Here is a 72,089-nt window from a genome sequence, read left to right as displayed (position 1 = left end):
ATTATATTTATTTATTGTTAAAATTTAGAAAATAAAATATATTAAGATTAGGATACTAAGACAATTAATTACATATATATTTAACTCTCTATAATAAATATATTAATAAACTGAGAAAAGAAAAACAAAATGACTAATTATATAATATTTATAAATCTCATTCTAATTAACTCAAAACTTTTCATTAATATTTGGTTTGTTTCATTTTAGAACATGAAGAAAAAAAAAGTGAATGAAGATTCAATATTGATTATTATATTAGAGAAAAGATAGGTAATTCCATATATATATATATATATATATATATATATATATATATATATATAATTGAAGAGAAAAACATTTTTAATATTTTCGTAAATGGTTTATGCAAAGAAACTTAGTATACAAGTCTTAAAGAGATTAAATCCATTTTCAGGGAAGAAAAGTGAATCACTTAGGATTACTTAAATGCTAAATTTTTCTTAGCCAAAGTTAACTTTAAGTCCTCTTATACCCTAATTCTTAAAGGGATTTAGACTTGAAATAGACTAGACAAACATTAAGCTACCACAATTAAGAAAAACGCATAAATCTAAAGCTATACGGCCTAAGGTTAAGCTAGAAGGAACTTTGGTTCCCTCACACTTAAACCAACTACAAGCGCAAAGAAATAAAAGTTAAAGGCTCTTGTTAAGAGATGGAATTGAGCACCAAAGACTCCCCTAAGATACCTAACAAAAACCAAATTACAAGTCCAATGAAAAACAAAATTACAACTAAAATGAAATACACACAAATTTAAGCTTACCATAAGGCCTCTTCTACCTAGGATGCTACCTCAAGGTTTTGTGTTGGCTCTCCAAAGGAACCTCACTGTTTTGGTTCACCAAAGAAACCTACATCACAATATAACACCACAAAGCGAAATAAAGTATAAGGATAAAGCAAAAAAATGTCTAAAATGAACAAAGACTTTCCCAAAAGGAGTTTATATGGACAAAGCCAAGATTAATTAGGAGACAAGAAAGAAAATAAATTGCAAGAAAGAATGGTTAGGAAAACAAAAGAAATTACCTAAAGAAAGACACTAGAATATACCATAAAAACCAAAAACTACTAGAAAACACAAGATACTTTTTTTCTTTTGCAAGCTTTGATCAAATGGTGCACTATGGACATACTTTTTAGATTAATTTTTCTACTGGATAAAGCATTTTGTATGTGAAAAATAGCAGCCAATATCAACATACAAGTGTTCACAAAGTTGGTGGAAATGGTACTTATATATGCCTTTTGCTTTTACTTTTTGTTTTTACTTTTTGTACTTTTTGTCTACTTTTTCTTTTATACCTTTTGTCTCTTCTTTTCTTTGAAATTTTCAGCATACACACCTAATCAGCCCCAAATTTGGAAGTTGCAAAGGTTTTTAAAGAGCACATAAACTTATAGTACCAAAATGAAGAAAACCTACTAGAATCAAGTATAACATGAATCACAAAAAATGACATAATGAAAATCTAACTCTATGAACTTGTTCATGATCTAACAATAAATATGAACTCAAATATGTAAAATAAAAGCACTCAAAAACACACACATAAACTGTTTTCGGAAAAAAAATTGAATACATATTTTTGTGAATTTTCAAAGCCCAACTGAGAAGTAATGACATATAAAGGACTAGACAAGACTCTAGACAACTTGGATGGATTAAAACTCAAAACGACCAAACCAAAAGACGAATAAAGATTCCATAAAAATTAAGAACGTGATTTCCAACACATTTAAGAGCATTTAGAAGGCACAAAACAGTAGCCAAAACTACCAAAACTGAACAAATGATATATAGGAACCTCTGACCTAGATGTAGTTTAACTTTCAAAATCGTCACATTTTATTGCCAAAACAAATGATAGATTGAAAAACACAACAAGATAAGTAAGGAAATAACATCAACAACACAGAACAATAAAGGATAGATAAGGAAAAGAAGCCTTAACTTTTCAAGAACCAAAGCTCTAGTACTAAATGATGGAGAATCTCCTAGCTAGGTTGGGCCAAAGCTATGCAATGAAGATGGTCCCGTGAAAATATTTAGTGCAGAAAATGGTGGGGAAAGGGGTCTGAGGTTGTGCAAGTTAGGATGGCTAAGGGTGAGGAGTTCATGAACTTAGGTAGTTTGATGGTGATGGTGCGGTGTTTGGTGACTCAAAGAAAGGTTAGGCCAACTCTAAGAGGAAGGTTACTAGAGGGGCCTCATGAGTTGCTCTAGTCTTGATGTTTATTATTTTAGTTCACCCATACTTGTTTGTTATGGTGGTTCGTTGTTATTGCGATGATCATATAATGGGTTATACGAGAGCATATACATGAATGCAGGTGCTTATGGATATGAGTAGACTACGTTAGAGGGGATTAGCCATGGGGATTTGAAGAAGAAAAGTTTCATGGTTTTATATTTTAACCAATGTATTTAATACTTTACATTGCTTTTGATTATGACAAAACTTTTGACTATGAAGGTTATTTGTAATACATACATTTTACTTCACAATTTTATTTAAGTTTTTTACAAAAATTATCATACTTGATACGCTTAAGTGGCTCTCAGAATTGAGGTGTTACATTTCTTGTTCTCATGTACATATATTCACCAAATATGAAACCCTATATAACATGCATTATGTCTATCTTCTTTGCCACAACTGTTTTTATTTAAAATCCAAAAATATATATGCTTGATTTTGTTTCATGTTTTTGTTAAAATGTTGTTGCATTGTTCACTCAATGCAAAGAACTCACTCACGTTATTTTTCTTCAATTGAATGATGAAACCCCTTTTTTTCTCTCTTTACAAACGCAATTACCCACACTGTTGGTCCCACTCTACCAAAAAATGCAATTGTCCTAGGGGCCCTACACATCCATGCTTTATAACAAAAAGGCTTAATTACCTACTTAGTCCCCATGTTCGGAGGTAATTTGCTGTTTAGTACCCGGTTTTAAAAATGTAGGCATTTGATACCTATGTTTTGAAATTTGTATCAATTGAATCCTACCCACTTAACGCCGTTATAAATCTAACGTTTTTTCTGACTGTGTATGTGATTTGTCGACGAGCGGTTATGGACGAGCGTTCGCTTCGTTGGACGAGCGTCCTCTTCTGCCTGACTGGGCGTTCGCTTCGCTGGACGAGCGTCCTCTTCTGCCTGACTGGGCGTTCGCTTCGCTGGACGAGCGTCCTCTTCTGCCTCGCTGGACGAGCGTCCTCTTCGCTGGACGATCGTCCTCGTCGCTTGTCCACAAACGCTCGTCCACAAATCACATACACAGTCAGAAAAACGTTAGATTTATAACGGCGTTAAGTGGGTAGGATTCAATTGATACAAATTTCAAAACATAGGTATCAAATGCCTACATTTTTAAAACCGGGTACTAAACAGCAAATTACCTCCGAACATGGGGACTAAGTAGGTAATTAAGCCTAACAAAAAAATAGCTTACAAAATATAGCCCAACAAGGTTCGAGCCTTGGTCTTGGACACCCCCGCACAACAACAAATACACGTACAACTAGGCTAGTTCAAATTCGTTGAATCCTATATACAAACATACCTATTTAAATTATACAATCCACACCATATATTATTAAAATAATAAATAAATAAATAACACCAAACATTAATTTATTTAGTTGACAAAAATAATTATAATTCCCATAAAACAAATTTAGACTTTTGTAATTTTATTTTATTATTTCCCTTTATTATAAACTATATTTTATTATCATTCTTCGGGTCTTAGATCTTAAAGGCTAATCAACTACTCACTTCAAATTTACTATAAACGCTGCATCAACCTCTATAGAAAAAGTAACCATTGTCTTACACCTTCTCAAACTCTCACATTGATTATAACAACCATTGCACCACTCTTTTGGATAAACCCAACCTCACCCACTTCAACTAAGGAGTGCTCTTACCCCTTACCTGTGGTTGGTTTACACTTACACTCAATAACACAGTTTGACCATTAGCTTAAGGGTGACATGTGGTAGAAAACAAGAGTTTAGTTCCTAGCCTTTTGCATAAAGTTTTCCAAAAGTGGTTGAGGAACTTAACATCTCTATCAGACACTATTTTCTTAAATAAGAGTCTTGAAATGTAGCTAGCATCATTTATCTTGTCGTAGGGTATAAAATGAGCCATTTTCACCCCAGAAAAATAGTACATTTAACCACTTGGCACCTCTTTAGGAAACAAATTGTTAAATTCCTTTAAAATTTTTTGCAACCCCTCAAGTATAGATTCAAGTTCATAATTTATAGAAATAAATGCCTCTTTGCCTAAGAGAAGAAAACGAGGTTTTCCAAGCAAAAGATTTTTATAATTCTTTAAGGCTCGTGGTTGAACAATTTATTTGGAAGAGGCACTAAGTTCCAAACTCACATTCTTCTCTTTTCTCACTTTTCTCTTTTCCTTTTTTCTCTCTCCCTCCAACTTCATTTTGAGACTTAATTAGTCCTCTCTTACTTGTTGAGGTGTAAGAGGATACAATACAATCTTTTTTCCTTTGTGATGGATGGTTATTTTATTGATGAGACCATCATGAAGAGCCTTTTTATCAAATTTCCAAGGCCTACCAAGTAAAATGTGTTGAGCTTCCATTGGTACTACATCATAAATAATTTTATCATCATAATTCCCAATGGAAATGGGTGCACTTACTTGTTCCTTTGCTACTATTCCTTCATCCTCTTTAATCCACTGAAATCTATACGGTTTAGGATGAGGTGTAGCTGTTAGGCCTAATTTTTCAACCATTCTAGAGCTACAATAATTATAGTAAAAGCCACTATCCACAATCATTAAACATGTTTTTTTTCAAAACTTTACATCTTTTGTGGAATATGTTATCTCTTTATTATTGGTCTAGTTCAACGTGTTGACTTTGTAGAAATCTTCTCACCATTAATAAATCACCTTCACAAGGTAGGCTTCCTCCTCAGAAGTGGAAGTGCAAGACTCATTATATGAAAAAACTCCACTCTCACTTTCATGCTCTAGAATGTAAGTAAACCTCTTATTTCGACACTCAGATGCATAATGCCCTTTTCTCCTACATCTAAAGCACTTGATCGATTTAGTCTGAAATTCTTTGGAAGGTTCTCTTGACAAATATTTCTCCTTTTCCTTTTCTTTATCACTTTCCCTAAACCCTTCGTATTTGGACTTGGATGGGTTACCCTCCTTCTTGTAATCTTTCCTTTTTTAGGATGTGGTGTGGTATGGTAGTCCTTCCTAGTGGAGGTCTTTCTCTTTAATTGTTAGTCCACTCCTACACCTAGTTGGACTAAATCATTGAGGTCATTGTAAGGTAGGAGTTTTACCTTGTCCCTAATATCATAGTTTAGCCCACTTTGGAACCTAACAATTGTAGTCTCTAGCTCATCTTTTATCCCTGCCCTCAACATGAGTAATTTCATTCTTTGTCTATACTCCTCCACACTCATGTTTCGTTGTTGAAGTCTATGGAACTTGTCCATAAACTTTTTATCATAGTAGAAGGGTAGATGTCTTCTCCTAAGGGTTAGCCTAAGCTTATTCCAATATCTAATTTGAGGTTGATTTCGGATTCTTAGGTCTTTAACCAAGGCAATCCACCAATACGTATCATGGCCTTGGAAGCTCAAGGTAGCTATGGATACTCTTCTCTCATCATTTACATGGTGGAATTCAAACAACTATTCTACCTTCATCTCGCACTCTAAATATTCCTCTATGTCATATTTTCCATGGAAGGAAGGAAGGTCAATCCTAGGTTCCCTAGTGTATTGTTCTCTAGGTCTTTGGATTCTCTTAGGAGAGGTTTGAAAGAAATAATCATTGTGATGACTACTATAGAGCTCATGCTCAGGGATGTGTCTCCAATGTACTTCTTTTTCCTGTGTGAGGATTCTAATTTTTGTTTGCCTTTGTTTTGGCTAACTATGAATTGAGCAAGCATGTCCTTAAGCTCACTGATTTCTCTCATTTGTTGTTGGAGTTCATATCTTAATTTCATGCTCTATTGACTATTCTTTACACTTCCTGGTACACTAGATTGATGAACACTTATGTTGTGAAGTTGAAAATTGTTTTCATAAGGTTTTCAAAAAAGCCTTCACAACTATGATTGAAAATATTTTCCCAAAAAATTTCTTCTTTTTGTTGGAGGATTTATAGAAAGAAACTATGGGTAAATATGTTCCAAGTAGCTCCCAAGAAGGAGAGGTGAGTCTCAATGGACAAGCATAGAAACCAAGTTCTTCCTAACCAGAATTTCCTTATATTGTCTTTACCAAAGCTTTTAGGTAGAAATCTTCTAAAAGCTTTTTCAAATGCCAATGTAAAATGATCCTAAACCAAAGAAAGGTTTATCTAAGATACAATTAACATACCTAGATATCACGCAGACTTATAAAAACAAAAGCAAAAAATAAAAGGAAAGTAAATTGAAATGCAATGGAAATTAGAAATGCTAGACGAACCCATGTGAAACTACAAGTCACACTTGGAGCCCCTTGACACATTTTCACAACTAATGCACGAAAATGACTTATTGTAATGTATTATTATGGACTTGGAATTCCACCAAAGGCCTTTTCCTAAGCCATTTAACAAAACAACAAAGAACAAGGTTACACTTCAAAGGTTCCGCGATATATAACAGTAAAATTAAAGTGCAAACAACCTCTAATTTTCTTGTATGATTCAAGACTTAGCCTCTTTTGATGCCTCTTCAAAACATATTGAGAAAGTACTCTTTCGCTGTGATTGCAGCTATTGGAACATGAAATTCAGCTTGTTGGACAACCCTTCTAAGTTTCAAATTCTGCTTCCTCTTCACTTCCTAAGATGCTACCTTAGTTGAGAAGGTTTCTAAAACTAGAATGAACCACAAAGTCTTCATAGCACCACAAGTTCACACAAAATTAACACCAAATAGATTGCAAACTGCACCAGGAAATGACTGTTGGACAACACCAAAATTATCAAACACTTTGGCACTTTAAAGGTCCAAAAGATTTAACAAACAATAAAAACGGTTTATGAAAAAATTAGGCACTCAATTGGAACCTATGAAAACTGTTTCGTAACTATTTGATAAATTTTCAAAACTGTTTGATGAAATCCTAATGAATTGCAAACTTTTAAGTTGTATTGGATAAGTTCTAAATGCCTTTTAACACTTGTATAATGTTTCTTTTTCACTTATTGTGAACTAAAACAGTAGAACCTAACTTTTGCTACAATCCAAATAAATTTAAAATGCACATTTTGGAAAACTAGAACTGAACTTAACCTTGCACCACGAAAAAGGACTCAAAATGGTGGTTTTAAGTAGTGAAATTGCACAACAGTGGGTTATAAGGTCATTTGTACTTTTCTAGCAACTTTAAATCATCAAAACAAGTTTTTTGGGCTGATAAATGATTCATATTCAATGTAATACGAAATATGACCTTTCAACACTCATTTATGAAAACATTTAAGCAACCTCACCACCAAATTTGAGTTCTAATGATTCAAATGAGAAAACAACAATAATAATGACTCTATAATGTGTAAACACACTGAACTAAGCTAGAAATATGAGGCTTAGCATGATTAAACTCAAACTAGACATTGCAATGAAATTAGGACAGTGAAAAGCTAATAAATGGGCAAAAAAACATGAGAACGTACCTCTAGCTTGAGGTAACTGAGCTATCCTTTTGCATTTCATTGCTCATTTGATAATCGATTATCTCAATGAAAATTACCCAGAAACATCATACAGAGGAGATAATCGATATCATTCTAGATAATCGATTATTTTCACAACCAAACTCAATATCGGCGCGCAAATAATTGATTACGACTAATGATAATCAACTATTGCCAAAACGAAACACATCCTAGACATCATTCAAGCATTCAAACATACATACATCAACCCTAGATCATGTGGAAACATAGTTAACACATTATACATCCATTCAAGCATCGCATACCCGTGTAAACATACTCAAACACATATAATACATCACTTGAAACATCCAGATCCAATCATTGACATGTTATACCTCCAATAATAGGGTAGTCTCCGATAAAAATACCAAATAGGGTTTTCAATTATCCAAACTAACTAAGCATAATGCTTACAAATGAGAACCGGGAAAATGAAAATTCTTCAAAATAGCTGATGCGAGGCTATTTTCTCCCAAACTAGTCGTTCGATTAACGATCCGAATGGTCATAATGAAGAACCGTATGTCTGGAACCCATTGTCAAAGCATCAGCCTAATCCAACGGTGAACGACTTCAAAATGATGAAAACACCAACATAGGTTTTATGAAATTCTCCAAAACGGAGCTGCTAACGTGAGGCTTTTGTCTCCCAGTCTAGACCTCCTATTGACGATCCAAACAATCAGAATAAAGACCCATACGTCTGGAACCCACTGTCAAAATATCATTCCGATCCAATGGTTAACGACTTCACAACAACGAAAACACCAATGCAAGTTTTATGTTATGCCGGAATGGCTTCTTCTCTTCCTTTCTCTCACTTGGTTTTTCCCTCTCTTCAAATGAATCTAATGTATCCTATTAATCTGACCCATCTCCACTAAAACAAAGTGAGACCTAATGGTCCACATTATTTGACCTATTCTCCACATAGAAAGGAAATCCAATAACCCAACATTTACAACTTATATTTGCATGTAAACCCTCAAATATCATAACTTTGTTCTCTCTTAGCATCAAACCCTCTGTTGGGATAACCCAACAAAACATACATAATACATTCATAGGAAAACCCATCACAAATATTACATAAACCCTATGCCCATGCATACACAAACTCTTAACCAACAATAACCACAGATAATCATAATCATAATGATGCATACATGCATCAAAACTATAATTAACCAATCAAGATATTCAATAATTCATGGCATACAACAACAAAAAAAACAAAGGTAAGTTTTCTCATACCTTGGCCAATACTAGGACTTTATCTACAATCCCAAAGCACCATCAATCTTCCCTTTGCCCTAAGGGTTCCTGTTGTTATTTCTCTTCTCTCCCAAATGTCTCTCTCTCTCTTTTGCTTCTCTCTTTGATTTAGAGTTTCTATGGTTTCTAAAACACAAAATGTCACCACTCTTTTTGTATCTTAATATTTATAAAACAACCCAACTCTATCTCTAGTATCTCTTCATTTATAATAATATATTTTAAAAATCAAACCTATCTAAATGTTTATTCTCCTTCTATCTCACGTCTCCTATCTATACTTTTATTTTATTTTATTTATTTTACAAACTTTCACTTATAATAATATATTTTAAAAACTAAACCTATCCAAATGTTTATTCTCCTTCTATCTCAGGCCTCTAAGTAAAAATACAAATAAAATAAAGGTTTCCCTTAATTCCCTTTCTACTTAGAATTGAACCCACACCCATTCAATCATAAATCATCCTTCCATTAATAAGTCAACATATCATATTAATAATATCACACCCTCACCAAATCATCCAATTGTCAACATATCAATCATGTGTTGCATTTTATTAATAGAACATAAATAACTAGCATATCAATTATAATTATAAACAACATCTAAACATTAAACCTAATTACCAACAATAACACTCAAGTCTCAAAACCCACTTTAACTCCTAATTATTACATTTTCCCTGGGTCTTACATTTTCTCGAGTGATAATCGATTATCCACTTATGGTAATCGATTATGCATTTAATGAATGCAAAATGGTCAAAAACATGCATAAAAACTCCAACGGCTAGTCGTGATAATCGATTATGTAACTCATAATCGATTATGGATAATAGATTATCATAAGCTAGTAATTGATTATTCCAAAGAGTAAATGAGTTTTGGCAACTTTTAAAACCTCTATGTGATAATCGATTATCTTAAGTGCTAATTGATTATTGTAGAGTTTCTATGACTCCAAAATGAATTTTAAAGCATACAATACATGAAATCAACAATAAATAATGTCCTATACATAACTCTACTAATTACAAAAGCTTTAACACACTAAACAAGTCTTCATGAAGGTTTTCTTGCAATTTAAGCACTTGAGACTTTATTTGGACATCATCAAATTTCTATCTTCATGATTTTGCTAACAACTTTGAGCTATTTTGAGTCGCATGTATGACCAGAGAGGCACATGCAACTAAAAACAATATACTAACTCAAAAAGAAGAAAAAAATGAACTTACTTTGTTTTGAATTCTAATTGGTTACATGTGTAGAGTTCTATGGAAGGATTACTCCTATGATCTTGATCCTCAATCAGATGAAAGATAAGATAAAATGTAGCGAGAAGTTATAGAAAAGCTTTTAAAAAAGACATTGAGATATGATGATTTTTATAAGATGAAATTCCATTAATAGAGATTTTATTTATGATATAATTTTTCAAAAATAAAATAATCGAGTGTGACCTTTCAAAATTTACTATTATTCTTTATTATTTTTTTCTTATATAATTGACATTAAAAATTATGTTTTTGGTAAAATTATAAAATTATAAAATTATGAAATCGTGAATTTATAAATTTATAAAATTATGAAATTATAAAAGTACAAAAATATAGATTTACACAATTATAGAATTATAGAATGATAAAATAATATATGATAATAATTAAGCAAAATGATAGAATAAGAAAATTATTTTGTTACCAAATTAACATAAAAAGGAAACAGTTCACATGAAAAATATATTGAGTACTCATAAAAATTTAATAGGGACTTGAAGATTCTTAAATTTATCAAGACTTAAAACTTAATTAAAACTATTTTTAAAAGAATAAAATTAAAGTCCTCGACCTTATGAGACACATATTTGTTATTATTTTTAGTCTCAAATTTTTTTTTATAATTAATCATATTTCTTATTAAATATTAAGTTACTATAATATATGATGGATTTGTGTTTTAATGACTTAGGGTTATATCTCTCTTATATTATCATATATTTTAACCGCACAAAACAAATAAAAATAGTAAATTTTCTTTCATAAAATCTAAAGTAGAAAAAAAAGACAAATGATAAAATAATTTGAGCTTAATTTATGTTTTCACATCCATAATGTTTTTTTTCTCAAAGATTATATAAATCATATTTCTTAGCTTTTAAATTGTATTGATTTTTATGCATTGACAACGCATTGGAACTTAATAATCATTTAATTTCTCATAAAAACATTATAGAATATCTATAAAAAAAATATAAAAGATCTATAATATGTTCATAGAGTAGTAATACTTGTCTTAAATTTAAAAGAAAGTGCTAAGCACAAAAATGTGTTTTCGAGTAACAGATATATACATAGCATACAAATGGGTGGTAAGCAAAAAATAATGCGTGTGAAACATAAAATCATAAAAAATTTGCATAAAGAGGAGGAAATAGAGAATAAATTATAAAATATTTTTGAAAAAATGGAAAATTGTAGATTCAACTCGTCCTATAAGTTATAAAAATTGATTTAATGAATTTGAAGGGAAAAGAAAGATTATAGATTTAACTCTTTCCACTAATAAAATACTATGCACACTGTAAAAATAAAAAAATTAAATTATTATTAAGGGATTCATGTGTTCTAAAACTTTTTAGTTTCCATAATTTTCTATTAGTAATAGTTCTTTCTTGCTATTTAATACAGATTTGATTTTTATAAAATCATAACGTTTGTCGTTTCAGATTGTAAAACATAGATACTGAAAAAGGTTTTAAAGAATAAAATGAAAATATTATGATTTTATATAGACTAAAAGTGTTTAACTTATAGAAGTACTAAAAATATATTAAGCATTGATATTATTTCAGGCTATACGAAAAAAAAATCTTATCTTAATTCTCTCATGACAGTATAAATGAAGAACTTAAAAGACTAAAAAAGAAATATTGATTCCTGAACAACAATTTATGGAATATAGAAATTTAAATTTCATCTTATTATATTAAGCCAGAAATGTATGGCTTTTCTTATTCACTCTTAAAAGGAAACATCGAAACAAATATCCAATGGTTATTATATATTGCGAGCATTACAAAACCTACAAAAGTTATCCACAATAAAGTAGTAACAATTTGAACTCACTAATTCCATGTAATAAAACCAGACTTGCCTCCAGTAGGAATTGATGTATAAAACTGCTGCAGTTGCTAGCAATGCTAATGTATATGACACAACAAAGCTCACACGAAAGAAATACATGTCTATCGATCTTTCCTCATAATTTGGTTTATGTCGAATAATTGTAGGAGTTTGATGACAACTCTTTGCTAACGGAGGTCCACAGAGAAATGGATTATCCTCATAGCTAGTATTAGTAAATGTGTTAAATTGAGCTCCTTCAGGAATTGGACCTGATAAGTTGTTGTGTGCCACACTTAATACTTGAAGAAACGTTAGATTATTGAGTTTTGGAGGAATTTGACCACTCAACTTGTTAAAAGAAAGATCTAAACTCTCTGTATGAACCAAATTTGAGAATGAATCTGGAATTTGTCCAGTTAAATCATTATGAGACAAGTTTAATGCTTGGATTCTTGTCAAATTCCCAATATCAAACGGGATATTTCCTTTCAGTTTATTCTGTGATAAATCGATTCCAGACATGTAAGTAAGAGTACTTCCCATGTAAATATAGATATTTCTTTTTGAAGTGAAACTCGCTGTCACTTTCTGTTGCTTTGTTGATACTGGTGCGCGAGGTACCGCCGTTCTTCTTGATGTAGCTTCCGTTACACGTTCCTCAATAAAGAAGCTTCCTTTGAGTAATTTTAATGATGAATCAAGGTTATTATTATCGAAAGGCATTATCCCAAAGCAAGGGGGTATTTCTCCAGAAAATTTATTGTGTGAAAGGTCTAACATGGTTAGATATTTCATCTGGCATAACTCCTTTGGTATATCCCCAGTAATGTGATTACCTTTTAAAAAGAGAAAATTCAACTTTGAATAACTAAGGTCTTGTATCATATCTTGAATGTTGTCAGATATTTCGTTGTAGTTAAGGTCTAACATCACCACAGGAGAGCTTCCATTGAACATTTTCTTTGACACTCCAATAAAATGATTATTGCTCAAATGGATAAATTTTAGAGAAGAATTCAGAAATGATGGTACAATGCCCGTCAAATGATTTTGAGAGAGATCTAAATAAAGTAGATATGGTTGTTGTGCCAATTCTAATGGAATGAACCCTTCAAAGCTGTTATTGGACATACGAAGTTCCAACAAATTTGTCATTGTATTACCAAAGCTTGGAATCTTTCCTACCAAATGATTGTTGCTAACATCCAATGAAATGATGGATATGTCAAAAATGTTGCTCGGAAGTTCACCACTAAAATTGTTATCATTCAATGATAAGTACTCTAAATCAGTGGGTATTGTAAAAACGGGTCCCTCAAACTTGTTATTTGAAAGTATCAAGACATAGAGTTGGTATGAGAGTTGGTTTCTAATGTAAGGGTTCATGTCCTTTTTGAACATGTCTTCTGGTATTTCTCCAGACAATTGGTTGTATGAAAGATCCAACTCGCGTAATAACTTCATTTGACCTAATTCACGAGGAATTGAACCTTGGATGTGGTTTCTAGACATGTTTACATAAACTAAATTTGGATAAACAACACTCATATTCTTGCTTGGAATTTCACCAATTATGGTATTGTCAGACACATCAAGGCGCTGTAACCCAGAAAGAGATCTCAATGGTAGTTGCATAGTACCACTCAAAGAACAATTTCTCAAAAGAGCTTCAGTCAATTTTGTGTTGTTTTCTAACAGCCAATGAGGAAATCCTCCTTCAAACCAATAATTACTGAAATCTAAGCTAGTCAAATTGTTTTGATGTAGAAGAAATCTGGGGAGCGGAAGAGAATGTGTAGCAATCATTGACGGCAAACTAAGCACTTGTAATTGAAATTTAGGAATCCAAGTTTGCATACTAGGTCGTAAGTCTAATATGACTTTATTTCTTTCACCATATATGAACTTCAGGTTTGAGAGATTGAAAAATGGTCTAAAAGAAACAAGAACTTCAAATTGGTTTTCTGTAAAACCAAAATATTCAAGTGATGTCAGAGTAGCAATATTAGAATCAAACTTTCCACTAAATTGATTTCGTGAAAGTTCCAACTTCTGAATAGATGTCATATTTAAGAAAGACAAAGGGAGTGGTCCCACAAATAGATTTTGACTTAGATCTAACTCTTCGAGATTCTTCAACTTAAACCAATCTGAAATATGAAATTTTCACAAATCAATCTGAAATATAAAATTTTGACAAAAAAACAGATAGTCTTGCAAGGGTTATAATATAAGATATAAAGATTTCAACTAAACTAAGAGCAATTTATGCATAACATATATGTTATAAATAACTTAAAAAGACAAGCTAATGATATAATTACCAGTCGTAGGAAGAGTGTCATTTATATGACAATTTGCTAGAGACAGAACTTTTAAGGATGTTAAATTCCCAATACTTTTAAAAAATTCATTCTTCACGTTGCTGCTTCCATCCAATCTCAAATATTCTAGATTTCTTAAATTATAAAGATCTGCACAATAAAAAAATGACATGAATCATAATATAGCAACCATAGAATTAAATTAGGCTTAATTACCTACTTAGTCCCCATGTTCGGAGGTAATTTGCTGTTTAGTACCCGGTTTTAAAAATGTAGGCATTTGATACCTATGTTTTGAAATTTGTATCAATTGAATCCTACCCACTTAACGCCGTTATAAATCTAACGTTTTTCTGACTTTGTATGTGATTTGTGGACGAGCGTTTGTGGATGAGCAATTGATAACGCTCGCCCTGTGGACGCAAGTACGTTCAGTGGACGCTCGTCCAGCGAAGCGAACACCCAGTCAGGCAGAAGAGGACGCTCGTCCAGCGAAGCGAACGCCCAGTCAGGCAGAAGAGGACGCTCGTCCAGCGAAGCGAACGCCCAGTCAGGCAGAAGAGGATGCTCGTCCAACGAAGCGAACGCCCAGTCAGGCAGAAGACGACGCTCGTCCAGCGAAGCCAACGCCCAGGCAGAAGAGGAGGCTCATTCAGCGAACTAAGAGGACGCTCGTCCACAACCGCTCGTCCACAAATCACATACACAGTCAGAAAAACGTTAGATTTATAACGGCGTTAAGTGGGTAGGATTCAATTGATACAAATTTCAAAACATAGGTATCAAATGCCTACATTTTTAAAACCGGGTACTAAACAGCAAATTACCTCCGAACATGGGGACTAAGTAGGTAATTAAGCCAATTAAATTATCATGTGAAAATCATAAATATTACTACCTCCAGCTACAATTGTTCCTTTAAATATATTATTACACATAGAAAGCTTCCTAATGGATGATGATAAAGCTTGTAATGACTCCCTTAGTATGTCTCCATCTATCATATTTCCATCTAAAGTAAGAACATCCAATCTACTTAGACTTTTTGAACCTGAAAGTCATATAAAACTTAAATTAACTAAAAAAAATATACATAATACTATAATTAGGCTAAAGAGAACAGAGCATATATTATTTTTAATTTTATTTCTTAAATACCTTGATGGGTCACAAAAGAATGGATTTTATTATCGCTTAAATCAAGATTCGTCAAACGGGACATAGTCAATAATCCTGCAAGCCATAAATTAAGAATTAATCAAAATCAACTACAATTCGTGAAGCCTTATATTTTTCTTCACTGTTGAAATAGAAGCATTACAAAACTAGTTTGCTTTCAAATAACCGAAAGTAATTTTTTCAAAACCTATAGTGTACGTTAAACATCTAAAAGTTTACTTTAACTTGGTAGAAGAAATTAATGTAAATTCAACTCTCTCTGTCTGACTTACACCATTTTGGTAGGAAAAAAAAGGCAGAAATGATAATCAGAAATCATTTCGAGCATGTATGATGTTACACAAAAGAGTTCCAATATTTTTATAAAGAAATAAAGATTTCACAAATATCCACTGAAACACACGTTTATGGATAACAAAATTGATCAGCCTTTCAGCCAGAATTGTTCTATTCATCCTTTCAGCCAAACCATTCTGTTGAGGAGTTCCCACCACAGTCCTGTGCCTCTTGATCCCTTTAACTTTGCATAATTCATTGAATTCCTCTTAAACAAACTCCAGACCATTGTCAGTTCTCAAGCATTTCAACTTATACCCCAATTGATTCTCGGTCTGTGTATGCCACTCCTTGAACCTTTGAAACGTTTTAGACTTATTCTTCAGAACGTAGATCCACACTCTTCTTGAAAAATCATCAATTATACTCAGGAAATACGCTCCTCAACCATTAGTTTGAGTTCTCGCAGGCCCTCACAAGTCAGCATGAGCATATTCAAATGGTCGTTCGGTCAAGTGTTTCCCTTTACCGAACGAGATTGTGTGTGATTTCCCTAAGACACAATGGTCACAAAAATTTAGCTCCTGGAGTTTATCTCCCTGAAGTAAACCTTGCTCCTCTAATTCTTCAAGGCCCTTCTCACTGATATGTCCCATCCTCAAGTGTCAAAGCCGAGCGGTATTTTTAGACTTCTCACTTGCTACCGAGGCATGACCAATGACAGTGGAACCCTCCATAATGTACAAGCCATTCTTTATTCTGCCTTTGACAACCACAAAATCTCCATAATACACTCTCATCACTCCATCTTCAACTCTCGTGGAGTAACCTCTAAGATCAAACGAACTAATAGAAATCAAATTTCTCTTTAGTTTAGGCACATACCTCACATCCTGCAACATCATTTCACGATTGTCAAACATCTTCAGCCTTACCGACCCAACTCCTTGCACTTAGCAAGCCTTGTTATTTCCCAGCAACACATTTCCATGCTCCTTTTGATCAAGATCTTCAAAGAACTCTTTCATCGGGCACATATGATAGGTACACCCAGAATCCATGACCCAACTTCTTTGAGAATCTTCAAATGAAGCCACCAGAACACCAGCATATTCATATCCTTCAGAAGCCTCTGCCACATCTCACCTGTTTCGTACCTTCTGGTTTCGACTTCTTCCCATTTCCACCCTGCTTCTTCCATTTACCTTTCAACATAATGAGCCCAGATGCCACCTCCTTGGTTGCTTTCGAATCTTGAAGTTTTTGAAACTCCTTGGTTCGAATTGACGTCACAACCTCCTCTAAAGTAATCACCTGATCCTTACCATAGAGCAAGGCATCCTAGAAATGCTCGAAGGTTCTTGGAAGCGCATTCAGAAGAATAACAACCTTATCTTCATCTTCCACCTCACGTCAATATTCTCCAGATCATCAACAATCTTGCTGAATTCTGCATGTTGCTCCTCTATGGTTCTCGATTCTATCATCTTGAACGAATAGAGTTGTTGCTTCAGACACAACCTATGAGCCAGCGATCTTGTCATGTACAACGACTCCAATTTTTTCCCATATTCCAGCCGCAATCTTCTCCTTCGCAACCCCCCTCAGTACCTTATCACCAAGACATAGTATGATAGCACTTCTTGCCTTATCAACCATTCTTTTCTTCTCTTCTTGCGACATCGCATCAATCATGTTCAACTCACCCTTCAATGTGTCATTGGAGCCCTGTTGTATCAAGATAGCCTCCATCTTGATCTTCCACAGCCCGAAGTCGTTTGATCATTGAATTTCTCTATGTCGAACTTGGTTGCCATCGCTTCTGGAATTTCTTGATTCACAGTCCCACGGTGGACGCCAATTGTTGGGTTCGCGTAAAACAGAGAATAGAAAACAGATGTAGAGAAGAGAGAATAAGAGAGTAAAAGACAGAGAGAGAATGATATGTGAATAATACTTCGAGATTGAAAATTGAATTCCGAAATACAACGCAAAGATAGGCTACAATATATAATCAATCAAAGCAACTGTAACAGACAAAATAGAATGACCGAATGGTCTCCAGCATAAGACAGAACAGGAATGACCGAACGGTCTAAACCAATAGTTAAGTCTAACAACAATATGTATAAAATTTCACACATATTTATCTACTTCCAAAATCAATTTCGTCAATAATAGATAAGAGCCAAAAATAATTGTCCTTACGATCAATAAATATATTATATATTCCTTTGTACTATATAATATCCTATATAACAAATAATACCTTCAATGTGAAGATCCGAGCTCAATTGATTTCCGGCCAAATTCAGTTCCTTTAAAGATGTGAATCCCTCCATAGATGGTAAGATTTCATTAGTCAAATAGTTATGACTTATGTCCAGGACCTCCAAATTAGGCAGCTTTGGTGACACACTTTCAAAAGCTTATATATAAGCACATGTATTCATTAAAACCAAAAGTTGTGAAGGAAGCCAACAAATGTGAAAAAAAAATATAGTATAAAAAATTGAAGATCTTCATTATAATAAATTATTTTATTGTTGTCATTTCTTAAAGTAAATAATAAATTGTTAGTCTCACCGTGGTTTAATGAAGATGTACTGAAGCTGTTATATTTTAAATAAAGCGACTTAAGAGATGGAACGCCATCCAAACAAGGTAGAATGGTCGAAGCATTAGACAGCTTGTTACCACTAATGTCGAGAACCTCCAGATTTGGCAACTCTGCAATATGAAAAATAAAGTTGAAATAACGAGTATTCCATAAAATTCGTAGTTTTGAGTAAGTAATTAGAGCGACGAAGACATAGAAGTTGTACGAATTAATACCTGCATCCCCCTCACAACCAACTATTTCAGAATCTGACAAGTCGAGGATCTTCAAATCTTTGAGGACAGAAAAATCTGAGTAATTAATATATTTTTTTGTTGATTTCCTCCTAGCCATCAGTAAGAACTAGTTGATCCACTCTTCCTGTGGAGGGGTTGCACTGCACATGGTTCCATTCACAGCAATCTGTGTCGGTGTTCCAAGAGAAAGGAGAGTTCAAACGAGAATTTATGCCCAAAAGTGCTTCTCGCTCCTCCTTCCAACATCCTTCACACCACACGACTTCCAATAAAAGGAAAAGGACGAAACACATTCTCACAACACTCTTCATTTTTCTCTTCACCCACAAAGGATTTGGTCTTCATCCCTTAAGTAGGAAAGCATCAACTGTTTATGGTCCATGAATGCATATTATAGTTTTTTAAAATAAAAGTTGAAACCCGAAAATTAATAAAACGGAGGTAATATACTATTTTTTATTTTTTAATCTTTTTTATAATTAAAAATTGTGAGGTAAATTATTTTGAGGAAAATTTAAATTTATTAAAAACTAATTTCTCGTCAAAGAAAATATTATTTATAAAAATAAAAAATATGATGTGAAATTAAGTTTAAATTTGAATTTTCTCAGGTTGCTTGTTAAATTTTGGAAAATTTTGGAGCATGGAAGACGTTTAATGTCAATTCTAACATAAAATGACGCGCTTAAAAAAACTAACGAAATTAGAGGAGTGATTTCGACGAGAATTTTTTTAAAGATGGTTTATTCCACAATATTTATTTTGATGCCTTTTAATTTTACTTTTAAATTAAATTTTCAAATTACATCAACATAAAATATATATCATAAATCTAAAAAAATTAATGTTCAAAAATACTTTTTGCTATAAAAAGAATTATTAATATAAATTTTGCATTACAATATTTATTTAATACCAATTTTAACAATATAAATAAATATTGTGGTATACTTTTACTAAAATAGAAGTAAAATTCAGAGAAGATGATCTGTCATCCACGGAAAGGTCACATTCATCCATAAGTACAATTCAAAATAAACATCCTTCAATAATCATTTTATAATAAAAAATAAACTTACATCATATAAATTATTTATAAAACTAAGAGTAAATATGATATATAAGAGTTTATTATTTATTAATAAACTTACATCATATAAATATTAATTATACATTAGCCAGCTTATTAATAATTACTAAATAAAGACTAATAAAAAAAAAAAAAAAAAACAAAATGACTTCGCGTCAACTAATGGGCCGAAATCAGCGCCAAGTAGAATCCAAAATAGACGTACCTCTATAATTATGCTATAAATAAAAATAAATTCATATCAATATAGATTATTTATTACAAATTTAAAATACAATTTATACATTAAAAATATTATTTCATTATAAATTTTAACATAGTATTATTTGAAAAGTAGAATCTAAGATAAACATAACTCCATAATTATGTTATAAATAAAATAAAATTTCATAATATGAATTCTCTTTTACAAATTTAAAATACAACTATTATATTTTAAAAACAAATTATATTTACCATTAATTTTAATCATAATATAAAACATACAATGAAAATATTTATTGATTATCGATTTTAGTTAATTAAACACACAAAGACGAAGAAAAAAAATAATGACTTGACATCGATCAGAAGCTACAACCACCACAAACTTGAATACAATATAGACATGCCTCAATAATTATGTTCTCATTAAAAGAAATTACATTAATATAAATCATTAAATTTAATTATAATTTATATTTTTAATATTATTTATTTATCATAAATTTTTAATTATAATATAATTTATTTATTTCATTACATACAATAATATATAGACCATATATTTTTATTAACTAATCAAATATAAAAGTTTCACAAGAAAATTGACTTGATCACGTAAAATCTAAGACACAAAATTTTAATAACCAGTGTTATAATCTAATTAATATATATTATCAATTAAGAATATATATATATATGTTGTATAAACTTTGAGGAGAACCCTCTTTAATCAAATAGACAAGGTGTAGGTGATGAAGATTATTTAAGGAAAGCACTTGAAAAGATATACATAACTGATAATCCTCCTCCACAACAAGATGTTCCTGAAAGCTATCAACAGCCTCGTGGAATATCAATGCACAATATCATATAAGACATCTTAAAAGGGGTAACCACTAGACAAAACTTAAATAATTTTTGCATGACAGTGGCTTTTGTCTCTCAGATAGAACCTAAGAATATTGGTAAAGCTCTCCACGATGACAAATGTGTTGCAATGTAAGAAGAACTATGAATTCATAAAGGAGTTGAACATGAGGCAGAGAAGATGGATGGAATTCATAAAGGACTATGAATTTGATCTACTCTACCATCCTGGAAAGGCTAATGTAGTAGTTGATGCCTTGAGTAGGAAGATCGTGCATGTGTCGGCAATGATGATCCGAGAACTAGAATTGGTTGAAAGCTTTCGAGATTTGAAGCTACAAGTTGAGTTAGAACCTGGCGGTATCATATGCAGTCGCTTAGTGGTAGAAAGTGAACTTCTAAGCAGAATCCGAGAGAAACAGTCGACAGATGTTGAGCTACAGAAGTCAAGAGGACTGATTGGTAGTGAACAAGGGAAGGATTTCGTTTTGGGACCAGACGATATTTTGAGGTTTAGAGGAAGGATTTGTGTTCCTAATAATGGGGAAATTAAGAGGTTGATTCTTGAGGAAGGACATCAGAGTTGTTTTAGCATGCATCCAAGCATGACTAAAATGTATCAGGATCTCAAAGAATCATTTTGGTGGTCGGGTATGAAAGCAGATGTTGCTTGGTTTGTGTCATCTTGCTTAACATGTCAAAAAGCCAAGGTAGAGCATTAGAGACCGAGAGGTTTACTGCAGCAGTTAGAGATTCCCGAGTGGAATGGGATAGCATTGCTATGGACTTCGTCACTCATCTTCCCCGTTCGGTCAGAGGGCATGATGCCATTTGGGTTGTGGTGGACAAATTGACAAAGAGTGCTCACTTCATGGCCATTAATTTGAGAATGTCAATGACAAAACTTGCTCAGTTGTACATCAAGGAAGTTGTGAGGTTGCATGGAGTGTCGTCCAGTATTGTTTCAGATAGAGATCCTCGGTTCACTTCAAGATTTTGGCAGTCTTTGCAAGGCGAGTTGGGCAGTCGGTTGCAGATGAGTTCGGCTTATCATCCTCAGACGGACGGTCAGTCAGAGAGAACGATCCAAACACTAGAGGACTTACTAAGGACGTGTGTTTTGGATCATTTGGGAATTTGGAATGAAGTTTTGGCATTGGTTGAGTTCACCTACAACAATAGTTACCAGTCCAATATTGGCATGACACCTTTTGAAGTACTCTATGGGAGGCATTGTAGGACTCCACTTTGTTGGTTTAAGGATGGAGAATCCGTTTTGATTGGGCCATAATTGATTCAGCAAACGACAGAGTAAGTGAAGTTGATTCAAGAGAGATTGAGGACAACTCAGAGTAGGCAAAAATCATAGTGCCGGCCGAAGAGTTTGCAGTTGGAGATCATGTCTTCCTCCGAGAATTTTTGAGGACAAAAATTTTTGTTATTGTTGGGGAGAGTGTAAGAGCCGAGAGGTTTAAAGAAGTTTAGGAGCAGACAGGTGTAAGCAAAGGATGAGACCGAGCTGTTTAGATTAAAATAAGAGTGATATATAAATGAAAAGTTTCAAAAGTCTCGTCTCATTCTTTGATTACAACTATATCTCTCCAAATTCTTCTACTCTTTTCTTTTCTCCTCCTTCTCTTTAAATTCTTTCAATCTCACTTCATCTGTTCAACAATCAGACCGTGCCTAAGCAATCCGGGTGTCTAGAGCTTTCCATTCCACCGATCGGTTTGTGTTTAGAGTCAGTAAGTTCATCCTCTCTTCTTAGTCATTATGTTTTCTTATGCATGCAAGAGAAAATTATGTTTGCATGTGTTCATCAGACTCTTTTCTCAAATTCTGATTTCGTTTTTGGACTTATTGTTGGTCTCCTCTTTCCAATCGGTGAATTGTAGGTTTCTGTTGAGTTTTCTTGCGGTGCAAGTTTTAATCGGGGTTTTGTGAGCTGTGTAGAGCTTGAGTGAGGTAAGGGAAGCTGGATTTTATTTTTGTTTATTTAACTATATTGTGCATGTGTGAAGAATAGTGTTATTTATATATATAATGAGTTGAATTGTTGACTTTGATTTTAGAAAGAATGTGCTTATTGTGGCTATTGTAAGTGTGTGTGAAGAAACTATGAATATGAACTGATTTGGATGATGATTATGATGTTATAAACTAGATGAAATGTTAAAAATCTGTTATGAGGTTGACTTATGAGAAATTTGAATGAAGTATACTAGTTTTAGGTAAGTTTTGAGGAAGTGTGGTAGTGAAATTGTGAATTAGGAGTTATAGGCTGTATTGGTAAGTTAGAATAGGTTAGATAGGCTAATTAGGACTTTCTTTAGTCCTTAAGTGGCTGAAAGTAGTGCCAAAAGTGGTGCAATAGGATTTGAGTCTCTAAGTTGATGAATTTGATGATTTGGAGTGGAAATTGTGTATAAAATGCCTTAGATTGATGGTAGGAAGGTTTAAAATCAATTAGTCAAATCTAATTAGGTGTATAATATGAATTAAGATGGTTAGAATTTGGGAAAACTAGTTAGAATTGGTGAAGGGTGTTGAGTTGCATAATTATGCAAAATTTGGTGCTGCAGATTATGTAGACTCGCTGAGCGAATGAATTCGCACAGCGAGTCACCCTGGCGAGATAGACGCACTGTGCGAATAGTTTGAGAGGTTTGCTCTCTGTCTGATGATCCGCATGGCGAATTAGGGCGTTATACGCCTGGTTGGGGTTTGGGACTACTGCCATTTTTTTTATTCAAATGGCGAATAGGTGCGCTCTGCGAGTGTTTAGGGAGTCTGAGTCATTGCCTGGGGCTCTCGCATAGCGATTTGGGGTGCTATGCGAGGGGTTAGGGTCTGATACAATTAAGAGTTTATTCACACAACGAATTTAATCATTGTGTGAATGATTATGAGGGGTGGGTCTCTGTTTGAGGATTTACACAAGGAGTTGGGTCGTTGTGCGAGAAACCTTTGGATTCGCTCTACGAATGTGTGCACTATGCGAATGATCCAGGTTTTAATTCACCTTTTTATTTCTTGTATTCACTGAACATGAATGGATTGTAATACATTATAAAGCTTGTCTGATGTATGAAATATGATATATGATTTAGTATGATTATGAGTCATGTTCCAAGTAAAAGTATGTGAATCAAAGTGATGAATGTAAGTATCAATGTAGATTCTCTTGGTGAGATTCAAGTTTTGTTTAGAATGAATGCAGGAGCTCAGTCTTGAGGGTTATACTGAAACTCCAATGGAATTTCATTGTCATATAGAGAGGATTGATCCATGTCGTGAGGAGTAGCAGGAGGTCTTAGTCTTGGAGGCTTCCAGTATGCTCCAAGGCATGGTACAGACTAACCTCGTGAGTGTGGTAGGGTGAAATCCATTAGCAATGACTTTACAAAGCAGTAGAGGCCACCACGAGTGCATAACCGGCCATAGCTCGACAATCATTCTAAATCCGGACAAGTTAAGTCTAGAACATAACATGCTAGGATGTTTGATTTAGTTACTTTGCTTGATTTATCTTGTGTATGTTATGTGCTATTAAATTGTATGTTTTCTTGTATATCTAGCTTACTCCTGCTTGTGTTTGTATTTTGTATGTGTGGTGTTTTTCTTTTGCAATGATCATCCGATGGATGTGAGCAGAGGGAGATGAGGTGCCTCTAGAGCATGCTTTGGAGGGTGAGGTTGATGTTGTTTAGTTTAGTTAGGTTGTTTATTTTGGTGTATAGTTTTGGAATACTCTCTTGTTATAAAGTTTTAAATTCTACGATTATTTTGGATGACTGTAAATTTTATACTTTATATCCGAGTCTATAACTGTTTTATTTTATTATTTCTATGACTACTATTATATGCTTTATTACTATATTTTGGGATGTTACATTAATGGTATCAATTTAAAAGGAATGATATTTGGGAACTCATTCCTAGAGAATAAAAACATCAAGTTATTAGAACAAAATGGGTGTTCCAAAACAAGCTAGATGAGGACGGTCATAATACCAAAAACAAAGCTAGACTTGTTATAAAAGGATATTGTCAAGAATAAGGTATTGACTATGATGAAACCTATATTGCAAGGTTAGAAGTTATTCACTTACTTCTTGCTATGCATCTCTTATGAAATTTAAATTATATCAAATGGATGTTAAGAGTTCTTTCTTAAATGGTTTTATCAAAGAAAATGTTTATGTTGAGCAACCTCCTGGTTTTGAAGATTTTAAATATCCAAACCATATTTATAAACTTAAAAAAGCATTGTATATTGAAACAAGTCCCTTGGTCTTAGGATCAAAGACTTAACAACTTTTTATTGGAAAATGACTTTTCTATTTGAAAAATTGATTCAACCTTATTCATAAAGAGACTGGGAGAACATATCCTACTAATTCAAGTGTATGTTGGTGATATTATTTTTGGATCTACTGATGCTTATTTATGTGAGGGTTTTGCAAGTAATATGCAGGGAGAATTTGAGATGTCAATGATGAGATAACTAACATTCTTTCCAAGACTCTAAATTAAATAGATGGAAGGTAGTACCTTCATCTTGTTGAAACAAGATCATCTAGAGAGAGATTGGATCGTCTAGAGCATCTTTAGTTTTGAAGCTTAACAGACAACTTTAAATGAAATAATCTTGAGTAATCAAATGTCTAAGAAAAAGGAAAGAATATAGATATATCACGCAAAGAATAAAATCTCATTCTCGAGTGGTCATAAGAGAGAGCGTATGAAAAGTAAGTAACAAACAAAATGGAATCCTCTAAGCACCCATCAAATGAACCACCTAGATGCCTATTTAGAAACATTTAAGTGTCAAGCCAAATCAGAGTAAAAGTCAAAGGTTATATCTAAGGCTACACGAGTTGCTTAATATTAAATAGTGAAAAAGATAAGCTAAAATGACATGACTAATTCTTGAGAAGAAGCGTCTGATTAGTAGAAAAAGCCTACATATACTTGTCAAGACACTATGCTTAAAGATACATATACATTCACAAAGTGATGGACATAAAAGTTTTTAAGTGAATCTTGTAAAGCAACAAGTGCAAAAATCTATCAAATGAAACATGCTTTACAACATCGTCTAAAGGACATATGCACAAAACAAAAGGATATACCTTTAAGTCTAAAGAATGACACTTCACTCTTAAGAAAAAATATAATACCAAAGGTTGATGTCTCACAATTAATCAGTGCTACAAGAGGAAAGAGAGCTAAAGCAAAAACATCGTCTAATGAATATTAACTCTGAACAATAAAGACATGATCTCCAAATTGTAATCAATGGAAAATGTCTTATAAATTATATCATTTAATGAAAAGCGCATCAATCCTTATGTATCAAATTACTTTTCATCTACAAGTATCTAACACTTCACAAAGAATAACAACTTGCCTTATACTATTTAATATTGTCTGAATGTTGTGATCAACTAATATATGTATTTACATGATGTATGACAAGATTATTTGAACATTGTCAATGTTTAATGTTTAATGTGTACATTAGAATTACATAATGAGTTAATCAAAACAACTACATACGTTGATAAAGACATTGAGAGAAGTAAAGAACGTTCTGAAAATGTTCTGAGTATAAACTCCTACTCTAACATGTTGTACAAGTTGCTCTTCAACTAAGATATGATAAAGCATTGTACCTCTACATAACAAGACAAGTGACTGTGACCATCTACCAAAAAGCACTAGGAAACCTACACAAGGGTCAACTTTTCTATTCAACGATCATTTGTTCAAAAGGGCTATATAAATAAGATCAACTGAAGAAGAAAAAGTTGTTGCTTTTGAGAAAAATGTAGAATGATTATTAAGGAAAAAATATAGAAAGAATGAAAAAGAAAGGAAGGGAATAAGAGAAGAAAAAGAGAGGAAAGAGAGAAAAAGAGAATGAGATCAAGAAAAATCATCAGCCATTGACTTTACCTAATCTCATCTTCTAGCTTATAATGGTTGATGCTTCCAACAAAAGAAAAGAAGGTGGAGAGAGATGGAGAAAAGAAAAAGAGAGCAATAAAGTGTTATGCCCAAGATGGGCTGAAGAAAAGAAAGAGAGAAAAGAAATGAGGTTGAAACAGTTGAGGTTGAAATGAAATAAAGAAAAGAAAAATGAAGTTGAGAGCATGATGAAAAGAAGAGAAGAGAAGGAAGAGAGTATGCATTGAACATTCATGCTATTGCTCACCAAGCTCACACACATCGTCTGAAGTTCCTCCATCCAGAAGGAATAGAGAAGAGAAGGAGCGTACAAACCAAAATAAGTTGAATAATAAACAATGTTGTTGTTCAAAGCTTGCTTCATATGCATCTATTCAATAAATGAAAACAACTTCATTGGAGAAGAGAAGATAAGATAAAAAGAGCTAGTATTCGTCCTAATGTTCTTCATGCTTATATTGTCTAATGCTTCTTTAATCAAAGAAATAACCTCATTAAAGAGAAGAGAAAAAAGAGCAAGCACAAGCATGAAGATTGAAGATCAATATTATTGTTCATCAAGCTTACATTGATTGATGCTCTTCAGTAAAGAAAGCAACCTCCAAGATACAAGACTGCACTTCATTATATTTATCCTCTCTAGGACAATTAAACTAATAAGTATGTAACTTTACAAGTGTTAGATTGTAATTGTAAGCATATCCTTTCATTGAGAGTTAAACATTTGTACCTTGTAATATCCCATAATGGATTTGTTATATGTTATAGAGAGAACTAAAACACTTGCTACCAAGAGTGGGTGATACTCAACTAGACAACGTGTCAGGTAGATACCAGAATTATGTAGGGATGCCAAGAGTGACTAGAATACTCAGGTGCTAGAAGTGGCTAGAACACTCAGGTGCAATCCGTCCCAATAATAACCATCTCTAACAACGTATGTCTTCTTCCAAAACCATGACTCTCACACGAAGCTAAATAATGATCACAAAACAAAATGTTATCACTCTTTACTTAAACCACCCTCTTCCACTACCTCACACAGGCTCAAAAGACCTCTATCCACTGCATTACACAGGTGAAAGAGAGACCTTAACTTTAAGGGTATCACTACCAACCATACTAGACAACTTCCTACCATTAAACAAGTTAAGAGTAGTCCTTTGAGTATCTCATGACTCACAAATGACTCACACACATAATTGTCTACTTCCTATCTAGTCCAAAATCACTCCAATCGAGTACCACTATGTTACTCGATGCAATAACCAAGCCAAAACAACTATACCAACATTTAAAATAGTCATACAGTCTCAAGAAAACATATTCAATAGGTTTATGATTGTCTACTCAACAAAAATAACAATTATAATGGATAAACAATATTAAACAAAGTCCCCAAAACTATAGTTCATCCAAACAGTAATGAATCATAGCCATCATACCATAAAATTGCATCTAACTCATATTAGTACATCACATAACCTTGAAAAAAACATCATGACCCATAATCATGCCATAATAGTAGTATATATGTCATTCGATCTGAAATCCAGCAACCCTTTGTTTCAGTCAAACAAATCTTATTTCTGTACTATTTCTTACCAGGATCAACATACAAATCTATTTAGTATCTGGTTAGTTTAGTTGGTCATGATCTGGACACAACTTAATAATATATGACTTAGCATAACCACCTATAATCACCCAGTTTACCCATTCCTTGCATTACCCGAATCAGAACAGGGTGAAAACAATAATGCACGTCAAATTCATCAGCCTACATTACTGAACACAATATTATAAATTTTCTCACAATTAATACAAGCCAATACCACTAAAAGGTAATTATTACAAGTGGTATAACACATACAATTGAATCACAAACATGAAACAATAGGGTTAGCTCCCTATACCATGTTCAACACCTTCTCGCGATTAAACCTCTCAACCTAAAAGTTATATCCCCTTTCGTTCTTCACTCATCCTCTGCGCTTTCATGTTCTCCTGTTGGTCACACCGCCATGCCCACCACTAATTAGCTGATTGACTTTGTGTTTTTTCTCTTTAAAACAGAGAGAATAAATGAAAAAGGGGTTTCTTGAAGGGTGACAAAAATAATGTTTTCTCGTGTTCTTCGCACAAGGTTTCTCCCTTCCTCTCGCCCCACACACCTTTTCATCTCTCCCTAGGGTTTCGAAAAGGAAAAAAATACGAGAGGTTTTTATGGTTGATGTTAGAGAACAAAGTGGATTTATATAATTTCTTGCCCCGCGCGCTTCTCTCAGCCCAAAAGTGGTTTTCGAAAGAAAAAAAGATAAACGAAAATAGCATAATGCAAATAAAACCCACTTTTGGTCTCCGCTAGGTTCGATACCAAGTCTAGCAATGTCACACACAAGCATCACACAACAAATACCACTAGGCTAAGCCCATTCTTCTTAAACATAGATAAGGGCATTAAGTTGATGCTTGCTCCTAAATCAATTAAAGCCTTGCCAATAGCCAACTTTCCTATAGTGCATGTAATAGTGAAGCTACCAGGATCTTTGAACTTTTGTGGAAAAAGCTTTTAAATGATAACACTGCAGTTTCCTTGAATTTCAATGGTTTCTTCTTCGATGTACTTCCTTTTTTTTGTAAGCAACTCCTTCATGAATCTAGCATATGAAGGCATTTTTTGAAGGGCCTCAGAGAAGGGTATACTAATCTCCAAGTTTTTGAATATATCCATGAATCGTCCAAATTTTTTCTCTTTCTCCTTCCTTGAATAAACTTTTGGGTAAGGAAGGGACTTCTCATACATTTTTCCCTTTCTTTTCTATTCCTGTTCCTCTCCCTCTTGTTGGTTTTCTCCTTCAACTTTCTCACTTTCTTTTCTTTCACACTCTTCTTTTCTCTCATCATTTTGAAGGACTTCATCACTATCTTGCTGTAAAGAAGAGATTTCTTAGTTTCCTTTGTTGACTTTTTGATTCAGGGAACTACTTGTTGAGGAACTTAGCAACCACATCCTCCCACATTGTTACGCTATTCTCAGGAAAAGAGTTCAATCACACCTTGGTGTTACTCCATACGAAAAAGGAAACAGACTGAGCTTAATAGCCTCATTAGGCATGTCATTAATCTTCATAGTGTTGCATATTTATAGGAATGTGGCTAAATGAGTAAAGGATTCTCATGAGATAAGCTAGTGAATTGATTGTTTTGCACCAAGTGAATGAGAGCAGACTTCATCTCCATATTTGTGTCATTCACCCTCGGTCGAGCAATGCTATTGAAATGAAGAGGCCCTGTGATTGTCGAATAGTCTTTCAATGTGCATCTAGTTTTTCCTCTGTCGTCACCATTCAAATTAGCAGCAATGTCTTCCCCTTCTTGATCAAATCTAGGGATGAAAGTTTCTTCTCTGGCTTCCCTGTTTTTCCTCCTTCTACTATTATTTCTTTGAGTTGTTTTTTGAACCTCAAGGTCAACAAGGAGTGGTTATGATGATACGATAATTCTTGTACGAATCGTGCCCTACATACACTAGAGAACAATGATACTAGAGCCACAAGTCAGCCCAAAAGAATTGACAATATAATTACAAGAAATTAGAAAGTAATGAATAAAAGAATAGAGTCTAAATTGGTTAAGAATCACACAAAAGTCTAGTTTTAACATGGGTCCTTGGCAACGATGCCAAAAACTTTTTAACTAATAGAGACTAAAGAATGAGTCCCATTAAATGAGTTTTGGGTGCAACTAAAGTAAATATGATGCATAAATAGTAAAGTGAACTTTTGTAGCTAAAACACTTGGAAATGGAATTAGATTGAAAATGATATGAATTGGTATTGTTGGGGTAAGATTTCACTTACTTCACTTTAATGCATGTACAAACACCCCCTCTTTATTAATATGCTAACGTCAACCTACTAGTTTACTCAAAACTTAATCCCTTGGTAGAAAGAGCATAGACTTCCTTATTAGACTTCAATGCCTTGAAAACCCTAATAAGTAACTCCACATTAAGAATTAAGATTTAAGATAATTAAATGTCCAAGTTCTATTCCTAGATACAATTTCCTTTAGGTAGCTTATTCCCAGGCTAGGTTCACAAGATATTTTCCAATGTCAAACAAACCAAATATTAAGTTATGAATGCCAAAACATAACAAGCATTAAGTGAAGGAACATAACTACTAGCACTCAATGAAATAAGCAATACATATATTCAAAGCATCTTCATATTACATCAGAGTTCAGTGACTACATTTATCCATTGTTATGGAGAGCTCAAGCTTACAATGGAAGAAATGGAAAAAAGTGGAGACCTAGGGAAGAAGAAAGGAATGTACCCATACACCCAAGCTAGCCTCCAAACCTTGCAAGATATTGTTTTTGTGTTCAGTCGCCAAAAGATGTTATTCCCTTTGCGTTTTAGCATTAAATAGGTCAAAAATGTCAAATCAACAAAAGTGGCACTTAGCGCCCAAGTGCCAACCTTGCAAACTAAATTGCGCTCAATGCCCTAGATGGGGCACTGAAGCGCCAACTTTGCGAACTTAATGGTGCTCAGCGCCCTAGATGGGGCGCGCAGGCGGAAGCTTTGCAAGGTAATTGGTGCTCAATGCCTAGAGATAGGGCGTTCATACGTGATCTTTGCGAGCCATCTGGCGCTCAAGGCCCTTAGAAGGGTGCCCAAGCATGATTCTGAACTTCATGGGTTCTTGCTTTTGATGTTCTTTGTGCTTTTCCTATGTGTTAGTGCCTTGATTTGGTGGAGGTTCTTCCAAAGCATAGAACTAACCTACATAATAAGGGGATTAGTGATGAAATCTACTAAGTGTAGCCTAAAATATAATTATTTACAAAAGCAAGATAAAAGAGAGGATTAAACAAGTTTCAAGGTAGAAAATAGTTAATTTTTCCAAGAAAATGAGGCTTAGATAAATGTAAGAATTAGCATTATCACTACCAAGTTCAATATAATTATTTCAAAGCAAGTTTTCAATGATTTCTTAGAATTGGATGTGTGAGGGGATTAAAATGAGATGTGAGTATCCAAAATTATAAAGAAACACGACATGAATATTTTCTTAGACCTAGGTTTTCTTAATTTTGTGCCTAAATGCAAAATTAGAAATTGTTTGATGAAATGCCTTTGTGAAACCCTAGGTTTCACCAAGAGTTTGATTAAGTGCTTGAATGAACTAACCTAAAACTTATGTAATACAAATTATCTGAAAAATTTTCTATATGATATCCTGTACTAAATGAATGTTCTTTTAACAAAATTATTTTTCACATATATAACACTTTATAATATGGTTATTTCATTTATTATTACTTGTTAAACTTCAAAACATATGAAAAAGTGAGACAATCTAGTCTTATAAACAATTTTTTCTTAATACTTCTACGTCTTCAAACATCACAAGCATCCATTCATCATGCATTACAACATTTGCCCATATCATTCTGACCAAACATGTATATGAGACTCATTTCTAGAAGACTAGATGCATGGAACTAGACAACTAAGATCTTATACTTGCTAGAAACACATCCATGCAACAAGATATAAGAGTAATAACCTTACCCACATGGTTATGTTGCACCAAAATTGGGAGAGTCACCCACCCATATCCCTTTTGACAAAGTAAATTTCATATAAAAATAAAATAAAATATTTTTTTATTGTCCTTAAAAATAAAATATGTCAATGTTTTTCAATGAACCAACTATTTACTCTTTCGTTTATAAATAATTATTCTAATAAAAAGTTGTAAGTTTTAAATCGAAAACAAAAAATTCGATGAACTCTCTTTACTCAAAATTAATAACTGCTAGGGCTAAAGTAATTTTATTCCTTGATCATAAAAGTTAATATTTTATTTATAAGCGTAATTGTCTATTATATGAAATATTAGAAAGTATTCCAATTACAAAGGATAATAATAAAATACAAAAATAACAACCAAATATAAATCTCTTATCTTTTGTTAAAATATTTCCTCGATTACAATATGGTTAATTAAATCAAAATTTCTTTAAGCTCGATATCTGAATCTATAGACCTTATAGATAGTCTTTGGATGCTTATCCAGCTTTAAATAGCGAGTCGAGCTTCCGAACAATAATCAATTATTAATAATTTATTATAAATAAGAATGGTTTACATCACTTTATATTTAGACTCTTAGAGCAACAGAATAAATTTTTTAACATGATAGCAACTAAATTTTTTAACCAGAATCACTGAACTGTAACCAAAATTAAACACTCACTCACGGAAGACCAAGCATTAGAAAACGCAGGGACCACTGCACTGTTATGATATTGCAAAAGTTAAACATTGGTTTTGGAAAGTTTTACAACGTTAAGCTAACAAATATTCTCAGTTTGTTTTATATTTTTTTTAGAGACTCGTGTTAATTATGAGATCCTTATAAATATTTTGAGAAATTCTATTATATTTTGAAAGACTTTCCCAATACATTACAGATAAGTCCTAAAACTACACGTCTCAGGTTTTATCAATTTCTATACTAACATGAAATAAGTGTTGTGGTTAAATCCCAATGAAGGTCACTAACAGTATGGCAATATGGCCCCTACTCTTACAAACCTGATCTAAATGCATTGCAAAAAGATTTGTATATTACTTACATGATGAATAAAAAAAAGATTCCACTTAGCTTCCTCTTCTTTTTTGTCATAAGTCATAATCCCATATGAACTTTATTAGTACGAATCCAACTAGAGATACAAGGGACATAAGGAAAGGACACATGACAACAATAGTTGAAAGCTATTTCTTTTTACACTTTCGTAATTTCAACATCCACTCCCATAAACTTTTATGTGTTGGAATCTATGCTTTTTCCAGAATAAAAAAATTGTATTTTAAAACATAAAATAAAAATATATTCCTAATTGTATATTGCAAAATATAAAATTTTACAGTAACACAAATTTATGGAGTTGCAAAAAATTATGGAAGTATAAAAAGAAAGATAAATATTTGACAATATTTTTTTAACAACATTTTAAAATAGTTACATGTCATTTTGTTTTTCAAAATTATTCTAATTAATAATAATAATCATAAACACCAACCTGAACCAATCACAAAATGACATACAATAGTATTAAAATATTGTCAAAAAATATTGTCAAAGTATCATTATCAAAAAGGAAACTAAACACTTATAGAGCAACTTGGAGATGAACAAATAAAAGAGGGCAGTTTCTTCCTGCACTTTCGTGTAAAAGAAACTTCTCGTTTTTTCCTCTGTAGACTGTGCCATCCAAAAATAAAATGACTTTTAGATTGCATCGTTCATAAATTTTCTGGATTGCACAAAGTTATTTTTAACTTCCAAATTACACAATTCTATCATTTGAAAGTCAAAATGACTTGCATATTACACAATCCAAAAATCAAAAGATATGTTTAACTTAGGAAATGCGTAAGTCCTTTTTCAATTAAAAAAAATTCTAAATTACACAATCTACATCAATTTTTAATTTTGAACTGTGCAATCTAAAAATTTCGAATTGTACAGTATAAGTATAAAATTTTGTTTATAAGAAAATACAGGAAGAAAGTTATGAAGTTACTGAAAGAAACTATCATAAAAGACGTACAGCACGCTGCCAACAATGTGAAAGGTATTTAAAAGCTATTGAATTTTCTTTCATTCACCTTCAAATTTAGTCCATCTAAAATAATAATTGTTTAGTCATGACCAATGACATGGGTCCCCATTTTGGTAAACATTAATCAAGAAGTTTAAATATATATATTTTTTCTTATTTTAATCGATTTGTTTAATATCATTTGTTTGAATGTTGATGTGATTTTCATTTTGATAAATTTATTTAATTTGATCTATTTTCACGACATCATATAAACTATTAATGAAAGATTAATAAATTAGTAATGAAAGATTAACCGCGTATCTTATGTGTCATTCTTAATTTTTTTTAATTTTTTAAAAAATAATATTTTTTAATTATTTTATTAAGTTTTTTATTTAAATATTCTTTTGGTTTAATTTTTGATTTTATTTAACGTGGAAATCAGATATTTAATTTAGTCTCTATTTTGATAAATTAGGTTCAATTTAATTCTTTTTCATGATGTAGTCTAAGTTATCAACGAAAGAAGAACTTTATGATCATGTTGATTTTTTATTTTTATTTTTCAACTTTTATTCATTTTTTAAAATTTTCTCTTGATTTAAAAAAAATTATCTACTTCAAGTCAACATTATGTTTACGTTGCAATGCCAGCATCACATATCAAGTTTTCATATATCAAGTAAATATTAGTGCAACTATAAAACTCATTTTTGTCTCTTTCTAAATTTAATACAAATTTATTTTTTATTAAAACTCATTTTTATTAAATATTTCTTTCATTATTTTTAAACCAACTATAACTATATTATTCAAATATAATTATTTGAATTGATTTAAAAATAATAAAGAAATTTTCTTCTAATTTTAAAATAATAAAGAGTTTTCTTTCTAATTCTAAAATTAAATTAGAATTTTCCTTATAATTTAAAAATAAAAATTCTTTATTAAAAATTTTATTTTTAATTATGTGTTAAGTTAGTGTTACATGTTACATATAAACATCCAAAATAATATAAGTCTCACACTAAACAATATAAACAAAAACAGAAACTAAAATAATATTTATCCCTTTTCTTATTTACGATTCAGTACATATTTTAGTTCCAAAAAGTTATCACGCGAAGTTACAATCAATAGTTGATGCAGACAAAACTCTTATGTATTTATTAAGTTTACTGGTTGATATCATTGAACGTGATTTCTATACAACACGACATGAAGAATCCTCAATTGCACCTCTGAAATGTGTGGTCACGTTTCAGTTTTTATTTCTTTAAAAGTTATTTTTAAAATTCTAGAATTTAAACAAAATTTAGCTTTTTAAGAGGATTTAAATAAGCAGACCCATAATTTCCACAAAGTCTTTTCTCCCAATGACAACGCCTTTTATTCTATCAATACAACACTTTATACTTCATCGTGTAGTCGCTTATGTTTCGTAAAACAATGCATATATTGGAACTAAAAACAATAACACATACAAAATTTAGGTCTGCTAAAAGTTTTGAATTCAGTGTAAAGAATCATACAGATGTACATCAAACATTCAAATTATTATAGATTTCTTTTGGGGATGATATTTTTTTCTGAAAATAATTAAAACTATGATGTAAGAGATCAAACAACTGAACCATAACCACTACAGTTTTGAATTTTAAATTCAACTATTGTGATTTTCAAAACATGGACAAATGAAAACATTATGAAGGAAAATTGATTCAAGTGATAAAATTGTTCTTTTCATACAGATAAATTCCAGCAACCAACATTCCAATGATATTGACTTGGCAAAATGGCAACTTAAAAACGAAGGGCGAAATGCAGATTATATTTATACACATGAGAATGTTACTATGGAGCCTGTGTGAGAGAAAACCAACAAATGTTAATAGCAATAGATAATCCACTGTAGATCAAATACATTATATCAGGTATTATAATTTAACATCAACTTGATTAGAAATGGTACTAAACCTAAGGCATTAAATAGGAAATAATGCCAAGACAATGGATAAACCAGAACTCAGAATAATTACTTTTATTGTTTTTTCTAAAAGTAATTAAAGTAACATACACACACAATGAATAAGAAAACTAGGTCATGTTATCCTAATTCGTTTTCATTTAAAGTGGTGATTTTTTAACTCAAAAATCACCACATTCAAGATATCAAATTATGAATCCCTTTTACCAGCCAGAGGGAAAGAGAGATTCAGTTGTGAAATGTGCATTAGCAAATACCATAATTCAACTACAAACCTCAAATTTTTGGCCTCCAGTGCATGATCTCATCAGATTTCAATTCTGGGAATGAAGCACCAAAAAAAAGCTCCACATTCGTCCTGCTTAGCTACTAACAGCAAATTCCTTTACTTCAAGAATCATAATACACAAGCAAGAACTGGTCAGATATAAGATACACTTATATTTCCATATAAAAACCCAGCTTCATCTGCAAACGGAAAAGGCCAAAATGGCATTCAGTGTGCATCTCCTCAAAGCCTTTTCTTTTTCTCCATACCACTAATTCAAAGTTATGGAAGCATACCATCAGGGGAGAAAACCCTACAGGCCAGGGTTTGTCTCTAGACCAATTTCATTAACATCTATGTCTGCTATGTTCTCTTTCCCAAATAGAGTGAAATGCACAGTAGCCTGCAGGAAGAAGGCTATTTAAGTCTACAAACAAGTGAGAAAACTTTTTGGCATAATTATTTGACCCATAAATTGAAACGTTATTTACAGCTTGCAGTCAGTTTTATTTCATAACAGCATTCTAGTAATTTTAATCAGATAAATTTGCATGTATGTCCAGAATAGAAATTGCTATGCCAATTTAAGCTTGCTAAGGAAGAAGCTCACCATTTTAGTTTTTCGATTCAGCTTCTTGAGGGTGCCTGTAAACCCTGAAAAGGTTCCAGATACAACATGAACAGTGGAACCTGGAACAAGGAGTTTATATTTGTTTCGATTAGAAGAGGCCTCTTTGACTGTGACCTGATCAGAAGTTTTCCTATGCCTCCTTTTAGATTTAGAATCAACAATAGCATTCAAAACATCATCGGGTTCTAATTCTGTATTACGAATCCCAGAGACTAGAGCTGCTCTTTTCTCTTCTTCCTCAAAAGCTTGGTCAGTTTTTTCTTGTTCTTCTTTTGCTTGTCTGAAGATTGCATCCACATCTTCAGCAGATAATGGCTTAGGTCTATTGATCTGTCTCTTTCTGCAAAGTGAAAATAATCAAGAGTTTTTAATCATACTAAACAGGAACAGGGAAATATATGCATTAGAGACGTTGGATTTTAGATATTTTCAACATCTGAAATCATTAATTAGAACTTAAAACGTATACAGCACACTTAAAAGGCACCAACAATTTGTAATCTTAGAAAGTGTTAGCTACTCAGCTCATCATAACTTGATCAGGAATAGGTGTAACTTCTCAAAAACAATATAACATTGTTATGATCAGTTTACTCATAAACACTTGAAGAAAACTAGAAGAATGAAATAAGCTTCACCCATAAACTAAAATTAGTTTATAAATATGTTTTTTTATCAGATTCACCACTGCATAAGTAAAATCAGCTTTTTAGGGAAGTTAAAATCATTTAGCTTATCCCAAAAAAAAAAATTATTTTAACTTATGCATAAGTTAATTTTAACTTTGAGAAAGTTCTTTTCTTTTTCTTTTTACTTTCTTCTCCTTTAATGGAGGAATTCATTCCATTTTTCCTTATTTTTTAAGTAAAATGGAGAAAATTTATTCAGAGTCTTCATGTTTCAAACTTTCTCAGCATAGCGTAACTTTAAAAAACTATACTTCAACATTGATTAACTTGTCAAGTAAACAAAGGGAATTAAAATAGACATTTCATTCAGATGGTTTCTTGTGAGGAACTGTTTTCCAGATTGTAGTCATTTCTCTTTATCATAACTAATAGATTGAAGACATCTTGCCTTGCACAAGAACCCAACCTTTCATGCAAAGATTTAAAACAAAATTCTAAAAGACAGAAGGCAGAAGCAACAGATGCTTACGTGTTTCCAACTGTTGAACCAATAAATCCTCCAACACCATCATACTCTCTTATGAAGTCATGTAATTCTTTGTTCATCACACATCTCAAGAAAACACATCCTGGGAACAATTGTCTTGGTTTAACAGAGTAGGAACCATTCTTCAATCTCCTTTTCTCATTGACGGATGGAACATATATCTAAAACCATACACTACAACATCAATAAATAAAATAACCTGATATGAAACATTACTTGTCACTCCTCAATTTAACTTTTATTTTCATCTTCATCTACTAAGCTGGTGCTAATGTTTGCCACAAACACCAACAACTACCATGGCCAATGGCCACTCTCTAAAACTCATTCAAACAAACAAATGAGCCTAGAAACAGTTTTTATAAAAACTAACTGCAATCTAAGAACCACTTGTTCAAGCTTAAATCTACAACGCAGCATGTTTTAGCTATTATTCTTAGGAGAAACTTTGATACATTTCTTTAAGCAGTTTGTGGCATTCGCTGATAAGAATGAGATTCTCATTTTAATAGTCTGTGTAATAAAGGTCCACATTAAACATCAACATATATTCTACTGAAGTGAAAATCCAATTTAAATTAAAGAGCACACAGATAGCACTTAACTATATCTAACTTTTATCGTTATTTTTAACCCTAGGAATATGTTTGAGAAACTAAATTTGTTAAAAACACATCAACAAGTACGTATTTACAACCTTAATTATGAAGCTTATTGAAAGTATCGTGTGAGTTTTGAGAACTTATTTGAAGTCAGGTATGCAACTTAAATATGTATTTAAAAATCAAACCTACTGTTAGGATACAAGGTATATGAGAGAAGAAGGTATAGGAGAGAAGGAGAAGGCCGAACGGTGGAAGCGGAGAGAGGTCAGGCCGAACAGTGGAAGCGGAGAGAGATCAAGCCGAACGGTGGAAGGCGAAGAGAGCTCGAGCCGAACGGTGAGAAGCAACGAAAAACTTGGGCCGACCGGTTGAGGAACGACTATCCTACCTGATGTAGCAGTTAGGATAGGCGGGAAATATTTAGTATATTTAGAGTAATATTCTAGAGAAATATTTAGAGCGATATTCTAGGGAAATATATTCTAGGGAAATATTTTATTTAGGGAAATATATTCTAGGGAAATATTTTATTTAGGGAAATATATTCTAGGGAAATATTTTATTTAGAACAATATTCTAGGGAAAGATTTGGCACAAGATGGGTGGGATACAATTAGTATAAATAAAGGGGAGTCTATTGTTAGGGTTATGCTTTTGATTATTGAGTCTTGTGACATACGGCTATGCTCCTCTGAGGGAGGTTATGCTCCCAAGTAATTGAAGGAGGTTATGCTCCCAATTACCCTTGTTTACTTTTGTTTATTCAGATATTACCATCAATAAAAGAAATTCATTCGTTCATTATCATTCATTGTCTTTTCTATCTACTATGATAGTGTCTTATTACATGTCCTATTCGGGTACGTAACACCTACTATAACTTCAAGTTGATTAACACAGTAAAACAGTGTATATACATGAAATTCTTAAAATGAACTTCCGAATCCAACTCATGAATATCATTAAATATACACTTAAACCTTTAAGTACTAAAACATTCTTTTCAAGACTTTAACCTCCTTTTATAAATTGTTATAATTATAGTAAATTCTTTAAACATATTTTGTTATCTCTGAAGCCAAGTTTCGGGTTGTTGATGAAGAAAAAAAAACATTAACAGGGGAGATTCCCGAAAAGTGGTTAGCCAGGTTCTCAAACAGAGTCAACAAGGCCCATAATACTAGTACTGATAAATTCCAAATCAAGGATTAGGGAAACAGATCACTATTAACAATTTTCAACTACTTAAGAAAAACTAGAAATTGCAGAAGATCAGAAGACGTTAGGATCATGAATGATTGATAAGTCAAAGAAGATTCTTTATTTTGAATTAACAATTTAAAAATAAGAAACAAAAGTTACACTCAGTAATCTGGATAAAATTTCTATCAGATAACATAAACTTCATCAAAATGAGCCTAAAATTTTTGACAAAAGGTCAACATAAACACATACAATTAACCTATTAATTTTCTAACAGAAAATAATGCTAATAAAAGGTTTGCAATTAAAAAAATACACACACAAATACAAGGGTCCAATAGAAAAGTATACCATTTTTATTTCAATCTCAAGCTTTATTCATGATACTTTTTCCATGCATTCATGTGCCGAAGATATGGTTCTAATAATTGAAATAAAGAATCGTAAACATATTTATCTAAACAACAGTTACCAAATCCGAGAGAATGCAAAACACTTTCAAAGCAGATGACGAAACAGCAACAACATCCTTACCTTAAATTCCACATCGGGGTAGTTTAGAGCGAGGGAGCGAGCGAGGAGTTGCGCGATTTCGTGACCCCTAATCCTCAAAACACGAATGACCCACCATTGAGGACCCAACTTGGCGAGGTTGTCCAGGTTCAGTTCATCCATCCACGAACCTTTCTTCTTCGGCTTCTCGATGAGTTTCATCTCCACTTCCTCCCTCCAGTTGGCGCCGCTCTTTCTCTCTCTTCTCTCGCTCCTCTCGCGTCTCCTCTCGCGCGCGCTCACCTGAGAGAGGGACTCCAAGGAAGCTGAGAGGGTTAAGGATCTGTTTGGAAGGGAAGTAAAAGTGAGAGTGTGGAAGCGCAATGGATTCCATGGGAGAAACAATCCTTTCATGTCTTCTGCTACTGCCAAGGAAGGATAATACGAGGATACTCCTTTGCCTTTTCAGTTCTCCTGTTTTATTGTGTGAAAAATATAATAACAATTACTAAAACTTAATACCACATTTTATCACACAATTACTATAAATTAAAATTTATTATCCAAATTTATATTTCGCTCATTTTATTATCAATCATTTTCAATTAGTTCACCCTGTAACTTTAAAATTCAACAATTTAAGATTTGAAATACATTTAATAAACATAATTTAAAACACGAATACATCTATTTCAAAATATGTTTATTTTTTAAATATATCTATGTTTAAGAAAAAAACACATCAAAATTAAAATAAATAAAAAAAACAAATAATAAATTTTAAAAAATCAAAATAAAACAAATAAAAAGATTACAAAACTTCAAATAAAAAATAACAACTAAATATAATTACAATATTTTAAAAAATCAAATAAAAAATTTAAAAACAACAATCAAATAAAAAAAAATTCTTTACTTTAAATTATATTGATTTTTGTTATTTTTTAATAATTGTTTAATTTAATTTTAGTTGATTTTTTTAAATATTGCAATGGTATTTGATTGTAATTTTTTATTTAAAATTTTGTTAATTTTTTTTCTTTGTTTAATTTTGATTTTTCAAAATTTACTATTTGTTATTTTTTTATTTTATATTTAATATGTTTTTTTAATGTAAAAATGTTTAAGGAATAAATTATTTCGAAGTATGTTTATTCATTAAAACTACGTTTATTTATTAATTGTATTTCAAACTCTAAATAGTTGAATTTTTAATTGATTTTTGAAGGCCGGTGAAGAAATAAAAAAAATGCAATAAGTGAAGAGAGAATAAAAAAGTAAAAGAAAATTAATTTAATAAAAGTTAAATGTCATATTTGTAATTCTAGAAGTGTAGGATGAAAGAAGAGAGATGCAGGGTGATACACCCTTTCAATTAAATTTCTTAAAATTTTAACACCAACAGGATTTCACATTAAAAAAAATAGGAGAAAAAAATACAAAAACGTTAACCATTTATTAGATTAAGGCTTTTACTATCTGCACTTTCACAATTTCTTCTTGCAACTACTCAAATTTTCAGAATATTATTTTATCCTTATAAAAGTGATTAAAGTTATCTCAAATTTCTAGACCAAGATTTATGGAACAAAGTTACCAAACTATGTGAAATTTGTTTTGGAATAAGATTTTGGGAAGATATTTTTGAAACAAACTTTTCATAGTACATATAATGTATTTCGGAACAAGTCTTTTTGAACATCTTACATTATATATGTTACAAAGAAAAAGCTTTCCCGAACAAGTTGTTTTTCCATTTTCTCTCTTTTTATTCCTATGTAACGTTGTTCACTCTTTTTCTAGCTTTGTAGCAACAGTCATGATAGAAGAAACGATAACAATAATGGTGTTGTATAACAATAATGGTGTTGTAGGGTAGTTGTGATATAAAAAGGTTTAGAGAATAATTCTCATGTGTTATTTTAGAGATAGTGTGTCATTCAAGTTGGTGCATGGATATCATACATTCCCAACTTGAATAGAGATTCATTAAACACTCGTCTTGACACTCCTTTGTAAGAATATCAACCAACTACAATTATGATCTTACAAATGGAAAGAAAATTATTTCAACTTTAAGCTTCTCTTTGATGAAATGTCTATCAATCTCCATATGCTTTGTTCTATCATGTTGCACATAGTTGTGAGCAATTGTTATAGCCGACATATTGTCACATTACAAATTCATAGTTTCATTTAGTTTAAAGCTCAAATCTGATAGCACATTCTTAATCCACAAAAGTTCACATACACCAAGTGTCATGCCTCTAAATTCTGCTTCAGCACTAGATCTTGCTACTACAGACTGTTTTTTACTCCTCAAAATTACAAGATTCCCTCTTACAAAAGTAAAGTATCTAGAGGTAGATCTTCTATCATCTTTTGAACCTGCCCAATCTGCATCAATATACCTTTCTACCTTTAAGTTTCCATGATTTGAGAACAAAATTCATTTTCCATGAGTGGACTTCAAATATCTCAAAGTTATTTCAATAACATCTATATGAAGTTTTCGTGGGTCATGCATAAATTGACTAACAACATTCACTTCATAGGTAATATCTGGACGTGTATGGAATAAATAAATAAATTTTCCTACCAACTTTTGGTATGTCCTTCTGTCTATGTTTGCTAAGTTTGAGCTTTGAAAGAGTTTATGATTTTGTTCAATAGGTGTATCAACTGGTTTACTCCCAAGCAGTCTAGTTTTCGATAGTAAGTTAATAGTATATTTTCTTTGGCATATAAAAATACCATGTTTTGATCTAGATACTTCAATACCCAAAAAGTATTTGAAGTTTCCAAGTTGTTTCATCTCAAATTCAGATGCAAGGTATTGTTGCAAACTAGAAATCTCATCTTTGTCATTTCCTGTAACAATCATGTCATCTACACATATAATCAAAGCTGTAATTTTTCCTTTTCCTCTCTTAAAAAATAAGGTGTTATCAGAGTTACTTGCTCTATAGCTAAAAGTCTTCATAAACTTGGTAAACCTTCCAAACCATGCTCTTGGAGATTGTTTTAATCCATATAAAGCCTTCTTTAATTTGCAAACCTTCATTTCAATTGAATCTGTCATGCCTAGAGGAGAATCCATATAAATTTCTTCTAAGATTTCTCCATGTAGGAAAACATTTTTCACATCAAATTGTAGAAGAGGTCAATCTTGGTTTCCTGCTAGCGACAGAAGTATTTCTCACAGTGTTGAGCTTGGCTACCGGTGCGAACATCTCTTGGTAATTTACACCATAAGACTGAGTGTAACCTTTAGCCACAAGTCGTACTTTATACCTCTCATAGTTCAATCAACTTTATGTTTAATTGTAAATACCCATTTGCAGCCCACAATTTTCTTCCCTCTTGGTAAGGACACAATATCCCAAGTGTTGTTTCTTTCTAAAGCTGACATCTCATCAACCATTGCTTTGGTCCATCTAGGATCTGTCAAAGCTTCCTATATATTTCTAGGAATATAAATTAAAGATAATTGAGATACAAACGATGCATATGACTGGGATAACCTGTGAGATAACACATATTTACTAATGGGATATTTAACTTTGGCTTGGAGGTCTGGTTCATATTTAGCTACAGGTTGACCATGGTTAGAACGGGATAGAAGATTATATTAAACAGTAGTAGACTCAATGTTTGATATGTTGGTGGTCTCACTTAAACAAGAAGCAATTTCATGATTGATTTCATCTAAATTAGTATTATCAAGGATAGGATCAAAAGGTACCTCTGAAGAGTCAAGCCAAACTTGTTGAAAAGATTGAGTTAATTGGTTATGATCAGAAGACACCATATTATCCAAAAAAAGAAGTGTCCATATTTAGGATTGACTCACTTCTTGCAAAATGATCCTCACACGATAATTTATTTTCACTATATAATTTTATATCTGAGATATCAAATATACTAACATCATGATCACTTTCATTGCCTCCTTGAAGTGTAGAATCAACATAAAAAAATTTATGCTCATTAAATGTCACATCCATAGAGATATAAAATTTCTTTGATGGTGGATGATAAGCACGATAACTTTTTTAAGTTGATCCATACCCAGCAAAAACACATTTGATCGCTCGTTCTTCAAGCTTTGTACGTTGATGTGGGAGTAAGTGAACATATATAACACATCCGAAAACATTAGGGCGTAAATAAACTATGGAAGGAAAGATACAATAATCAGACAACACATATAAAAGCCTTCGAAACTTAAGCACATTAGAAGGAGTTCGATTAATTAAATAAATTACAAAGCTCACAACCTCACCCCATAATGAGATGGGACATTACCATCTATCAAAAGTGATCTTTTCACCTCTAATATATGTTTATTTTTCCTCTCAGCCACACTCCATTCTGTTGTGGTGAATAAGGACATGCAGTTTGATGCAAGATGCTTAGAGTTTATGAACTTTGTTAATTCAGTCCTAAAATATTCTCCTTCATTTTCTGATCGAATGACCTTAATAAATGTATTAAATTGTGTAACAATCATGTGATGGAAGAAACAAACCAAATCACACACATCACTTTTATGTTTAAGAGAAAACACTCAGGTTACCCTAGCACAATCATCAACAAAATTGATAAGAAAAAGGGACATATCTGCCTACATACATATCTACTCTACTTTACTTTGTGCAAATTACTTATGTCAAGTATCCACATGCTCTATCAAATACAAATTAGAATTTTATGTTAGAGACAAAGAAGACATTCACAGAATGTTCTCTCTATCGAAATTCAAGCCAAAAAGTTCATACAACCTACTTTTGATAAAGAACTGAAAAAGCACGTATGCTCTAACAAGTTAACTTTTACCAATGGCTACTACCTATGACAAGGCTAAGAAGATCTGAAGATCAAAGCAAAGTATTATCTAGGACATTTTCTTAAAGCTATATATTGAAGAATGTTGAATAAAAGAGCAAGAGAATAAGCACACTAGAATGAAATAAAACATCTGAGAAGAAAAGCAAAGCTCAAAAGAAAAGAAAACACTCTCAAGCTTCATAGAATCAAAAGCTTATTGTTGTAAGAAGAGAGAAAATTCTGAGAGTCTATTAGATTGAATTGTATTATATACACATCCTCTCTAGGAGAGTAATAGTCTAAGAACATATAAGCGATATGTTGGATTGCAAATTCTGAAGAGAATTCAAACACTTAACGCTTAACTCGGTGGGGTAAAACGGTAGCTAAACTAGTTTGTCTAGTAGAAACCAGGAGTGAGTGAAACTCAACTAGACAACATATTAGGAAGATACCAAGATTGTCTAGAGATACGAGGAGTGGTGAAGAATACACCACAACCAGGAATAAATGATACTTTATTCTAGTTAGTGTGACAAATGTTACTTGGATTGACTGAGGAAATAGGAGTGGTACAAATAATTAACTAGTATGAGTAACAAGTGTTACCAAGATTGACTAGGGATACTAGGAGTGGTGAAGAATGTTGTACAACTAGGAGTGGGTAATACTTGGTTCTAGTCAGTGTTACGAGTGTTATTAGGATTAACTAGGAAAATCAGGAGTGGTGCTAATACAAAACTAGTTAGAGTAATAAGTTTACCAGGATTGACTAGGGATACCAAGAGTGTCGAAGAATACTGCACAACTTGGAATGGGTGACGAAGTAGCAAGAAACAATAGAAGGGAGTTGAATAATGTTTCGGGAAATCTTTTTCGACATTGATATGTGACAACCTTTGATAGAGATTGGATAATCCTCACGAGTCACAAAATCCCTGACGTGTAAGAAGTTGTTTTAACATAAGCATTTATAGCTTGATTGTTTAGTTATTCTTCTATAGCGTCTAGGAGAAGATACTTTTAAGGGAAGGTGCGTCTAATGATGAGTGTGTGTATTAACTGTTTGTTTTGCAAGTATATGTTTTAGTTGTAGATAAAATTCTTGTAGAGCGAAGACACTAAGCATACACATTTCATAGTGGTTCACTCAACTGACATATGCCCAATTCTCCTCTAAGATATCTTTGAAGGTTCTACTAGATTTTTAATGAAGTACATATGAGTATTCTTACCACTTCTGATTGCACTAGTCATACTTAGTAACCGTCGTTACTGTGACTAGAACTGAGTATCACCCACTTCTATTTGCGCAATATTATTCACCACTCTTAGTATCCCTAGACACTCATAATATCTTCCTGATACCTTGTCTAGTTGAGTTTAACTCACTTTTAGTTTTCCTAGTTAACCTAGTAACCCCATTACCGTGACTAGAGACGAGTATCACCTAATCCTACTTATGCAGTATTCTTCACCATTCTTGGTATCCCTAGACACTCTTGGTATCTTCCCTATATACTATCTAGTTGAGTTTAACCTACTCCTAGTTTTCTTATTAAACCTAGTAACTTGTTACCGTGACTAGAGACGAGTATCACCTACTTTTGGTTATGTAGTATTCTTCACCACTCTTGGTATCCCTAGACACTCTCGGTATCTTCCTGATACATTGTCTAGTTGAGTTCCACCTACTCTTGGTTTCCACTAGACAAACTCATCTAGTTACCGTTTAACCCCACCGAGTTAAGTGTTAAGTGTTTGAATTCTCTTCAAAAATTGAAATCAAACAGATCGCTTACAAGTCCTTAGACGATTACTCTCACAAAGAGGAGTTTCTTACCATACAATTCAATCTAACAAACTCTTTAAATTTTCTCTTTATCTTCTTACAAACGAAAGTTTATGATTCTAAACAACGTTAAGAGCATTCTCGATCTTTTCATGAGGATGATTTTTCTTTATTGTATCTGCTTACACATAGTCTAAGCACACCATAAAAGCAATGAATTGTTTAGCAAATCTCGATAGCTTTAAGACTTGTAGCAGAATTGGTTAAAAACAATTTTCACCAAAACCGAGTTATTCTAGCAATTGTCTAATATCTGTGTGCATGTTGTTTTAGCATTACATCATTGTAAAACATCAAAACTTCTTCAAATCATTGCTAAACTTGCTTTCTAAATACCATTCTAAAGAAATAATTTCTTTAAATACAATGTTACTTCTTGTTAAAGTCAAAAACAACATATGAATCTTCTGGTTGAATTCTGATAAAATAGGCATTCGAAATTGAGTCATAGCATGAGTAAAATTGGAAAAAGTCATTAAAATGTGTAATTCTGACTTACAGTAGAAGTAACAAGTGTATTTGGACTTGTTTAAGTTGATTTCTTTGGTTAGAAATTGTAATTTGCAATGGATCAAATTTTGACCATTGCACTAAAAGCTAAAAGGCCATTATCTCGTGAAAACAACAAGTTCAATGTGCATTTTTTTCCACTCTTTGTTTTAGTCAATTTTGTTGCTTTTATCATATATTTTGGAGTCATTCTGAGTTTTTGATTAAGTGTCGCTTCCTTACATTCCCTTTTTCATTGTTTGTCCTTATTGGAATTCTAGTTTTGTCATTTGTAAAAATTTGTTTTAGCTTTATTTATTCTTCTTTGTTTATGTTCCATTGGTCACTTTTGGCTTGGTTTGTGGTATTATTTCACCTCCTTGTGGTGCAGATTTGGTGCTTGCAGTTGTCCAAACCTAAGGTAGCATCTTACGGGGTGGAGGTTGGTTTTCACTCTCCAAATTTGTGGTTGTAGTAGCTAAAATCTAATGCAAATTAATCGTGTTTTGAGAACTGGTGTTACAACTGTGTGAGGTAGTTTGGAGAGTTACAAACACCACAAAACAGTGCATTTGCGAGGCTCGTGTGTGGTTTCCTAAGGCCTTTCATCCTTGACTGAGAGAGAGAGCTTTCTTAAGCTCCAAAGTTCCTTCTGTTTTTATTTCTTTTTATATTTTCGTGTAACAAGGACTTTCCAAATCAAATCTTAGGGAGAAACCTTGGTGTTCTTCCTTCCCTTGAACCATTTGTGTGTAATTGCAAGCTTAAAATTGAACCTTAGACAATGAGTGTGCCTTGAAACCAAAGTTTCAAGCCTCACCTTAGGAAATCCAACTTACTTGATTTTGTTTTCACATTATAGAGTGATTTATGCTACAAGTGATTCAACTTTAATCCTTATCACATTAAGGGTCCGAAATTAGGTGTCTAGTTTCTTTTTAACTTTATTCTTTATTTATGTTGAGTCCATCTTTTGAACTTAAAGGTAACTTTGGCTTAAAAGTGATAAAAACAAGTAGCCTAAGACAATTCTAGCTAGGTAAGACTTTGTTTTTAAGTGGTCTTGTACTCACCTCTCTTACTTGGGATTTGGCTTTTGGTGAAAATTTATAATAAAATCCTTTTAAGTTAAGAAAACTTTTGAAATTAAAGATGTCTTGGCGCAACTCTCCAAGGATAAGTGACTTTGAGAAATCTATAATTCTCAAAGGAATTTCTAAACAACTCAAGAACTTAATCTTTGGAGAGTGGAGGAGAAGAAAATGAGAAAAAGAGACAAGATTGATAAATAATTACAAATTGTTCTACTTCAAGATTACCTAAGGGTTTTAAAAGAAGAACAACTTCAAAAGAAGAAGAGGTTACAAGGAAGTATCACAATTTGAACAAGAAATCTTGAGAGTAGGAGATTATTACAACCAACTTTCATTCCTCATTTTTCTCTTGAAAAAATTTCAAGTTCATTATTTATGGCTTTAAAATCCTCAAAGAAAATTTTTAAGTCGCATTTTGAGTTAGTGTTACCTCACAGGAAACAATTAACTAGAGATGAACACACGAATATTCATACAGAAGAGCTTCTAATTTTTATCAAAGATATAAGCCAAAAACCAATGAGGCTTTCTTCTGATATACTTTTGTCTGTGGAACTAGAATTTATTAAATGTTTATTTTATGACTATTGCAAAATGACATTTGATTCAAAAGGAGTTCATATAGATTACAAGAGAAACAAAACCATTCAAAAAGGCATGCTCCCAAGATTGATAGGATTTTCTTTAATAATAAAGTCATATTTTTGTAAAATTAAGTCGACCCTCTAGATTTAAGGACAAATCCTTTTTTCAGGAGGGAGGGGATGATGACTTAGGCTCAAGTCAAGAACCGATTCAAGGACCTATCACTTGTAGCATGATGAGGAGAATACAAGAAGGAATGGAAGATACATCAAAAGAGGGAGAAGTGAAGCAAATCCTCACTTGGAAGAACCTTGACTCGCCTAGTGCAGCTTAAGGCTCGCCCAACATGTCCATGCTTAGTGCATAATCACACACACCCAATGCTAGCAACCAGATTTGTTTCCCATGTTTTCTATCTTATTTTCCATGCGACTAATGCATGTAATGTGTGACTCCTTACATGTCATTTGATATGTGTACTTATTTGATCATCAGTGCACCTTAGGCTGTTGGGAGAGGGTTGAATGCACCTATAAATTCCTCTTTTCCCCCTTTGTAAAGTAACTTTGAGTTTTGTGTAATGAAATGTTGTTGAGATGACTCCAGCCCTTTCATTCTACTCTTAGTCCCCGACTAGAGAGAGATACTAGCCTCCTCTAGCTACCCTTCCTTAGCTAGGACCTCTAGCTAGCACCAAAACACTTCATCACACACCAAACACCTTAACTAAGCTACTTCCTTCATGTTTCATTGACTTCTGTTGCTTCCATTTCTCATTTATGCTCCTGTGAGTTGCACCATAGCTTCGATCTAGCCTTGGAGAGGAGCTATCACATGGACTTTTCTTCTTACTTTGCAAAAGCAGCAGTAGAAAAGTATGGGGCTATTGTGTGTAAGCCGAAAACAATAGCCATTCGTTTAAAAGAAGTATGGGACATGGATCATGCAGAAGTCATTGGGCTTTTGAAGGAAGGTCCAACGTAACGTTGTTTGGCTGTGTTTTATCTTTAGAGATTGAAATGCAAGAAGAAGGAAGCTTTTGAGTTGTAAAAGGTTTACAAATATACCTTCATTAGGACATGCCATGAGTTGCCATGACCAAGTGCTCAAACGAGACCGCAAGTAAAATGATGCCGATAAGAACTAACACATCCTCATCCAACATATTGTGATTGGTGGTCTTGTCACAAGATAGGTCTTCGTTGTCCATGTAGGGCATATCGTCTCAACGGGGCAGGTGATGGGGATGGCGGTGGCATAGTTTCCATCGATGAGGTCACAGATAACAAATATGAAAAAGAAACTAAGAATAAATAAAGTAGGGAAAGGGAAATGAGGTACTTAGAAGAGAACAATATTATTTTTGGCTAGCTGATAGTGTCTCAGATCTAAGTAGAGTCACCAATCAGCAACAACATAAACCTCAGCAGAGTCCCAACAGTAGAAAGGGAAAAACAAATCCTTTAACAACTTAAACCTAACAAAGGATAGAAATATAATTTTATTTCCTTAACAGGTAATGGATCCCACGAGTAAGAATAGTATGATACCCAAACCTGGTCCATTAATGAGCGGGTACTAGACTACCCGTTACTCACGGGTACCTATTACTTGAAGGTATCAACTACCCACAACGAACTTTACCCGCAAATACCTCAAACACTTATATTTTTGTCATCCCTAGTTGTACGTCTGCATCGCGCCTTTTCCTCTCGTATTGCTTCAAATGCCTTCCTCCATGTGTCCATTCTTGATTATTCGGAAAATTTATAAAAATAAGGTAGTTTAACCCATAAATTACAAAAATGGAGTGGTAGACTTAAAATTTATAGTCTTAGGGTAAGTCGCATGAAGTCAAGACAACATCTAAATTAAAGTCATCATGATTGAGGAAGACTTATTCATAAAATTATGAAAATGTAAAGTCGTCAGGACTTTGATGACAACTTTTTTGTAAACATGTTGAATGAAAGTCGTTAGGAGTAGTGAAAACTTTTATTGGATCTTGTATACAGTAGTAACAACTTTCAATTGAACCAAAGTCATTATAACTCATTACGACTTTGTACATAGTTTTTCAAACTAAAGTTATGATTAGCAATAACAACTTCCATTGTGATATTGTTAGACTTTCTTACCGAACTTGACGAGTTTATCCTCTATCACCGAGCTTAAACCAAACTTCTCCTTTTTTATTATATATATATATATATATATATATATATATATATATATATATACATATATATATATATATATATATATATATATATATATTCTTCTACTACTTTTTTTTACTGTATTTCTTTTTGTAGTTTTTCCTATTCCTATAATCAATAAGAGAAGTATTGTTTCTCTTCTTCTTCTCATCTCGACAAGCTCGGTTTCAACTCGGTAAGCTCGACAACATAGAAAAACTCGACAAGCTCATCAAACAAACCTGGTTTAGTAATGGAAGTTGTTATCACTAACTATGAATTTAGTTTAAAAACTATGCACAACTGAAGTCATCATAAGTTAGCATGATTTTGGTTTAACTTAGTTGTTATCACCACCAACTTTTGTTCAACATATTTACATAAAAGTCATCGTCATTCCTAACTACTTCACATTTTCACAATTTGATAAAGAAATCATCTTCACTACCACGACGACTTTAATTTGGAAGTCATCACTACTTACCCTTATACTATAAATTTTAAAGTAAACTACCCCATTTTTTTTTTGTAATTGCAGAGTAAACTACCGTTTTTTGTAAATTTTCCTTATTACCCCCGGGACTCACATATATCAACCTCCTTAGCCTTTGCATCTTCATTCCTTCCAATATCCTATTGTTGCCTATTTGGACAAACAAATGACGTCACATTTGAAAGCAACTCGGAGCTAGCACTCAGTATAATGTTGAATATCAGTGCCCCTCATTATATTAGGAAAGAAAGTTTTTACATCTACATGACACTATCTTTTAGAATCCTTCACTCCCTTTTTCTTTACCAATACAAAAGTTTACTTCTTTTTTATAACCATTTTAGTTCTCCAGATCGTCAAATGGTTATTTTTTTGGTGTAAAACAATGTTTTCCTTCTATTAGGCCTAGTGCTTCAACAAAGGAAAATGCCACAAAATGCGTTAAGCGGTGTAGGGGGTGAACCATGTGACATGCTGCATCTGCAATGAGTTCCAGTTGGTAAGGGGAAACTATTTGAATATAAGGGTACTATAAACATTCAAAAGGAGTTTGCAGACGAGGGACAATGAATGGGACAACGGACATAAAAGTATTGTTATGCGTAAAGGAGCACATGCACTGTCAAAGCATCATGTGCTAGCTCAACGTCACTTGTCACCGTTTCAAATTTTAAGAATAAGTCACGTTTGTGTTAGTTCCTCTTGATTACAAACAAAGTAATCATTTCACAGATACTAAACCCCCAAATAAATGGTAATTTCCACTTTCTACCCTTTCTCAACAAGTAAAAAGACTAAATAAAACATTAGAAACATTGCATCCTACTTTAACTAGGCAAGTTGGTCTAGAATTAGAGTTTCCCTTACTTTTACATGACAGGGCCTATCACATTGAGCTAGTTACCATGTGAATGCAAAGGAGATTTAACAACCAAAAGACTGTATACAGCAATATGCATGTGGGATCATTGATGTGGGTAAAAAAGGAAATGTGAAATTTTCTATGGCACATGCTGATGGTGTTGTGAATAGATAATTTAACTATGACATGGGATCTGAGCTGCAAAACGTTGAAATGCACAACCCAGTTTCAATTTCACAAATGCAAATCATGCTATTAATTTGAATAAACAACTGAATGTTCAGACAACAAATTCTTCAAATTGAATGTTGCAGCTTTCCATCAGCAATCTTGAAGTGGATCCAATTTGTACAGAAGAGGGTCCTATATCTATGCACCATTCATGGCAGAGTCTACATGGAGTGTATTGCCATCTTCCATGATCTTGCCATTCACTTGAGTTCTCTGCCTCTGAGCAAATCAAAACAACCATGTTATGTCCAAATCAAAGACAAAGACATTACATTAAAGGAACAAAGGAAAGGACAAGCATATTCAAGATACCCAATCTAGGGGGTCTCCAGAATTCCCATTTAATAGCTTGTGATTCTCTTCTTTGGTCCTTCCATCTTTGTCTTTGATGCTCAACGGTAGCAACGTTGCAGCTGCAATTGACCTGTCTGGTAATTCTGCAGAATAACAAGTCAGAACAATAACAAATAGCAGCAAAGTAAAAGACAATAGCTATGTAATTATGTACGTGTGACAAATGCTTGCTTACCTGGCAATTTCTTGTCAATAAAAAATACCACCAAATTAACAGTATACCTGCCAGCCATGCAAAAAAAATTAAAAAGAAAAACTCATAAGGAACACAGGCCACGGGTTTCACGTTATAGAGAAAAATATGCAGCTTACCAGGCAACAACTACATCGACAGTGTAATGTTTGCGTGATGCTACTATCAAAAGACTCTGAACCACAGCAAGCAGCCACCCAAGCTGCTTTATTGACCTAATGGTTGATCAATTTCAACAAATCAGAATGTAAATATACATAACAAAGCATGCTACATGAAAGACTGAATAAAATGAGTGTCACCAACACTCTTTCTAGTTCATTAAAATTTATTGAAAATTACAGTGACGTTCACTAAATAAGGTGTGTGACCTACATATTTTGTAATGCCAAACGATTATATAGGGTGTTAAAAAATGTTACAGCAAAAATTATCCAAACAAAACTTGCTGAAGTAAAATCTTGTGACATACTTAATTCTTCAACAAAAACAAGATGGAAGACATTTATAAGCCAATTTAACCTTCGAGTGCCATATTTCTGATACGTGAGCACAAAAACAAGAGTAAAGATCATGTGCGATGAGAATATCAAATCACCACATCCATAGACCACACCACGTGGAACTGCACATAATAATTGAAATAAGTACCAGAAACAAACAAAGAAAAATCAAATATAAACAACTTCAGTACAATAATGTATACTAACAATTGAGAAAGAGCACTTCAAAGACACTATCTGGATGAGGTAATGTGGCAAGATTAGACCCCTGCACGATGATCAAGTAGACTAAAATTATAACAATCTATGAAAAAGAAATGTATAAAAGATGTTGCCATACATACCTCACGGCAGTGGTAGTTTGGACCAGGAAGTTGTGTAGAATAAAAAGTTATTATACGAAGAACTTGAGAAGCCTGCGGTACACAATATGCAAAGGTTCGATGAAGGGAGAAAAGAGACACATTTATATATACAAAATAGTACTTGACCATATCTGAAACATTTAAATGGCCAAAAATATACTGTGCTGGCCATATAAGAGAAGTAAATCAAGGCATGATGACATCACATAATAATCAACATTATTCATGAGGCCAGCTTGCATTTATACTGTTGACTCATCTTACATCATCGATTTATCACACTAAGAACTCGGCTACTCAATTAATATTCCCAAAAGATTAAATAATACTTTAATAAATATAAGAAGTGTGATCAGAACTTACAACTAAAAATGCAAAAACCCTGCACCATATGACAACTGTGTAGATCTTTCTGCTCTTGAATATGAAAGGATGAAATGTCCACTGCAAAACCACACATAAAAGAATATATTTGAAACTTCAGACAAAAAGAAATAAATGAATATCAAACTAGTTGAAATGAGAAATTCACAAAAATAAGTCACAGTAGCCAAAAAGGAAAATAAGAACTGAAATAAGGAAATGCTGAATTATATATGTCAAATATTGCAGTAGTAGAAAATATCAAGAAAATATTTAATAGGAATAAAACCATTAGAATCATGAAAAAAACAATCCTTCACCGAAATTGGTACTAAAACTCTTTATACAAAACTTCAAACCAAAATAAGGAAATATATATTTGAATTTATTTTCTGTCGTTCCTTTTATTTTCGAACAAATCATCATTCTTAAGTCAACAGACAGTACAAATAACTCGAGAGTAACTTTTCAAGCATCTCAAAGCGACAATGGTAAACAATATTAATAATTTAGTCTTCTGATTTCAAGGAAACACCAGGGGGTGGAAGTATTGCACACTTTCACGATCAAGGAATATTTACCTTCAGAATTATCATTTTATCATATAAAATACATAAAGTTCTTAGTGAAATATAGACTTGTCCCTAATTCTTAATCATTATGATGATGCCTTAGGTAGGTAAAATATAAACTATCAAAAGAGCCACCAACCAGATATTAAAATGGTGGGCTTAAAAAGTTCATGTGAAACTGAAACAAAGAGAGGGAAAGAGGGATTCATACCAATACAAAGGATAAAAAGATAAGGGAAAACAACGTTTCACTTATGTAAGCTTTGTCTTGCCCAAGCTCCTGTAACAGCACCAAGATTAAAAGTTACAAGAGCATTCCTACCATTCTCTGTACTGGATTTTCCAAGAGAAAGCAAGAACATCATGGCAATTACAAACCCGAAGAAGGAAGAATCCAACATCTTGTAGAGTAGGGGCAGGCTTGTGTAAATAATGAACTCCTCGGGCAGCCAAACCATGTATATACTGTAGAGGAACAGTTAAATTCAGACATCAGACAATGAAATAAATAGTATGTCAAGAAACCAAGGAAATCAAAGTACTATACTGTTACACTTTATGCATACATAACATAGACAAGAATAGAAACACTCAAACATATGCTTTACAAAAATTGGTCCTTTCTTTTCTTTCTCATATAACATTGTTCTATGCATAACTCTACCGGAGTCAATTTTGGTCCCAGACATCACATCAAAACATTGAAAAGAATGGAAAGAACCGCTTATTAATTTGGCTTTCAATACAATTGGAATCAATTATGGAAAAGATTAATTAAATGTAAACATGCACTCAATATACCTAACCTCAACAACTACTGCAAACTACTAAAATTTTCCAATGATGGAAATGAAACATTGGACCATCTTCCCAGAACCCAGAGTTTCACAGAGAGGTGAGGGTCAGTAAATTTGTTCTTGAGAGGGAACAAATAACTGATCATCTAAAGTAAAAGCATCATAGTCGCAGAATATGATAAAAGATGCTTCAAGCAATTACAAGTTCTCTGAATTCCCTCAATAAAACACTGAACCATCAACTCTGACACTTCGTCATTGCTGACGAATAAGCTCCAGCGATTAACCAAGTGATTGAATTATGTACCTCATTCATTCACTCCTAACCTCAACAACTACTGCTAACTACTAAATGTTTCCAATGATGGAAATGAAATAGTTGACTATCTTCCCAGAATCCAGAGTATCTCAGAGAACCGAGGGTAAGTAAATTTGTTCTTGAGAGTGAACAAATAACTGATCATCTAAAGCAAAATCACCATAGTTGCAAAATATAACAAAAAGATGCTTCAAGCGATTGCAAGTTCCTGAATTCCCTCATTAAAAACACTGAGCCATCAACTCTGGCACTTTATTATCTCTGACAAAATAAGCTTCAGTGATTAAACCAAGCGACATTATTATATACCTCATTCATTCTTAACAGAAACAAATAAAATATATATATATATATATATATATATATAACGCAATTATACCACTAATCATGCCGACGGACAACATGAACAACTGAACTCCATGTAGCATGAAAGAGTTCAAATCAAACAAACGTAAAACACTTACAAATATTATTTTAATATCCTCGTCAAAGGAAAAGAAAAGGAACCTTCTACACAAAAGGGGAACCACAAAATGAGCAACTATACTCAATTCCTGCTTAAGGTTGATCAAAATAGAAAAAAAAAAAAAACCTGAAAAACAAGACCAGCGAGAAGGTACTTCCAATTCTCAGCGAGGAGGTTGATCTCCGTAGTTGTCTCCGCACAAATTCTCTTCCATAGCTACACAAACGCACACCAAATACCTATTAAACATTAACACAAGAACACAAATAAGGAAAAAATAATACCAACATGGGGAAGAAATAAGCAACCTTAGAAGCCTCGCGACCAATGTAAAACGACATGTTATTGTCTTTGATGTTGTCGTTGATGGGTTATCCGCGCAAAGAGCACTTCCATATTACTTCATAACCACACTGATGATACAGTCAACATTGATTGGCCAATATGAAGGAAACCCACATAGAATTAATCCCCTTTAAAACTTTCTCACCATGTAAAACCGAAACATTGGCCAAAAGAGAAGACACCCAGAAAAAGAAGCGCAACTGGGTATCCGAATCCAAATCGCGAAGGGAAAAAAGATCGGGTTTGATCACAAACAGAACCGTAACCCCAGAGAGGAGGAATGATCACAAGACGAAGACAAAAACCCAAAAAAGGCTTTGTCGGTAGAATCAATAGGGAAAATAGAAACGGAAGCGCAATGGTCAAAAGGGGTTTTTCCTTTCCTCTGTGATTCTTCTTTTCTTTCTCGCAGTGTTTTTCTGACTGCTATGCACGCGAGATGAACACGGCGAGACAGTTGAGAAGAGAGTAGAAAATAATAAGAATAACAATAAATACCAAATCGGTCATGTGCTAACTGATAGTACCCATTAAAATTTTCGTAAAAACAATTTCAGTATTAAGTTTAAAGATAAAACTTTTATTTATGTATGAAATGTTATTAAAAGATTTATACCTAAACAGATGATTTTTTTCTAAAATATATGAAAATCTTAATTAGCGACTACCAATCAGAATTTCATCTTTCAAATATCAAATTAATTATCAAGTGACCTTATTTTTTATATTTCCAAAAATATTCCTAAAACATATAACTATTTTAAAAACTTTTAAAAATATAAATTCTAAGTATTTGTTACATTATCGTATAATCACAAAATATATAAGCCTATTGGTGTTTTTCTAATAATAGTAATAATAATAACAATGATAATTTAAAAATTGTATAAAATAATTTGTAATCAATTAATAATACAAAATTATTTACATCTAACTATTTTAATTATCATATTATTAATGTAAATTTAAATTAATAATACAATAGTTATTTACATTATATTGTTTTATTTGGCATTTAAGTAAATATCATATTTTAAGAAAATAATTAATTATACCAAAATTTATGATAAAATATCTTTATTAATTCTTTATTGTTACATGTATAGCTTATTAGTGCATTATTTGAGAATATTATTGAAAAGTAATACTTTTTGTAATTTAAATTGATATAAATAATTTATTTAAATTATTTTAAAATGGAAAAATAGAATGTGTGAAACAAACATAAGATCATTCTTTTAGGTACGTCAGGGTAGATATTTCTCTATTACTAATAGTAATAATAACAATTTTCATATTTTAATCTTCTCTCTAGTAATTTTTATTTGAAAATAATTTAGAATGAGTGACACCATTATGATTTATATGATTAGAAGATGATAAATTGGATTCTTTTGTTATGTATGGTTGTTTCTATTCAGATTTTTTTTTCTTGTGAAATCACAAAAACAACGTTCGAAAGGGGATGAATAATGTTTTTAAAACTTTTTACAAATTATATGTTTAAAAAGATTAACAAAAAGTTGGCTCTCAAAAGACTAACAAACAAGTATATGTTTAAACCACGATGTTTCACAAAGATTTATAAAAGTTTTTGAAAAAAGAAAGTAATTTAATACAAATTTTATATTGATTCATTCAACCTGAGCTAGTTCTCCTTTAAGAACTCTTAAAGAGGTTTTACTAATCTTTTATCAAGATTACACGAGTATAACCTTTATAATTTTACACAAATATTCACATATAGTCAACACGACTAATCCAGGTATTATAAATTACTCTTGGTTCCCTACTCAATTCTGACTAGTCCAAGTATTATAAATCACTCTTGGTTCTCTAATCAATCTTGACTAGTCCATGTTTTACCACTCCTGGTTGTTGAATATTATGATCACTCTAGATATCCAAGTATTGTCAATTACTCTTGGTTCCCTAGTCAATTCTAACTGGTACAAATTTTTAATATGAGTGTTTCTCGATGTCTCTTTGTTTAGAGCTTTTGGATAAAGGTTGGTGCTGTAATTTCCTGCATAAATAAAGAGAACAAAGTATGTAAGCACAAAAACACTTTTTTGTATATCTAGTATTAAATTTTTTATTCGTTGATGATTGTTAGGTACATTATGTGTTCAAAGCATTCTTGTATATGTCAATGTCTTTTAATTAATGTATCGTTTGATGGTAAAACATACAACATGTAGTATCATTAGATAAAACATTAGTTGCTTCTTTTAAAGGTTTATAGTTGTCATTAAGATACTCTCTTAGGAGTTTTCTTATCATTTAGCGCTACTCTAAGTAACATTTCTCTTGATAAGATATCTATCTTTTATCCTTCCTTTCTTCTTAGACATTCCATTGATTGGACAATTATATATGTTTTTCGATATCGTTTATCGGCTCTCATTAGATGATACGTTTTTATATGATGTCTACTTGATACAACGTTGCATGAGTAAAACATAACTTTAAATTTAGAGAAACGCTTCACTTTGTAGACGTTTTTTGTAACGTGTTGACCTGAGGCCTTCAGACGTTTTTTGTAAAATATTGTTTGTTACACATATCATCTATTACATGATTTATTTGGAAAACATTTTCTTTTTTTAAACACTTTTCTTTATAAGCAATATTTTTTGAGTGTTGTTTGATATGCTTGAAAACTTGGTTTGCTAGACATCGTGATTTTGTCTCAACATTTTCCACTTTTAAAAAAACAAGTAATTTTTAAATTGTTCCTAAATAAAATTAAATTAAAAAAGTAAAAGTAACCCCTGCATTTTATTTATTTTTAATATTTTTTTTAAAAGTTTTAAAAGATATTTTTAAATTCATTTTTTTAAAATACTTAATTCAAAATATATTTCTTTATATGTTTTAGATTAGATATATAAAAGATAGTTTTAGAATTAAAAATACATTTCTTAATACCCAATTCAAAATATACAAATATTTTTTAAATTAAATATTTTAAAATGTTTTCTCAAAACATCCAATCTAAAATATAAATATACATCATCCATCGTAAGGTTCTAAATCTAGAAATAGTTAACACTTAATCCATAATGAAGAAAAGTAATATATTCCAAATTGAATGTTTCCAAAACTATTTTCACGTCTAAAAATATTTTTTCAAATACACAATTTGGAAAGTTACATGTTTGTGTCAAGATGTTATAAAATAAATCTTTATTAACATATTAATTGCTTCAAATAAAAAATATTTTAACACATATTTTTATAATTTGACACAGTTTTTTTTATTAGATTTAGAATACATGGATATAATAATAAATAAATAATGAATCAATAAAAAATATGTGTGGAAATATTTTTTTTGGTCGAGAAATGTCTGCCTTTTGCTGGTTTTGCAATGGCAGAGGATAATAGTGATTGTGCGAGGTGTTCATGTTCTTCGTCCACAATGGTGTTGGCTAGAACCCACTCCAGGAAGCATTTTCTAACGCACCTCTTATCTCAGCCACGTCCTTCTTTGACTTCACCAACGCACCCTATGAGCCAAGTGATGGCGATGCCTGTCGCAACTACCATAGGGGTGGTTTTGCTATTTCGACAATTACAGCGGTCAAGAAACAAACAATTGGGAGCCGGAAGCAATTGCCCTAAATTGTTAGTTTATGTGCATAATAATGTCTTGAGTGTTTCTCCTGCATTTCTTCACTTTTCTTCTTCCACTTTCACATTTTAAAAATATCATTTTTAATAGAAAAAAAAACCCTTCCACAGATTTGAAATTTTTTAAAGATTTTCTCGAAAACTTTAATAAATTTCAAAATTTATTAAAAATTTAGAAAATTTTTCAACAGATCTCGAAATTTATTAAAGGATTTTTCTTCATCCAATTTTTAGATACTCACATGCAAGCTGTTGTTATAGGTAAATTTCATTAAAAAACTCAATTACCAGAAAGTCCAACATAGATTCTGAGCAGATCTTTTAGAAACTAGATAGATTCTCAAAAATTTGAACCCATGCTTGTGAAATTACTATACTTATCTACCATAAACTTTTGTTTATCTTCTACAATTTTCTTATTGATCATATTTTTTACCCATAAATATTATTACTAATAATAATTTTAAGAGAAAATTACTACTGTGCATATTTTCACGGGTTTTACATAAAAATATACTTTTGAAAGTGAATCAATCAACATAAAGATAATAATATATATATATATATATATAATATATATATATATATATATTATATATGATTAAAAGAATTACCTAGAAAAATGAGAAACTAATAAACTAAATGCATGTTTAATAATTGAATTAATAACAACTATCATAGAAAATGCATATAATATATAAGTATTCATTCTAAAATAGTAATAAATTTAGTGAATATTAATAAACCACTTAATATTGTAAATAATTTGTTGTTAATTTTGATAAAAAAAATTATTAAAAATAAGAAATATTATATATATATATATATATATATATATATATGAAAAATATACATACAATTTTTAATTACAAAACTAAACGACTATCTTATATAACTAAAAATATATTTAGTCAAGAAAAATTAAATATGTTTACTTTGTCAAGGATTTCTACGTCTTAAGTTGTTGTCTAATTTTTCTATATAAACATCAATAAAGTTTAATTAAATCTCTTACAAAGTATATAGTCTGAGTAAAATATTTGTATATAGTTATTTGACAAATTAAAAGCACTTAGATTTTTAACAAATTAAGAGTTAATTATATTTTTTTTGTATTCAAAATGAACATTTTTCCTTGAAAAAAGTCCATGGGTTGGCCTTGACCCATAAGACTTTTGTAGATATTTTTGCCCTATAAACTTTTTCTATGAATTTTTTGGTCTTGTAGGTTGTTCTGATCATGTGAGTCAAGACCAAAGAGGGACCGAATTGACAAATCTAACTATTTTCATAATTTTTTTTATAAGTAATTAATTAAAAAATAAAATATATAATTATATATATATATATATATATATATATATATATATATATATATATATATATATATATATATGAAAAGTATTTAGTTATTTTAGAGAAAAGAAAATTGCATTGATGTTCACTTTAATTTATAAGGATTATTTTTTTTCCTGAACATGTTTTTTCCTTTTTATAAATTTAGCTTTTTTAAGATGCTTTTTTTTATAACATTGTGTGATAATAATGAATAACAATAAGTTGAACTTAGTATGCCACCTTTATAAAATCACAATTGAAAGATCACTTTTGCAGACATTAGACGTCGAACATAGCAGGGGCCGACGTCTAATATACATTAGACGTCGGATCCCCTTCCCCATACGTCAATAAGATGCGAAAATATCTCAAAAGTAGCATCAAAATGGATTTTTTTTACCAATTAGACGTCGGATCTAAAGGGGGGTTGATGTCAAATGCCCTTTACTTTGTTCGCGTTCACCAGTTACACGTTTTCTCTCTCGCTGCGTACATCTTCTTCCATCTCTGCTTTCTCGTTCGCCATTAACATTCAGGTAAGTTTTCTTCCACTTTGCACCATTTAAAATAATTTTGCACTGATTATATTACATTTGAAACTATTATCTTTCATTTGCATCGATTAAAATTCATTTTCATTGGCTTTTGGTGTAGTTCTTGGGTGCATTCTTGGACAACTGCGGCAACGATTTTCGAACCGTTATTGTGCGCATTTTTCTCCTCATGCTCATAGCGGCACTTGTCTACTTCCTCACCTTCACAGTGACGATTTTTTTTAAAAAGCCCATAAATTAACGTATGTTATTCTTACAATAGACGTCAATTAACGTCTTTTATAAATGCAATAGACGTGAATTGACGTCTACTCAAAGACAACATGCGTCAATTTACGCTTGCCGCTATGATGTCGGACATTTAACAGACGTCAAAAGTCTAAAATAACATACGTTAAAAGCTATTTTTGTGTTAATGTGTTCGGGCCTTTCATGGCAAATTCTATTTGGCTGTTTGGAAATCATAATTGGTTAAAAATTTGCCAACCTAGTTCTACAACCCCAATACCATCAAACACTATCTAAAATACAACAATAGTGACAAACTCATACTTTACATATCCAAAAATTTGAATACTGAAGCAAAAATCTTCAAGGGCAGAATATGCACTCAATTTTGGTCAAAAAGCCAATAATCATATCAAAATATACGTGAAGATTGCATTAACATTGTATAGTGAGAGATAAGAACATAAAGTGGGGAGCATCGAGTTTAATTTTTATAGGGTAGACGTCGTTTCCACCGGCTTCAGCTTTAGGTATTGCCTCTTACATAAGCAAATAATCATAAAACCTGAGAACACTATGGTAGATACGTTATAGACAACAACAAATCAAAACAACAAATTAGATGCTTAAAGGAAAAAGAAGATCATTTATCCAAAATAATAAAAAGGAGCAATAGAAATAATTAAGACCTTAATGTGAAGAATGCGATCAAATTGAAAACATGTCATTTCAATATCCACCCTAATTTTCAAGGGTTGGGGGTAATTCGTCATCTAATATTCTTCATAAGAGAATCCTTCACTTCTTCATAAACAGTTGGCACTACCTTAGTCACCTATGGCCGACAACAAAAAATACATTTATCCAACAACAAGACATAAGGAAATGTAGTAAGTTTTACTTGGATAAAAATGTTTACCTCCTTGGAGATTACAGGCTGATTTCCAATGGTCCAAAAATGAGATTGAGTTTCAGAGAGAAAGGTCAATCACGCAGAAGGCAAAGATTGTAGTGAACATGACGACTTTTTGTATCATCTACTTGATGAGGAAAGGGCCAAAAAAATAACAACTTAGCAAGAAGTAATAACGCAGCGAAAATTCAATCTCCCTTCTTGCGAGAATCTGTGAGGAACATCAAACAAATAGAACAAAAATAGAATCCAAAAGCATAAAGAGACACCAACAAATTTTAACGTGGAAAACCCCTCAATGCAAGGGTAAAAACCACGAGTCGTCCAGACCAAAGAATAAATCCATTATGATCAATAATAGGGTACAAAAAAGTCTCCAATAATAACACCAAATGGTTTGTTCAATAAGCCAATTTAAATAAGCACAAATGCTTACAAACGAGAACAAAGAAGATGAAAATTCTCCAAAATAGGGCTGCTGGTGTGGGATCGATTTCTCCCAATCTAGACCTCTGATTGAAGATCCGAACGGTCAGAATGAAGAACCATATGTCTAAAACCTACTATCCAAACATAGCTTGATCAACGGTGAACGACTTCACAGAGACGAAAACACCAATGCAGGTTTAGGGTTATGCGGGAATAACTTTCTCTCTTCCTTTTTCTCTCACTTGGCTTTTGCCTCTCTTCAAATAACTCTAATGTGTCCTACTAATCTGACATCTCTATTTAACCCAGTAAGGCATAAATGTCCACATTATTTGGGCCTATTCTCCACATAGGAAGGGAGCCCAATAACCCAACAAATCTCTCCCTCACGTCTATGTGGAGATATCCGCCAAACCGGCGACGTCACAACAAACTTCAAACTTTCCTCTTGTCAATGCCTTGGTCATCATATCAGCACCATTATCATGTGTATGAACCTTCGCTAATTCCAACAAATTAGCATCCAAAACATCACATATCCAATGATACCTCACATCAATATGTTTGGGTTTAGAATGAAAAGTTGGATTCTTACCATGATGAATAACACTTTGACTGTCACAATACAACAAGTACTTCCCTTGTACAAAATCAAGCTCCTTGATGAGTGCATATTTATGCTCACATTTATGCTTTCAAATTCAAACTTTTGATGAGATAATTGTGCTTAAATGGTTGATTTTAAGTGGATTTGTGATGATTGGAATTGTTGGGTTTGAGAATTAAAGAGATGTAAAAAGTGAGTTTTAGCGCATAAATTATTCTTGGATGTTCTAATGTTTATTTGTGCAGCTGAAATTAAAGTTTAATTGTCCAAATTGCAAATTAAGGCCCAAAACCAGGTTTTATTTGAAAAATAATGTACAGATGGGCCAACAAGCAGACCTTACCCTTGCACCTCCTAAATTTTCCTACATACACTTCTATTTCTGAAACAGGCCAAACAATCAAGCCCAAACACTAAGCATTTTCTCCTACAACCCCTAAAATTTCCTATGCCTACCCCTCTAAATCAGACTCCACCAGATCATGTCACGTGTCCAAATCCTCCCCACACAAATTTAGACAACCACATGCTACCACATCACCCTCTCTACCACATCATCATCTTCCACGCATGAAACCCTAATTCCAATTCCAGCAGAACCCTAGCCGCCACCACCTTGCGCCGTGCCACTACAAGCTACCACAGAGTCTCGCCGATAGTCGCCACGGATACCAGTCAGGCCGCCACCGTGAAGCCACCACCATCCTCCTCGCATAGTCGTCTTCTCCATTCGTGACCTGCAAGGAAAGATCATCAAACCAAAATCACAACTACAAACAGATCCACCTCTTCGGCTCGCACAGCAATCGCAATCGCGATTCTTCCATCAACGAGCATCATCGCCGCAAGACCTTCATCTCGGATTTTCACTCGCAATCGGACCACACAACAAAACCCAATTTCTCTCCACCGTCAAACCCCACCATCGCGAGACCTAGCTGCTGCTATCTCCTCGCGGGACACCTTGTCGCATCCACGCCACTCGCGCCTTGCCACTACAGCACTGTCGCTGCCATGACCGCAACCACGAACTCGCACTTGTAGCAACCCAAATCCCAAATCGCGAAGACCTTCATCGCGAGATCCGCCATCGCCGGAGCACTGTACGCTTCCTCCTCCGAAATCATCACCATCACGCCAATGCAGAATGCATCCTTGTCGTCATCTCCAACCCCAAACCTGCAAACAGAAAACCAATCAAGAACTAGAAACGCAAAAACGCGAGCAGCGGCGTAGAGGAGCAAAAGCGGTGCAGGAATTTCCCTTCCCCAATGTTCTGAAACCCTAATTGGGAGGGGAGAGTTTTGACACGTGGCAACACCTTATTGGTGCGTCCTCCTCTGGTCAAAGCTGGTCAACTAAGGGGCTTTCTTGTAATTTTAAAAATTCAGAAGGGGCTAAAGTGCAGATAGAGACAATTTTAGGGTATTTGTGCAATTTTGGAAAGTGAGAAAAGCTAAAAGATACAATTCAGTTGTTAAATTAATGTAATTTGGGAATATGAACAGAAAATATCTTCCAAATAATGTTATAACTATATAAATCTTTTAGTTATTTGGAAGATATAAGAAAAAAGATTTTATCAACTGAATAATCAGAGTCAAGCCCAATCAAACCCTATATAAAGAGACCCAGGGGGAACTTCAATTCATTCATTCATTCTCTCATACTCCTCTCACTTTTCTTTCATCTTGTATTCAACTCCATTCATGAGAGCTAAGCATCTAGGGCTATTCTACTGTAATTCCATTATGGATTCTGAGGTTAGATTGAGTTAATGCAATTGTTTATTTTGATTATTGATTTAAGTTGTTCTCTCTCTATGTCTTTCATCTCTTTATCAAATTAAAAGCAAAGATTTTTGCATCATAATGTGTTTGAATCTACATGCATATTGATTATATGAGTTCTAGGGTTTCTAGGTTTTATTGAGAATCTACTTTGATTTAATTTAGGAACTTTCATATGATTAAATGGTTTTTACTATCAATTGAGAATGTACTTTGATTGATTAGTAATAATTTCAACTATAATCAATTGAGAATTTACTTTGATTGATTAGCTTTTAATTTGGTTAGCAGATTTAAGAATAGACATGATTAAACACAATAGAATTTGATTGAGAATGTACTTTGGTTGAATTTATGGTGAATAATCTAGAAAGGTTTTGCATTTGATTGAGAATTTACTTTGGTTAAATGCATGATCGTCGTCAAATTAATTAAGAATGTACTTTAATTAATTTGAAACTTAAACAATAATTAATTGAACAATTATTCGTGAATAACCGATGATGAATCTATCTTGAAAAAGCAATGGAATTAGCCTATTTAATCATAATGTTTTTAAGTTTCTTATTTATTCTTTAAACATTCTTCAACCATTACTTTTATTCATAAGCATTGCATAACATTCATAAGAGTCAGATATTCGAAAGCAATTCGTGTTTGTAGGGAGACAACTCAGGGTTACTTTAGCCCTATCTACTTTCTTGGATACTACTTGGCAATACTGAAGTTGCCTTGAAAAGTAGTATTAATTTGATATCTTCAACGACAGCGTATCACTCCTACAAGAATTTCTTCACCCATAACAACTCCTTACATGCTTCAGTAAGTACAATGAATTCTGCGTCAGTAGTAGACAACACTACACACTTTTGCAACTTTGATTGTAGACTGAAGTAGACTTTATGGAATCAATGTCTCCAGCCATATATGAATTTGAGTAACCACCAAAGTAGGCTTATCACCTCCAAAACAAATCCTCAAACCTTTAGTACCACGAAGATACCTCAAAATCCATTTCACAGCATTCCAATGCTCTCTACCTGGATTTGACAGAAATCTACTGATTGTACCAATATGTGCAATATCAGGCCTTGTACATACATTGCATACATCAAACTACCATCGCAAAAGCATAAGGAACTTTGCTCATATCCATCTTCTCAGCTTCATTTGAAGAACTTTGTTTAACACTCAACTTAAAATGAGTAGCAAGAGAGTACTTACAACTTTAGCATTTTCCATTTGGAATCTTTGCAACACCTTCTGAATGTAGTGCTCCTGTGATAACCAAAGTTTCTTCTCTTTTCTATCATGAGTGATACTTATACCAAGAATCTTCTTAGCAGCTCCCATGTCTTTCATGGCAAATGACTCGCCTAGTTGCTTCTTCAACCTGTCAATTTTGGATACATCTTTCCCAACAATAAGCATGTCATCAACATATAACAACAATGTAAAGAAATCATTCTCAGAAAATTTCATGACAAAAACACAATAGTCAGAAATAGTCTCTTGTAGCCTTGCTCACACATAACAGACTCAAACTTCTTATACCACTGCCTTAGAGCTTGCTTTAACCCATATATGCTTTATCATAGCCTACACACATAGTCTTCCTTGCCTTCAACAAGAAAACATCTGGTTGCTTCATGTAAATCTCTTCCTCCAAATCACCATGAAGGAAAGTTGTCTTCACATCCATCTGCTCAACCTCCAAATCTAGAGTAACAATAAACTTAACACAGTTCTAATGGATGTCATCCTCACCACAGTGAGAAAATCTCATTGGAGTCAACACCCTTTCTTTATCTAAGCCTTTCACCACTAATCTGGCTTTATATCTGGTAAATGTAGAATTGTCTCTTGCTTCACCCTGAAAATCCACCTGTTCTCTAAGACTCTCTTACCCTTAGGCAACTTCACCAAGTCATAAGTGTGATTATCATGCAGAGATTTCATCTCATCCTGCATTGCATCCAACCACTTTTGCTTTTCTTCACTTTCAATGGCCTCCTCATAACATTCAGGTTCTCCCTCATCAATCAACATCACATACTCATTGGTAGAGTACTTCTTAGAAGGTTGCTTTGGCTTGTCAGATCTTCTGGGTTGAGCTTTTGGTAACTCAGGTATATCACCAAGACTCTCATCTAGTGACACATCATCTTCCTCTTCATCAACATTATCAATAGGAAATTCAATCTCCCTTCTTGCGAGAATATGCGAGGAACACCAAACAAATAGAACAAAAATAGAATCCAAAAGCACAAAGAGACACCAATAATTTTTAACGTGTAAAACCACTCAATGCAAGGGTAAAAACCATGAGTCGTCCAGACCAAAGAATAAATCACTATGATCAATAATAGGGTACAAAAGAGTCTCCAATAATAACACCAAATGGTTTGTTCAATAAGCCAATTTAAATAAGCACAAATGCTTACAAACAAGAACAAAGAAGATGAAAATTCTCCAAAATAGGGTGCTGGTGCGGGACCGATTTCTCTCAGTCTAGACCTCCAATTGACGATCCGAACGATCAGAATGAAGAACCATACGTCTGGAACCTATTGTCCAAAAATCAGTTCGATCCAACGGTGAAAGACTTCACAGCGAGGAAAACACAATGCAGGTTTAGGGTTATGCGGGAATAGCTTTCTCTCTTCCTTTTTCTCTCACTTGGCTTTTGCCTCTCTTCTAATGACTCTAATGTGTCATACTAATCTAACTCATCTCTATTTAACCTAGTGAGACATAAAGGTCCACATTATTTGGGCTATTCTCCACATAGGAAGGGAGCCCAATAACCCAACACAACTGTGGGAGACGACATCGTCTTACATCAATGGTGTGGGGAGGCAACAGTGCGTGGACGACAAAAAAGAGAAGTGAGAGACATTGTGTGATGAGAAACAAAAGATGATTGTATGGAATGATACTAAAATAATATAGAAATTAAAATTTAAACATACTATGACTTTGTTGAACTAACAGTCATGATAAAGTTTTAGCATGACCTGTCTTCTACATAATAAGTTTTGAACATAATTTCAATTTTATTACCGTCCTCACTTACTATGACAGATCTACTACACTTATCATAATAAGTTTTCCATTTTCATTTTTTGATAGTTTCCTTTTATCAGTCATAATAAATGTTATTTTTATTATAAATATGTCATGAGTCAAATTATCACAATAGATTAATAGATTTCTTTAGTCAAGAAAACAATCTAACTCTTCCCACAACACACTCACACAGAAGAGGGAAAAAAAATTTATATTCCCTCTGGAAACAAGAATACAATGTACACAAACAACACTCACAATGGAGCACTCTCCCTCAATAGGATACAAAGGTCTTGTCTATACAAAAGAATTAACAAAGCTAACCCCTTACAAGAGTTTCCCAACCTTCTTAAAAGGCTCTCCTACCACTAACCAATTGTTAACCGAACGGTTAACAGTTACAAACATTACAGCACCCCTAACTTCCTAACTACTTCATAAATTCCTTTTTCTCCTCTCATAAAACTCTTAATATTCTATCTCAGGTCCTCTTTTACTAATCATAATAATTGTTATTTTATTACGAAAAGGTCACTGATCCACTTATTATAATAGATAGACTACAATTGTCAAAATAAATTGTCATTCATTATACTTTTTCCACTAGTATTCGTGAGTTTCTTCTGCATCACTTTCTTAAAACTAAGACATGGTTTTGAAGCAATAAAATCGTTCATGTTTCAGCTTGTGAATCTCCTTTCCTTTTAGTATTAAAGAAAACATAGTAATATTGAAAACAGAATCCATGAATGGTTGCCAAAACATATTATGATATAGAGACAAAGAGAGAGACCGAAATAAAGTTATATATGTGACTAAAAATAAATAAATTTTATAAAAATTGATATAAAATACGGCTAGTATATATGTTCCAAAATGTCAACCATTTTGTTTTTTGGCTCTAAATCTAAATCCATCAATGGTAGCGAAGAGAGGCATCGATGGTAGTCACATAAGAGCTTAGGGTACTAAATTTATTAGCCGAAATGCACATGAACATCAATATTAAATGGTAAAATGCAGTAATAGGAAGAAAATAGAAGAGCAAAGTTGAGGCTGCATTTCTGCCACCCTGCAACACCTTCTTGCATTTGCATTGCACCCTCTTTCATGTGACCTCTTCTTGCACAATCCTGTGAACCGCTTCAATTTCTACATACACCCTCTTTTATATTTTAATTATATTTACAAATGCACCTCAAAACTCATCATAACTTCTCAGAAATTCCCACACAACAACAATGAGGAGGACTTCTCTCTACGCTGCTGCATTTTTCATTCTTTTGTTACTCTGTGTTCCAGTTATCATCTCAGCAAGACACATAAATCGGTCACGTTCACGTAAGTTTAACTCTTAAACAGTTCGAAAAACAATGTTGCATATGATGATTCAATGGTTGTGGTTGTGTTTTAATCTGATGTTGCATGACTTTGATGGTAAATAGGAGATGGGCATGTAGGTGGTGGAGAAGAGAGTAGAAAAGATGGAATAAGAACGAGCAAGTTAAGGAGAGAAAGTTGCAGCATTGGGAAAGAAGAATGGAAGGAAAAGACACACTAGAAATGGTGAGGGTGTTCTGATATTACTTATCAAGGAGGAGGTTCACTGGAAAACACAAATACCAATGAGATCTGAGTCCAACCATATAAGAGATTGACATCACTCTTTACCCAAAACCTTAAGACAATCG

General features: G+C 32.7%; 3 protein-coding genes across 4 annotated transcripts; all 3 read right to left on the bottom strand.

Annotated features, from left to right (window-relative positions):
- Window positions 1-11,991: 11,991 nt before the first annotated feature.
- On the bottom strand, window positions 11,992-19,164 carry LOC124839995 (cuscuta receptor 1-like). The gene is given in 8 exon segments (XM_088102100.1): window positions 11,992-14,310; window positions 14,485-14,634; window positions 15,383-15,535; window positions 15,643-15,717; window positions 18,209-18,367; window positions 18,526-18,669; window positions 18,775-18,901; window positions 18,903-19,164. Coding segments are annotated over 8 exon segments (3,231 nt in total). The 5' UTR covers window positions 19,107-19,164; the 3' UTR covers window positions 11,992-12,091.
- Window positions 19,165-36,429: 17,265 nt separating this feature from the next.
- On the bottom strand, window positions 36,430-41,391 carry LOC148190777 (uncharacterized). Of its 2 annotated transcripts, XM_088102574.1 has the most exons (5): window positions 40,966-41,391; window positions 38,606-38,784; window positions 37,427-37,787; window positions 37,113-37,219; window positions 36,430-37,016 (listed from the first exon to the last, which is right to left on the bottom strand). In XM_088102574.1, exons 1-4 carry the CDS (start codon window positions 41,335-41,337, stop codon window positions 37,130-37,132), a joined length of 1,002 nt encoding a protein of 333 aa, XP_087958700.1. In that variant the 5' UTR covers window positions 41,338-41,391; the 3' UTR covers window positions 36,430-37,016; window positions 37,113-37,129. The 2 variants fall into 2 exon arrangements, with proteins under 2 accessions (XP_087958700.1, XP_087958699.1); XM_088102573.1 differs by having other exon boundaries at window positions 36,430-37,219.
- Window positions 41,392-53,408: 12,017 nt separating this feature from the next.
- LOC124839996 (phosphatidylinositol:ceramide inositolphosphotransferase 1-like) lies at window positions 53,409-58,306 on the bottom strand. The gene is made up of 12 exons (XM_088102617.1): window positions 57,798-58,306; window positions 57,616-57,705; window positions 56,286-56,372; window positions 56,119-56,187; window positions 55,336-55,416; window positions 54,952-55,023; window positions 54,815-54,875; window positions 54,627-54,729; window positions 54,224-54,319; window positions 54,087-54,133; window positions 53,870-53,994; window positions 53,409-53,776 (listed from the first exon to the last, which is right to left on the bottom strand). The coding sequence occupies exons 1-12, from the start codon at window positions 57,828-57,830 to the stop codon at window positions 53,696-53,698; spliced, it is 945 nt and encodes a 314-aa protein (XP_087958743.1). The 5' UTR covers window positions 57,831-58,306; the 3' UTR covers window positions 53,409-53,695.
- Window positions 58,307-72,089: the final 13,783 nt, after the last annotated feature.

The sequence above is a fragment of the Vigna umbellata genome, chromosome 11, assembly GCF_029865625.1.
Source record: "Vigna umbellata cultivar VRB3 chromosome 11, Vumbellata_1.0, whole genome shotgun sequence".
Taxonomy (NCBI): Eukaryota; Viridiplantae; Streptophyta; class Magnoliopsida; order Fabales; family Fabaceae; genus Vigna; species Vigna umbellata.
This window is presented reverse-complemented; position numbering and strand designations above follow the sequence as displayed.

Coding starts and splice junctions, on each gene's coding strand:
- LOC124839996 (XM_088102617.1), bottom strand. CDS start 57,830: ATGTCGTTTTACATTGGTCGCGAGGCTTCTAAG. Junction 57,706..57,797: donor TTGGTCGCGAGGCTTCTAAG/GTTGCTTATTTC, acceptor GCGTTTGTGTAG/CTATGGAAGAGAATTTGTGC. Junction 55,417..56,118: donor TCTTTTTATCCTTTGTATTG/GTATGAATCCCT, acceptor GTGGTTTTGCAG/TGGACATTTCATCCTTTCAT.
- LOC148190777 (XM_088102573.1), bottom strand. CDS start 41,337: ATGAAAGGATTGTTTCTCCCATGGAATCCATTGCGCTTCCACACTCTC. Junction 38,785..40,965: donor ACCCCGATGTGGAATTTAAG/GTAAGGATGTTG, acceptor GTATGGTTTTAG/ATATATGTTCCATCCGTCAA. Junction 37,220..37,426: donor TGAATCGAAAAACTAAAATG/GTGAGCTTCTTC, acceptor TTCTTCCTGCAG/GCTACTGTGCATTTCACTCT.